The 72089-nt window shown below is 41.2% G+C and overlaps 1 protein-coding gene across 1 annotated transcript; it reads left to right on the top strand.

The window, feature by feature from the left end:
* The first annotated feature begins 27763 nt into the window (after positions 1-27763).
* LOC137870336 (uncharacterized) lies at positions 27764-67955 on the top strand. Its single transcript, XM_068707499.1, has 5 exons — positions 27764-27851; positions 28167-28314; positions 37056-37149; positions 42976-43077; positions 67716-67955. Exons 1-5 carry the CDS (start codon positions 27764-27766, stop codon positions 67953-67955), a joined length of 672 nt encoding a protein of 223 aa, XP_068563600.1.
* Positions 67956-72089: the final 4134 nt, after the last annotated feature.

Here is a 72089-nt window from a genome sequence, read left to right as displayed (position 1 = left end):
CAATACCCAAACCTGCGGTCGGTCACAGAGCCCTCATCAGCAGAGCTGGTATTGCTTTGTGCTGTGAGTGTGTCAGTGGTATTTAATGATCCATTTGAGTGAGTAGGCCTGGGATGGATCTACTTTAGATGTTGGAAAGATGCATTTCTTCATAAAACATCATAGAATTTTTCTTTTTTTTTTGATCAAATATCTTCAGAGTCGTTTCGCAGTCAGTGCATCGACAAATCTTTGTCCTAACTTATTGACAAATTAGCCACTTTGTCCAAAACAACCCATACTTGTATTAACTATGGTTAAGGTCTATTTTAGTTTAGGCAACACAAATTACAGTTAGGCAGCCTGGTCTCACTCCAAAGGTGTCAAATACCGATGCTTGGGCCCGCAGTGTCCAGATTCATAAAGATTTATAAAAAAACAATTCTGACAGAAACATCTGGCGAGCCAAATCTAACCTTATGGAGTCTGTAATGTTTACCTCACCACTTTGTTGATAGAAAGCAGGTCACAGTCAACCCTGGACAACATGTTATCATTGTGAGCAGACTGTAGCAACAGATAACAGATCAAAATAATAAGACTTCGATTTTTCCCCTTAAGTTGTAGCTGGGAATGCGCCCATATCATCATCATATCACAGAAAGAGTTAACGTTTTGAATTCTACCATTACCTTTGAGCAATGTATGATTTCTTATACCTCACCAGCAGCTTCTGCTGAACTTCATCACCCATGTTGCCTGAGTTGAGCTACTGTATTGTTGCTTTGAAGAAAAGTAATTTTAGAACATATGAATAATAACCAGGCACACATTATTGCTAAAGTAAATTTATGTTTTCTGGTTGATGTGCCATGAGATTTTAACATATTTTTGAGCTTTAATTTGCTAATCAAAGTTGGAAATGTATTAGCATAATTTAATGCTCATTATGACTGATGACATGTTTATTTATGTCTGTCTCTCCCTGAAGATGATGAAGTCGTACAAGCTGATAATCACTAGGGCCCTTTTTTCTAAAGAGCTTTGTCATCTTGTTTTGCTGAGAAGTTGGCAGAAGCTGTGGCCTTCAGAGGCATTTCTGATTACGTTTACTACTTGTTGATCTTATTCATTACTTAGAATTGGCATATTGTGGTGTTTGCTCTCTGAACTCAATCATCAAATCACTTTTAATGCTGTTGTGCTTTGCCATGACATGGACATTTTTAGATCAGGATGCTTAAGGTTTGAATTTGTTGCCATAAAGTCGACTCATTTAAATCTGTGAGTAGTTTATCCAACGCTTTCTTGTAAGACTTGTTTTTCCAATACTTTTATTGTTTACATCTGTGGAATGACATATGTATAAGATTTAACAGCTCAACAGTAGTACAAACAATCATTTCTCAGGAGAAAATCCAGTCGCCAGAAATAGTCTGCGCACTTCACATTAAATCATGACATTTCTGAACCAGCAGTTGCCTGCAAAAATTTACACATCCATGGTTTGCAGAAACGTCCAACGCTGACATTTTTTCCTGGTGAATGGGCTGCTGTAGAATAATGTTTGGAAACATCTTACACATCCGTCTTGGGGCCCTGATGGCTAACTCAGGACAAAAAGCGAAGGACTTCCTGCCATGAAGCATCTTGTCAAAAGGAAACATGATACACATATGTTTATTCAACAGGTTTTTTTTCTTCCAATGAATCGCCTCGTGCGGAAAAAGCTTCCTGTTTGAGGCGAAGGTATTCAGCGACGGCAAGGCTGATTGCTTCATGAGTATCTCAGTATAGTGCGGCACTTGACAAGAAAATACACGAGAACACAAGGTTCCACTTTAAACCTCCAATTAAACAGCACCACCACAAAGCTTAACACACATTCAGGGGATCTGGCTGCTTCACGCCACTGATAACTGTGTCAGGATTCATTTGTGTGTATTTGTGACCTTCAGTTATTTAAAAAAAGGTTTTAGTGTACACAGTGCTGTGTGCTGTTTTTACCATTTCAATGACAGAGTTGAAGGATGTTTTCTTGTGAGTGACCCTGAGGCCTCAAACTGCAGCACTTTGTGTGCTCATGCCATTGAAAAAAAAAAAAACAAAAAAAAAACCTAAAGTACAGCCCCAACAAAACCCATCTATCAGCCTGCTGCAGTGTATGAGAAGTATGTTGAAGCACAATTCACGTGGCCTTGAGTTTTTTTTTTTCATGTCAGAATCACAGTTGAATGATGACCAGGGCGACCACTCACGGAGAGCTGTCGTCAGAGGACGTCTCTCTAAACACAATGTTTTATCTGGAGGGACGGGCGCTATTACACATTGAGGCTGGTGGGCTGTTGTGCCTCATCACAGTGATTGGATGAAACACAAGCAAATAGGATCTAAGTAAAAAAATTAGTTTTGGCTAGGTTTGGTTAAAAAAATGATTGCTCTCATCCGTCAAACTATTGCTTTAAACCTATTTATTTATTCCACCGCCGATATATTCAAGGTCCCAGTCAATGACATAATATTCTATGAACTGGAGTGAGGCGGTCTGCATTGCACCTCCCAGTAAATAGAGAAAAACAGTTGAGTTCAATAAACTTTCTTTATCCCCACAGGCACAGAAACAACAAACACATGCTACAGTATACAAAGCTGCGTCAGCTGCACACACCATCCACCAGATACTGATCCATAAAAACGGTACCCTCCAGTGCAGCAATAAGCACAGTGTTGTGGGATGTAAAGAAATATAGTTCAGTTACATTTATTGTTGTTAAATGGAGTTTCAGCACTTGGGAGTGATGTTATATTACAATACATGAAGCAAAGTTTCTTTTTAGTGCTGGTTAAATGCTAGATCTGATAAAATGCTGCTGTATTATATGTTGTAGTGCAGAAAAACAGGGGAAGTGGTATTGGTTTTCTACCTTTATATTGGACAACAAATTTCAACTCTAGCACTGGAGTTGTCGTAGTGGAAGTGCTTTTTTTGGTGTGTGCTTCTGCTTTGAAGAACCTTTGAAGTTCTAAAAATTAGTTGTGCAATTAAAAAGCAGATTTCACTCCTTATTAACAACTTTTTTTTCTCAAGGGGATTTATGTTGGCATTATTTTGAAAGCCTTCCAGATAACCACAGACAGGCCTGGAACCGTTGACCCCTGAAAGTCCTGCTGTTTTGACTCATCATCACTGTCCCTCGTCTGTCATGATTGACAGAAGTCAAACCGATCCTCCGACCTGCATACTTAGCTTTGTTTTTGTAAATACTTCTAAGCTTTCAACTGGCTTAAAGGCTAAACAATTTAACCAAGTAGCTTCACTTTAGAATGTCTTGCCTTTGAGTAACCAGAAGGTCAATTAACCAGAGTAAAGAGCTGTCAAACAACAGCATGATTTACCAGGACGAGTAACATGACAGCAGCTTCGTAGTGGCTGCAGAATCGTTTTTAGTAATATTCTGAAGGAAATCAGGTCAAATATGATCAACTTTGAGACCATGAACACCAATAGTTATGTATATATTATCGTGCGCCCGTTTTATTCTCTCAAGCCCTAGCACAAGGAAAATACATCTAAGATAACATACCAAAATGAATAATAAATAGCTCCTCAACCACAGGGCTTATATGCATAGCATATTGTGGTCTCTTTTGACGGGTAAAAAGTTAAGGAATATGGATCTATTATAAGTAAACATGCCATGCCTCAGTAAATAGAGATGCAGTAAAGTAAAAAATAAGAATTCCTCCCTACTACAAAATCTAAATGTTAAAGGCAATATCACCATTATATCCAAGATCCAATTGATAATGATGCAACTGAATATATTATCCTACTCTTTACTGCAACTGTGACTGTACATTTGATGAAAACACACTAAAATACCTCATTTATAATACAATTTATAAAGTATACTACAGTGTTTTGGTCATGTTTGTATCTATTGCCATATTGTCATGTTACAAATAACATAAATCTCCCAAAGACATTGAAATAGTAATAAACACAATGAATATGAACTAGCGTTCATATATGACAGAAGAGCTCCATGCTGTGGAGTATGAGGTTTATGAGACAACTTGTCCGTTTATTTATGAAGGATATATTTGTATGGCTTTATTGTTAAAATATTCTGTAATTGGACACAGTTTGGACAGCATACAGCTGTTTTGGGGATTCTGAAAGATGAAGACCTCATGTTTTCAGAACAGTAGCCTATGGATATCTTCTATATATAGACAATCTTCCATCGCAACTTTTTGTACCTACGCCACAGGCTAGTCTGTTCCCTCATGGAACACTGTTTCCCTGCTGGTAGAATGATAGTGTTTCCCTTGGTGGTTAGGTTTAGGGATAAGTGTTTGTTCAGATTTAGGTACCGGGGAACACATATCGACAGGGAAACAGTATTCAACACAACACTGGACTGGATCCTTTGGGCTCAAGAGTTTAAAAGCTATATTGCCGTACTCTACCCGACCACAGAGCGGCTAATTTAGTCCCCAATACTTGTTTCTAACAGGAGCTTGTGAACTGTATTTACTAAAGCCTGGTTGACATGCTTTAATTAATATAAAAATCATCCTGCTTTATTCAGTTTATAAAATAATGACACCACAAGCGACAGTGACAGCTCATGAACAGAGCTGCAGGGCAGGCTAAAAATACCTGCAGGGCTCACACAGAAGAGCTCCACAAGAGAGATGAATGAGAAAAAAAGAAACTGGATGAAGAGAAATAAAAGAGGGGAACAAAGAATGAGTATTCACATGCACACATACACACACTTTTGTGTTAGATATGATTTCAGAGGCAAATTTCTTTATTCAATCTGGTAGGTAATTTTTTAATACACTACTCCAGTTTTGGGTTTTGAAATGAACTCTAGTCTTGGCATCCTCTCAGGAAAGTGACATCAGTCTCATAAGTGGCTCTTGTGTGAATGTGATCATTGGGAATGAACAGATCATCGTAAACTGGGGGGGGAGGGTGAATTTCAAAGTGGCAGACAATCTCATGATATAATGGCAAGAAAGTGCTATTAAAGAAAAATACGTTAATGTTTTCTTTTTTTAAATTTCTAATTTAATGTGTTTTCTGCTGATGCCCAAAAGCAGTCATTTTCCACAAAGCAAAAATGCGATTTTGTTGAAAATGAATAAACAATATTTACAAAGCCTAATTAAGAAAAGGTGAGAACAAGAACTGAATGCGGCTGAATCAACACCTCTGACCGTCTCAACAACATTAAACTTATTGAGCTTCATATGCTGCAGTAGTATGCAATCATGTTGTATTATATGCAGAATTGTGTACATTTGCTCATGATATTGTGTCCACCCTCATTAATTATATGCTGTTGTTAATCTGAATAACAAAGATTTACGCCATAGCAGATGTGCCCATTAGATGACGACAGCTCTCAGAATGTTTCTGAGCAACTGTATCATAGAGGAGCTTGATATGATTTTGCGCATCTCATAATCAAGTGGCTGTTCATCCATCAGGTGATGTCTTTTATGTTTGTGGGGTTGAGCTGCAGTTGGTGTGGTAGCAGTCCTTTCCTGTCATCTATTTTCAGGCCAGAATGAATCAGCCTCTCCTCCCTTTTTTGTTCATTTTGACACCCGACAAAACTCATCGCCTCTAAGGGAATTGGAGTAGAGGGTCTTGTTTTGTTCTGGCAGTTCTTTCAGGAATGGCCATCAATCAGGTGATCTATTGTGTTAGTGAGGGACCTTTCTCTATTGAATTCATCACTCGCTGCAAAAAGCAGATGCTACAAAAGGTATTGAAAGTTTGCAGGGTACATTATAATCTGACGTGAAAGAGCCACAGTGAAGGACGAGGGGCAGTGCTTCATAATGATTTCACTGGCAGTTTATATGTCAGGGCGATGTGACCCCATTGGACGGTGGCTCGGCTTTGACAGACTTTGTATTACATTGATATTCTCTCATGATTATCCTCAGCAGACCATGTTCTGGTACAGTGATTCCCACAAAACAAAAGGAGCAGCTCATATTATTTAGCATTTTCCAATTACTGAAAATAAAGCCAATATTATGATGAAGCCCCACAAACTTGAACTTTTTTTTATAATTGTCTATTCTAAAAGAAAAAAACGCACAGTAATCTATTTGATTGCAGCTGTTTAATCAGCCCGTGATTTAAGTTTTTGAATGTGAATGTTTCATGACAGATTGTTTAAAAATGAGCAATCTTTTCCATGCAGCAACCGAATGTTGAAAGATTTGGTAGAATGTCAGCAGGCTTGAATAAAAGAGAGAAAACAGAGAGTTGGTTTGGATTTGTACATTTCGCCTGACGCTCCGGCTGATCGATGAGGGGGTCCGTGGTGAGCTATCGTGAACACATTTACTTCTTGTTTCAAAGAGTGCAGAGTAACTGGGGATGGAGTACTTTGTGAGTCTTAATTTGCTGGTATTGTCAGTCAATGCCTGTGTTCTTGAGGCTGGAAGTGCCCAGACGAAGGATAAACAAAGTGTAGGCTCTGTTTAGAGAGCCACGGATGGAAGAGAACCAGAAACAAATCAAGTATCCTGGTGAAATTCTGACTGTGTGCAGCATTTCTGCGGATGAGGACTTTGGGAACAATGCATGTTTGTTTTGGTTTAAAAGAGAAATATGAGATTATTCTGACGAATCTCTAGGTTAGTGATTCCCAAAACCATATGTCAAAGCTTGCTTTGCAGCATTTCTCAGCGTTTGCAGCAGTATTTCAGGACCCAGCAGAACTAATGCTACCTTTTCAGAAACTCATACAGAAATGTTTATCTCAAACTTGCAAAAGCCCACAGCAACAGCAACTACATTTCTATTTATTATGGGTCCAAACACAGAGAATGAACTTTGTGAACTACTTTCCTCTTATCTCAACCTTCTACCTTTCCATTTGTCTTTGAGCAGCTGTTTTTGGTGCAGCTATATGCACAATGTTGCTTTAAGAGTGGTTTATTGTCATTTTTGCAGATTTAATAGAAATAACACAAGGTTTTCATTTGCAAGTATGCCTTTCAAAGAGATGTTTCAGTTGCATGTGTCCCTTTGGGTGCCAGTGATAAAGACTCCAAATAGCACTTTACAGAATATATTGTCTTGTGTGAATTAATCATCTTTCTCACATGACGCTATTGATTCTTCACTCTGCATTTTTCTTTCAGATATCTGTTTTATCAACCACATGCTCTTCTCTTTCTCAGGTCTTCTTTTTATTGAAATTACATTTGGGTTCTCCACCTCGTGGTTTTCACGCTGCACTGTAATTATCCCTGGTCCTCGTAATGACGGCAGTCTGTGACTCCGGTGCCGGGTGCATGTTAGGCTGACATTCAAATTTGGTTCAGGTTCAGTCTCAAAAACTACGGTGCAGCTTTCAATTGTAACTGTGTTAAAGTTAAAGAAATTAAAATAAATAGAAATATGATGTTTCCACCCTCTGCCAGCCCGGACCAACATAGCTCCCACACAGTGCTGTGGAACAGTTTTGTCAGCTGTGTGGTGTAGGAGTTGGTAATGACATGCTTACTACAAATGTCTCCAATGACTCATGCCAGACAAACACTGGAACCCAGCCGTAATTATTAATTTAACTGGATAAGGTTTGATTTGAATAGTTTTACCCTGGGTCACATGGTCAACTGTATGAAGGTAGATTTGTGTCTTTATTACGCAAACAAAAAAATATGTTTTGAAAGCAAATTTCTCGCACTGCAATCAAAAATCAAGTTTGTAAGTGAAAATATATAAACTGAGAATAAATTATTTGTTAGTTTTGCTTATGAAACTATCATTTTTGGTTGCAAAACAAAAACCTTTGCTTTCAAAACGAAAAGCTACGGTTTCAAAACCAAAAGCTACGGTTTCAAAACCAAAACCGAAACGTAAAGCTACGAGTTGAGTTTGGACGTAGTGGGCGGGGCATACGCTGCTGAATGAGCCAGGAGTTTCTATTGGTGGGTTCGACTTACGTTACATGCACACAGAAAGTGAAGCTTCATGTCAACAACACCTCATGTCGTTGAGGTGTTGAAAAAAAGAGACTCTACGACACTAACAACATGAAAACAAAGTGAAGTGCTAACAGAGCAATATAATGTCAACTTACCTTCATGCCGCTCATCACAGTAACCTCTACAGTGGAAGTAGATGCCGGGATCCAAGTCGAACCCACCAATAGAAACTCCTGGCTCATTCAGCAGCGTATGCCCCGCCCACTACGTCCAAACTCAACTCGTAGCTTTACGTTTTGGTTTTGGTTTTGAAACCGTAGCTTTTGGTTTTGAAACCGTAGCTTTTCGTTTTGAAAGCAAAGGTTTTTGTTTTGCAACCAAAAATGATAGTTTCATAAGCAAAACTAACAAATAATTTATTCTCAGTTTACATATTTTCACTTACAAACTTGATTTTTGATTGCAGTGCGAGAAATTTGCTTTCAAAACATATTTTTTTGTTTGCGTAATAAAGACACAAATCTACCTTCATAAACTGCATTTAAAGAATAATAATAGAAGAGAATGGTGCTTGTACCTGCAGAGTTATCACTGCGACACCATATTGTGCAACACATAAAAAAAGGCTGCAACCCCTTTGATGTGACTTTACAATCACACAGCATTTCTTGACAGAGTAATTGCAAATATTTAAATATATAGTCACCTACTACTGTATTTCCTTTTGGAAGCTGTCACACTCATAACCAAACTATGTGAACTAAAACACATTACTGAAACATGATTAGACTTCTCAGGTTTCTGTTGAAGGTCCAAACATGACATGTCATACATTTCTTTGCAATCTGTAAAATGCTGCAAACAATAACTTTTAAGTATCAAACAAAAGCTTGCAACCCCACTACTCAACAGAATGTTGATACTAGGTGATTCTGCAGAACCCTGCACACATTCAATGTTGAGGTTTTGCAACGCTTAAAGTAACAGTTTACCATTTTTGGAAAGAAGGATGTTACTATCTTTTTACATTGTTGATCACCAATACAAGGAGACATCGTCAACCTGACCGTAGTAATTATGACGGGAGCAAAGGAGGAAGTCAGATGATCAATGCTGTTTGTATCCCATACTTTTGTTAAATAAATTGCTAATTATTTCAACCCAAACCGCAATCTTTTCTTAAATTTGCACATTAAATTTCACATTCACTTTTACATCGTGGTTGGTGTAGTTTGTCCTGTCTGAGGCATTAGAATGGTAAAGATAACCATTGATAACGGCCATTTTTAAATGGCTGATAACTTCAAAATGGGTGTCTCCAGTCCGTTGTTGGTTAGCTTACCTTAGCACAAAGATTAGAAACAGAACGAATCTGCTAGGATGTGACAATTCCCTTTAATAATGTGTGTCTCGTTGCTGGTTCTCATTGGTGTGATATTAAGGCTTGAAAAGTGCTTTGAGGCCTAATTGACAGGAGTCCACAATGACAATCAGCTGCTTGCTTGGCTGACCTGAGCTCAATTTGGTCTTCCCTTTCTGTTGACGAAATTCAGATTTTCTATTTGCTTCAGCGACTGCCAAGATGTCAATGAAGGATCAAATTTAACCTTTAAAGCATTTTTTTCAGAGACACTACTTCCATGCTTTTCTGTAGTCAGGGAAAAATACTTGATGGACTAAAAAGAAGATGATTTGTGGCCACCATTATAATGCCCTATACTCTTTGAATCCAGAGTGAGATTAAGGGAAATGTTCTCCTTTGACTTGTGAGATAAAGAGTTCGTCACTCCCAATGGCCCCGAGAGACTCTGCAGAGATGATTAGGTTCATGTGCCACTCAATTATCTGTTCCCTTAAAGCATTCTCTTTGAGGATGCAATTATACAGGATGGATGTGAATGAGAATGTTGGACACTATGATGTGGGGCTGGCCACTGGTGGAGATTTAAATTTGGTCGGCTTAATAGATCACACATGTCTTGGCAGTGTTTGTATTTTCATTCACTAGACAAGAGTCATATTCTTTATGGGGGAAAAAAAATGGGGGGGAAAAAGAGGGGACAGCATGCAGAGAGAATGACGTTTCCCTTTTCCATCTGTTTAATTAATTTGCCATGAAAAGTGCTCCCGATGCTTTTCTAAACTTTCAGTGTTTTTCTGCCACTTTCCCGTGATTCGACGCCACCGACCAAAAGCAAGTCGGACACCGTTGTTTTTCGGTTAAAATGATCATGATGGTGTTGTTACGGACGGACTCCTGGGTCTTTGTAGAGAGGTTTAACCATACGCTGCCTGTTTCGCCAGATCAGGTTTCTACTGTTCCCCCACTGAATCCCCCTCAGGCCCAGCTGCCTGGCAAAGCATTCATGATTAAATGTGAGACACGAGCCATGCTGCCAAGAGAAAGCTGGAGGAGGGGCTGCTGGCTTAGGACGACCACAGTTAGGAATTTCTTCGCTGTTTGTCATACACACAGAGAAAAATGAAAGCAGATGTAGAAGCAAAAGGGAGAGGGGAGAGGAAGGGAGAGAGGCAATCATCAAAGACAAGAGGTCTCCCAGGCAATAGATACTGTAGGAATAAATCTAAAGCAATATTTGTAGTAGAGAGAACAGTTAGCCAAGTGGGGTTTTAATTATGCAAACACTTCTCACCAGGCAAACAAAAATTCTCATTGGGCAGAGCAGAAGAACCACAGTTTTTTTCTGACTAACATGCTAAGATACATTAAAGCTCCACTAATAACATAATTATATGGGAAGAAGAAGAACAGCTCTTTTATATTTTTGCAATGAATGAAATGACTGTGTGAGGAGGATTTCTTGCATTAGGATCCCACAGAGGATAATCTGTCAATGTTGCAGCACTTTGGAACTTGTTTGCATCGTTTAGCTCATTGCTTTTGTCTCACAAATCCCATTTCCAGCACCAGGTACACCTCCTTCCCAGCAGACTGTTAGCACTCTAAGCTAGCTGATGAAGAGAAATCAAATATGTTGAAGATATTTATTTATGCAGACTTATTCATATGCTGTACCTCTATAGAAGGAAGAGAGCTCAGATCAGGTAATATTATCCTCTTCCTAGTTGCTACTTCCTGACAAATATAAACCTCAGCTGCTTCTTCAAACTGTGCATACTAAACTATAGTGTTCTAATGTAGCCAGTCCATTCCAAAACAATCAATGCAGACGTCTTTAATAAATGTAAATAAAAAGAGGTAATTTATATTGAATTCCCTCTCTTTAGCTCCTCCCACTGCAGTTTAGGTCAAAAGATTGTATTTTTCCTACCCCCAAAGCTGCCTTTGATATATATATGTATTGGTCTTAATTAAGAAACAGCTGCGCTAACTAACACCTGCAGGAAACCTGGAGGGCGCAGTTGAGGGTCATTAGGCAATATTGGTCTCACCTGGTTGGGTTTCCTTACTGTTTAACCTTGTGTCAGTCAGCCACTCTCTTTTTACGTCCCCCATGTCTTTTGCTGTTTGTCTGGTTACATTTGGTCTCCTTTTCTGCACCGACAACTAGAAATGCAGCCACACAGGGATCACAACTTAAACTACAGTCACTATATCCTCACTATTTCCTTAACTTGTGAGGCAACTATCACATGAAAGCACTTTTGGAGAAGTTCGCTCTAGCTTTGTCCCAATTAGCATAAATTAGCTGCAGCTGTGTTGGCTCATTCACTGTGTGTAAACATGCAGAGACAGTAAAAAGTTAATTTGATAAGCGGTATGAAGTTAAATCTAAAGGGATGTGCCGAGTTGATCACTTTTATCACAAACTAAAAATGGGAGCAGGGTAGTTGGAATGTTGAATGAAAGGTGGGAGAAGTTCTGTTGGGGCAACACTCATCCATCTTTAATTTGTTGCTGTATGATGGGCAATGTACAATGTGAGACTCCATGCTGTCAAGTATTTAGAGTAATAACTTTTTATTTGATTTATCTTCCATAATGTTCACCTTTTAAGGTTCTCTATACATATGCTTTATGTATTCAGAGCATTAATATAGCAGCAAACATCTATTTGCTATTAACTATTTGCCGTTGTGTACGTGTAGCGCCCATTCTCAAGGGTCCATTTCCTTAAACACTGTTAGCCCCGTCAGCACAGCTGTCATTGTTTACACCGTTAGCGACGTTAGCGCCGTTACCTGCGACCATGTTGACAGCCGTGTGGAGGCAATAGAAATGCTCTGAATTTCGAATTTAGCACCTTTTTAATGCAATTATTTTCGGCCTCTATATTAAAATAAGTCTCATGTTCAGGTTGAAGTCACAGGTTGGATTGATTACGTGTTATTTTGTTTAACCAAGAGGTTGATTTAGGAAGAAAAATGGTTATAATTTATGCGAACATCTATAAACTCTAATAATTAACTGCAGAGCTGCTGTAATATTAAGTTTTGTTGATTTTATTTACAGATTTTATCCCTGTTTAATTATTGCAGGTATGAACTCAAACTTTGACGTTCTGATGTTGAAATAAAATGCTTGTTTTGCTATCCGTTGTCAAGCGACGGTGGAAGAGAGAGACTGAGAGGGGAGAGGATTGTGAGAAAGACAAAGAGAGCGAACGAGAGCACAAGCTGTGTCTGATTGAAGTGTTTGATCCAGGTCACACTGCGGTCTAATCATTGGAGCTGTGGCTAGCCACTGTCGGTGGGGTGTTTTATAAAGGAGAGATGGTTGTGCGGGCCTTCTCTCCAGGACCTAATTCAATTGAAGAATAAATGAGTTCTGTTGGTAATTTGGAGATAACCTGTGCAGTGGCCGAGCTTAAAGGGAGATAAGAACCGACAGAAATGAAGACAAGAAAAACGAGACAATTTTTCAGCCTGCCTTTGCTAAATTCAACTTTTCCCAGTCCTCAAACTTTAATTAAAACACAGACTTGCATGCACATTGCGCACACAGGTTCACACAGTCGTGCACATGCGGTCGCACATCCGCCAGATAATCCAACAGGAGCAATCAAGTGGTTTGAAAGAGATCAGTAGACAGTGAGCGGTGAGCCTAACTGGAACATACTGAAGCTTCTCTGTCGGTCCCTCTGTTGTTAAGATTAATCAGCGAGGTACACTCTGAAAGTCAATGGTCCTTTGAGTCGTAAAACATTGTTGTTGTGGGGATTTTTAAAGGGTCAGTTCACCCAAAACACCAAAAAAACATCTCATTTACTGCTACTGGCATCTTTTCAAGAAGGTAATGTTTGTTTTATTTGTGCAGGAATCTTTTTGGGATTACTGCTACTAACCCAATACAATGGATGTGAATAGAAGCTTTCAATGGTTTACAACCAAATAAATAAATAATAAAACAGTCCACTGTGATTTCACTAGCTTAAACATATTGTTTTGAGAAAGACACAGGTTTTTTTTAATGTAATTTATTTATTTTTTTGATAATTTTAGCTACCAAGACGGTATACTAACTGCATGGCTAATCATAAAAGTGGTGTTCATTTGTGAAGATGATCTTGCTGTGTGTGTATATCATAAACTTGTGTTACGTCATTGCTTCAGCACTCTATTTAGCGGTAGAGACCCATCCTTGTGAGGAGGGTTAACTCAAGTGATTATCCCGATGTTGTTTGACTGTACTTCATTACCAAACTGAGATAAGAAGAAATAGAGGGGAGGCTGGACATAAATACCAGAAAGAACCCATTCATGGTGAGTTTTGAGGTCAGCTTGAGCTCAATGCAAGCTAACATCTGTACTGTTGCTACATTAGCTGTTTTTGAGAGGAAAACACAGACTCCAAAAATACTATCGTGGTCAAATTGGCACAAATGATAAGAGGCAACAATACGCAATCAAACCCCTTGAGAAAATATGTTTTTGTGATTTGGTTGAGCTAAAGTCTTTTCAAATGTCTAACACTGACTAACATATTGTTATAATTGTCAACTATCCACAACAACAAGATCAACAACCCAAACCACAGCTATTGCAAATGCCACACACTCACATATAACAGCAGCCAGTCAGCCATGAGTAATGCCTCATGGCTGTTTGTGTGGTGCTCCGTGATTTTGATTGGTTTTAAATTGTTTGACGAAATAGAGGCATTGTTGCATCTCAGCCCTGCTTTCACCAGGTCAATATGACATACACTCTCTGTCTGTTAAACCTGGTGAAAAGGCAATCAAGGAATCCATAGTGAAATTGAGAGAAAAAACTCAATTGTACAAAGCAAATACTATCTGAATGGATCATCTGTGCATCTTGTGTTTGAAACAAGTTGCCCACCGGGGGCCTCGCTTCCAGTCCTCCTTGAAATTACACTGTTGCTGCTCCACTGAAACTGAACAAAGAAACATGTGGTTGTAAATGGCGCCGGGAACCTCCACATGGTAGCATTTTGTGGACGAGACCATTTAGCGACTTGTTTCTAGAGCAGCTCACCCTTGATTCCCACACGATTTACCAGCCAAAGACCGACTTTGCACTTTGTGTTTACCATCTTCTCTCACTGTAGCGTGGTGGTTGGTGGCAACGCTGCAATCAAATGCAATGTCCGGGCATAACAAGCTGTACAAGCCAGCGCACAGAGCAGGGCTCTTCACTCTGCGTCAGCTTTGGTTTTCAGCCTTTGTCTTCAGTCTCTGAGCTGTTTCATTGCATTTACGTTTTCAGGTTGGACTCACCATTGTTTGCAGCTGTCACACACTGTGGCGATTGTTATGACTTGAAACACGGCATGAATTCAGATTCCAGACAGTCACGATACATACAGCAACATCGCACATGGCACATTTTTCAATCTGCCCAAGCAGTAGGAAAAAAAAAAAAAAATGCTGTTTTTCCATGAAATGAAATACGAAGCTGTGCTGTGAGAGATCATCTTCATTCAGTCTTGATGGACTTAACTGAACTGTGTCGCTGCTGTCAAGGTAGGGTTAAGGTTAGCTGTATTTGCTTTGGATTCTGGGAAGCTCTGTGTGTGTTTGCTTGGCTCTCGGAGAATAATAAAGTATGTTTTTGCTGAGCCGTCTTGACATTTTTTTCTTCTCTTTCTTTTTCTTTTGCCACAACTGAGCGGTTTCCAAAAGTAACAAACTGAGCCCAAAGAAGGCAAGTGTGTAAATGTTTAAACCTGGTGGTGTTTCAGTGTCCCGTACAACCGAAGAGATTATTTTTTAACTCTGTGTGTGCATGTTTTGGCCCATTTTTTTGTACTGGTATCAAAACAAGGACAAATCCATGTGATGTAGAAAACCCCCCAGCATTTTTCTTAGACTGCACTGATTTTGCTTTCAGGGACTTGCACAGCTTTCATTTCTTTGGAGGGTCGTTTTTCTCTCTCCTTCTTCTCCCCCGTGCACTTTCCCCTCACAGATTTCCCACCACAGATAATTTCCAGTGACTGCGGCAGAGTCTTGAGATTCCCTGGCATTATTTAGCGGTGGAAGTAAGTAGCTTCAGCAGCTCGATGAAATACCTTTGAAACTCTGGTGTCTGTCTGAGCACCGTGTGCTCGGAGCGGCGCTGCACTCGGCCGAGGTGAGGGGGTGATGGTATGCGTGCAGAATCACAATAGTCACCCCTGTTACGTGGTCTGAAGCAGATCTGAGTTCAGGCAGCTTCTGCGAGTGAGACTAGACTTCAGAGGGCAGGTCAGGTATGTATTCACCCACCGCTCTTGAAAATCCGTCTTGTCAGTGGAAAATACTCACAGCATACCAGTGCATAATGTAAATCAGAGTGAAGTAGAAGAAAATATTCTCCAACACTCAACATCGTGGACTCGTCTTTCTTTTAAATACCATCTCAATTCCAGTGTGAATACAGAGGCTTAAATCCTCTGTTGAGATTGCTCAAGCATTTCTTTGGCTGACCTTCATGGCAGAAATCTCAAATAGCTCTTCTCCACATTGACTGTAATAGCCTTACAATTGCGGTTTGGGGTGGTGGGTCGTATGTCCCGGCGGTCATTCTATGCTGGGTCAGCACAGTCCTAAATGACTCTAACCCACTCGGCTCGAGCCTCGTGTTCCTTTTTCTCAAATCAGAAGTACAGATTTCAGCTTTGTGTGGGGATTCGATTTTTTGAGACAATAACAGCTCGGCGACACATACATACTTAGCGGTGGAGGTGGGGATTGTTGTGATCCAGAGAATCCCCCGTGTGAATTTTAAGGGGTTTATTTCCACCTGGAACATTCAGTATGCACCCATACTGTGTTATTCTCTTTTCCTCCCTCGTCTGTGGGAGCAAGGAATACAGGTCGAAAGCATTTCATCCACCCAATTGCTCCCTCCACCATGAGTGGCGCATTCTGTTTTTTACTGAAGTGTTTGCCTGAAATGTCAAGCACTGTGGAAACAGTCAATTGTGGAGTTCTTCTAGCAACCTGGCTTTCCATAAACCACAGTGAACTGCACATTAGTGCCAGTGTGTGGTATCTGCATTCCAGTCGAGCAGCAGGGAGAATGTGACTACCAGTGGAATTGTTGTGGCTCACTTACAGCTGTTATAGCACATGTTGATTGCTTTTTTACATGTACAGGTCCATATGAAATTAAATAGGAGGTTTCAATTTTTCAAAGTGGCATGTTTTCCTAGCATTTATTCTGAAAAGTGCACAGTTTATGAGCAGGAAGACGTCTCCCATGCAAATGCAAACAGGATACTCCAACATGTGGTGTCATCTAGCAGCCTGTGTGACACATGTTTTTATTGGCGGACAACACATTTTGAGATTTTCTTACCTAGAGCATCGGCCGTCTGATTCTGTGTTTTTATCTTGTAATCGATTTGTAGTTTGGAATCACAACAACGTGACTTACATAATAGGTCATTTTAGTCAGATGTTAATTGTAAAATCCTGTGTCATTGTCGTTGAATCTCACAAACATTTATTTATTCAAATCACACAAAGCACCATCGCGTAACATCATTTTTTTCAGTGCCATGAAGCTCCTTTTCTTCCTGTCCAATTACATTTTAGAATGGCAAATAAATGTATTTATCTTTTATTTAATTTTTTTCCATTACTGGTGTTTTCATTCATTACTATTCACATGCGAATGGGACAATCTACACATTATTTATTGTATTCACAACATTCTATTTACTACTTCGGTTGCGGCCCAAACAGCACAGATCTACATGGTACCAGGATGGGGTAAATATCCACTGTGCTTGACCTCTGAGATCGGCACTATTACGCGACAACAACAACAACTCCTTTCAACACGAACACGTGGGTAAATAACCACAGAAGACGTTCTTCGTTGGTTTTCTAAAGTCTCTAAAAGACTTCTGAACGGCTTCAAAGCGGAGGCCAATATAAGTGTGTGTCCAACGTTTGACATAGCGTTCTAGAGGCATTCTAAAAATAGCATATATGGTATTGTTGTGTCGTGGACGACATTGCCATGCCGTCGTAGTATAGGACTCTGGGTCACTTTGCTTGTTCAATGGCTAACCAAGCAGCAGTTAAACCACCAACCTAATTACTAGAGCCACTACAAATGTTAACTCTGCTAAATATGCTAGTGCACCATGTCCTCTGAGAGACTTTCTGCACTATTCTTGAATCTGAATTGAAATGAGCTTCTGAAGAGAAAACAGATCATTTTAAATTATAAATTCATATATATATATATATATATATATATATTTATATATATATATATATATATATATATATATATATATATATATATATATATATATATATATATATATATTTATATATATATATATATATATTTATTTATATATAAACGGGGTGAAGTAAAGATTATTCCTGTACAACATAATTAATGTTAGATAGCAGCCGTTCTATGAATCATTTCACTTGCAGTTTCCAGAGACATTATGAGTTTTTGTGAAGATGCTATTTATCGAAGAGGAGACAGCCGTTCGGCTGGGGGAGGACATCATTTCAGAAAAACATGAATAGTTCACAGTTACATATGCTTTACTTTTATGCATTTATGGCCAAAAATTTTCATATATTGTTAAAGATTTTCTACCTTCCAAACCGAACTTGGAAAAGCATCAGTTGACAGGTCTTGCCATGTTGGAGGACGTGTTTGTTTACTTTTGTCTCTGCTCTAAACTGATGGGGACAGACGAGATGGTCATCTCGGAGATGGTCATCTCTGGAGTCTTTTTTCCAAGGAGCTTTGTCTGTTTTCACTTTGCTTTGCATTTATCAGTCCAAGGGTTAATTATGGATGCCATTTAGTGACCTCTTTTTTGAGTGTTGGATCATCTCTTGGATTGCTTTCTCTGGAAGTGCTAATGTTGCATTACATATGGCCTACACAGCACTGCAGATGGAATTGCACAGCAAATAATAACAGCAGTTAAAGCTGTTAAGATGACAACATGAAAGTCCTATTGGCATTAAATTATAGCAGACTGTAATGAAAATTAATCTCACCTTTGGCGACATTCATTATCCGCGCTAAGTAGTTATATGATGAATCTAAAAATACCAAACGCAGCAGAGACGTTCTCCGACTGCTAACCAGCTGCTGCTTCACATCGGGAGAAAATTGGGGTTCAATATTTTGCCTTAGGACACGTCAACATGTAGTGAGGGGGCCAGGGATCGAACCTCCGACCTTCTGATTTAGATGATTTCTAATTAAGATTTGGAGAACGATTTCTGTGTAGATGACAACAACCCTGTGACCAGTGTTATCAAGAGTTCCAGCTGAATTAAAGTATTCTTAATCACCAGACGTTATTAGAATATAATTTTCATTCTGATTCATTGTTTGACAACCAGATAAAATAGACTAAACATCCTACTGTACCTCAGCTTTTCACAGTGTAACAACCTACCAACTATATATTTTTTTTAAATATATCATATCTTATTTTAGCAATTTATATATGCCAGTATTCTTTATCATCTCAAGGGGTAACCACATGGCTACGGTGACCTTAAGCAAATCATACATTTTTATTCAATTTACTCTAAAAATACTACTTCAAATGTCAAACCCGCAGAGGTGGAGGGAGGCTTCATACATTGAAGCACGTGGAGCAAACTGCCATTACTGTGCCTGAAAAGAAAAAAAAGCTGATACCAATCTTCATCAAGCTGTGATTTACAGGCAGTCTCAGTTTTCAATGGTGTTATGGGTTCCTTCGGTTAGCTGATGTGTAGTATCAACCAGTCATGTTAAAGCAGGCTTTGGTTGAATGCAGGTAAACGGTGTGTTTGGCGAGCAAAACAGGCGGAAAGCATTGGCCGTAATGCTTTGTCTGGACCCACCGTTGCCTGACGCCAATTTCGCTTTTTAGAGGTTCACAATGAACTTGTAAACTGGCTCTGTGTGAAACAAGCCGCACGTGAACGGCTTCTCTCAACGCCAACTCCAGTCTCTCATCTCAAGTTGATAATCGGACTGTCAATAATCAGCAGTGCACCGATTTCCACTGAGTAGACCCCAGAAATATAGCTCCTCTGCCCCCAGAGGGTTATCCGCCGTCATACCGATAACTGATGGTTTCCGAGAATGGTTGGTAAATCAAAAAGCTCTGTAAAAAAAGCATCGCACAAAAGCACACAATAAAGTATAAAAAGGTAAACGGCACAGCTGATGACGGATACCCTGGGACAAAGACTCTGTGGAGGAGAAATATATTCGTAATCAAAATGTCAGACAGGGGAGAGGCGCTTTACAAATTAATATTGAAGAGTGATTTCTTATGCTGCCGGTGTGCATACAGAAAACAATGGTAATTTTCCCAGAGAGAACGGAAGCGGTCCAGTCCAGGAATATAAATATATATTGTGTTTCAGATCTAGCACTCAACCACACAGAGGTTATTTCTACATTTGAGTGTGTACGCTCCTCGAGATGACACACTTGCTTAGCAGCGGGGGCAGCAAAAGGGGGCCGGCCTCTGGGATGGGATCTGCCGACTCGCCAGCCACGAGTGTTGCTAAATTGAAAAGCTGCTCTCGAACACATCCAGACTGACTGGGTCCGTTACTCTGTCAGCTTTTAACCAGGCAAAGGAAATTACAGCCGTGACCTCGTGGCGCTTGCCGGGTAGAGACACTGAGAAGTAATTTTGCTTACACGGAGAAGAAGGTATGGAGGGAAAGGGGGGGGGGGGGGGGGGGGACAAGGTGGAGGCGAGGGTTGCAGATCTGTATAAGCACCGCAGTCCCTCCAGTTTAGAGCTGGGAGCAGGCAATAAATTAACATTCAACACATAGAGGAGTTCAGCTGGGGCATGAAAGGGCTCGAGAGCGAGAGAGTGCCCCGCTAAAGCAGACAGGGAGCCCTATCACCGACACTGCACGGCCAGCTTTTTTTTCATACACAGGGCCGAAGCCAGTTTTCAGATTAATGGTGACACAAGGCAGAGGAAACCGGCAGCAGAGTTACTGTGCACTTCAAATCTCCCCCGTCATAAAACAGAAAAGCAGCCTCCTATTGGGCAATCTGCTGTATATATGTTTTCTAATTAAAGTGCCGGAGTGAACGAGCCAGTGGGCAGAACGGATGGAAAGTTATGTAGCCTAGCTCTTAAAGCAAGCTATTACACGTTGACAGCAGCTACCGGCTTCCTGAAGTTAATAAATGAGCGCAATTCACTTCCTGGAGCGATGCTGCAGTTTATTCCCCCATTAGGAGGCAGTGGCCCACCCATTCCAATCATCCTTTAATTAGACCTGTTGTTATTTAGGCTGTCACAGGAGGTAATACCTCATGACAGCGTCAGGATCGGCTTGGCAGCCCGCAATCTCGCATCCATTGACAGGAGCTCTGGTGCCGCTTGTCGCCCGCTTCATCTTCCCCCCGCCGGACCCAGCGGGGCGCGCCAGACGCTTCCAGCCGATGTCTGCGTGGTCACATGGAGACTCTCCGGATCGCCTTCGCTGACGTTGAGCGTTTGGCTGTTGAAGCACGGAAACATGCAAAGTGTTTTTGTTTTAGTTTTTTTCGTTGTTATTATTGAAGGCTCTTGATTACTTCCCCAGATTGCTTAAATGTGGCATTGAGTCACAAAATGTTTACACAGAACAGGGAGAGGCTGTAAAGTGGAACAGAATGGCTCAGCAGGCTTTTATTCAGCCATGGAGTGGAATCCATCCATTAGTCTGGCCCTTAAACTGCAAGTGGCTGTCTGAGAAAATAAAAGTAAATTAAACCAAATGACAAATCTGATAAAACAAAATCAAAACTGCCGTTATGGCGTTGTGTCATACATTGGCCTCAGGTGTTTCTCATGGGGGCCCAGCAGGGCCAGAGACAGTTAAGTTCATAATGGGCCTGGTTTCATCTTAATAAACACGTCCCATGTGTTCACAATTTGCGCTTAATGAAGTGCTGCCCTCTGCGGAGACAGAACAGCCCTCGCAGACCATCACGACGCCTCTGCTCCCGCTGCCTCCCGGCCCCCCTGTCTCCGGTTTGACGCATCGGTGTCTGAGAGGTGGTGCAGAGGATGGACCATCGCTGTAAATCTAGGCGAAATGGGACGGAGAAGAGGATGACATCAGGAACCCCCGGCTCCCAGAGGAGACGGTTCTGGAAACATTGGACTTTAACGAGATTTCCAACTTGGGAGGGGGGGGGGGAGACAGCATGTGCCGCTTGGAGTTGGCAGCATGAAATACAGATTTATGAACTCCATTACACCACATTTCTTTCTCTTTATTGGGGCCCGCAGCGTTTACCCAATGTGGGGAAAAAAGAAAAAAAAAAGGTATAAAAAGAAATCTCCTCCAGATAAATTACAAACAGCCTGGGCATTTACTTCCACATAAGGTAGCTGTACAACTCATGAATAGAGAGATAAAAAGCAACCAGACACCTTGACTGTTTCACTCTGCTGGTCGGCCGGTTACTCGTGCAGGCCGAGCTAGAACAACAACAAAAAAAAAAAGCAGCCACTGTGGTCTTTGGAGCAGGTGGTCATCTCAGACTGGCATCGGTGGGGTGGAGCTGGCGTGGGTTTGTAGCCAGACTCTCAATCTGTCCACTTGAAACCTCCCCAGTATTGCTGGAAAGTATTACAGCCCCTGTGGAGGAGATGGCAATTACAATTTCTGATGGGAGACAGAGAGGGAGAGCGGCAGGAGCAGCATCCATTCTTGGAATATGATCAGACCTGCGACTGGAACATTTTTATACAAAGCGCCACCACACAAATGTTCTCTTAACAGCATCAGTGTGATGCCTTATAGTTTTCAGGCTCTCAATAGCCTGCACTTCCTGCAGTGCACTTTTTTTTTTCACTGTCATATTGCCAGGGGTGACTGTACATTTAAAGACATTAAGCTGTGAATTGTCTTCCCAATGCCAGTGTTTGATGAACCACACCAGACCTCAGCAGGTACATGGCAGCGATCTGCTGTAAAAAAAAAAAAGAAAAAAGAGAAAAAGCTGCTTCCATTTAAATCCTGCATTCTGTGACGGATTGGATTCGGAGTGGGCACAGCCCGCTCCAGCTGGAGACTGCTCGCCCTTTGGCCTCTCACCTGAACTCTCCCTGCTCCGGTATGTGTGACTAACATGTTCTATGGGAGATGGGTAACACGAGAGCCCACATGTTTTGGCTATCGGGCGCAGCTGGCGCTTGAGATTAAACCTTTTTTCACACATTTGGACGACGCAGACGCTCCATTGCCATGTCACTCTGCATGTGGGTCACATTTAATCAAAAAAAAAGAGGGCCAACGAGCAGCAGTGAGGAAGTAATCAATTTTCAGGCCACAGCTTCAGCTGATCAGCTGCCTTTTTTTTTGCTCTATAAAAATGTAGCCAGATCTTTCTCTAAGTAGCAACCGCCCCCCTGTTGGGAGCGTGCATAGAAATCTGTAGGCTCTGCCTGAGGAACGAATATGTAATAATCACATGCAAAGCACTTATTCACCGTGTCCCCCCCCCCGCCCTTAAATCCCACGAGACCCCTGGAAGGCTGAACGAACGTCTGAACTCTGTGGCAAACAGAAGAACCTGCTGGGTAGAAGTTGCACTCAGCCAATGATGCCCTTCTTGATGAATTGCCAGGGAAATATGATTTTCCTCGGGCTACCAGCTGACATAAACGTAATGCCACAAAGCCCATCAAAGCCGATGGAGGACTGTGTGCAGGCCTGTACTCTGTGTTTGGATGTGCAGCAGAGAAAAACAAAAGCTCATACATCTGGAGCAGTTCAGTGAACTCTAGGGGGGGGGGGGGGGTCGATGTGACAAGACTGAAGATTGCCGCAACCTCAGAGGGACCTGCAGCCACAGAAACGCCAAGGTCAAGTCCAGTCGGTTCAAATGTGCCACGGCGGTGGAGCGACGGCACAGAGGGAGCCGACGCATGGATGGGTGCATTACACTTATTGAAAATCAATAGCAATCTTTCAGTGGCGGCCACAAGACATATTTGAACAACAGCCTTTACTCAATAGAGTTTGGTCCGATTTCATGCCGGTTTTCCACTGGTGAAAAATCATAAGGTCAAAAGGGTTTTATACATTACAGGTTTATGTAAGTTTTTTGGGTTTGGGTGACGCCTTTATGATAAGAGCTCATGTTTTGCTTTAAATGTTCGACAATGCTCTCTTTGCTTTTGAAGGATTTTTTTGTTTGTCATCAGGCTGTTTTCTTGTTTCTGTGCCCCCTTGTGGCCCAAACGGATAAATGAAACATACATATGCAATACCATAATTTATAAATACTCCAGTACAGATGTACTTCCGTAAAACACATAAGTAGGCTATTAACAGCAACATGTTCCAAAATATCAAAAGCAAACGTTTTGCATTATTCTCTCTGGAATGTAGTGTTGTAGAAGTAAGTATAACATTGAAATACTACAGCAAAGTACAAGCACAGAAAATGTCCACAATACAGTGCATGTTAAAAATAAACTGCAGTTTAACAGAAAAAAGCATCGTTACGTTGGCCAAGGGTGCAATGTTTTTGGTGTGGTTTGTTTGTTTGATTGTTTGCCTGTCAGCAGGATTGCCGAAAAACTGCTGGCCCAATTTTCATAAAACTCGGTTGAATGGTGTAACATGGGCCAAGGAAGAACCCGTTACATTTTGGAGTGTCTTGGCCTTGGCGGAGATCTGTCCTCTCAGAGTGCCCTTCTTTGTTCGTGGTGGAACAGAGCAGAGCCTACTCTATCCAACATTCAGCTGTACCACATGTAAAATCACTGCACGTCTGCTATTTCATTTAACATTTGTGTTTTATTGTTTTTAGAGGTAAAAGCAAAGCCCAACTGGTTTTAAAGATCATTTTAAATTGATATAATTCTGGATTAATGCATGGTATAAAAACCCTCGGTTGCTGCTGTTATTCATCATTATTCCACAATTTAATATAACTGCTCTCACCATGAATGATATGGATTATATCCAACAGAATTCGTTTGAGAGGACGCATTTTTTTTGCTCCCTGTGTGAGTTATTCTTTCACCATCTTTCTGAGAGAATTACTTAACATGAAAGAAGCATGACAACGCGGTAAAATAGGGCATACCCAAACTGGTAGCAGGTTGAGCAGTACAACAGTAAGGTGCAGGTATGTGCTCAGAAAGAAGATAAAAGTGCTACACATAGCCGAGGTGTTTCATGATATGGAAATTGTGGTTTATGGTTTTAAAATGACACGTTTTGCACCTTGCAGTGAGTTAAGAGACTTAATTTTCCTCCGACCTGCAAACAGCACAGTGTTCATTTTTCCTCTGTTTTCCGGCTGAAGGTGTAGATAATGATGGTTTGGGTACTGGCACTGGTGGAGGTTGTGAAAGCAGGAAGCAGAGACATGGCATGTACAGTATCTCAGTCCCCATGCCCATTGCTGTTGCCAATCCACTGTTTATTCTACAACAAGGACAAAGGAAAGCCCTCTTCATGCAGCACCGCCTGTTGTGTGCAACGAGGGCGGATTTCCAAACGGCAGCTTTTACGGGACGAAGTCATCAGGCATCAGAGAATACTAAGTGAATACTGAGTCGCTGCGAATGATTAGAGCCACAGTGCAGAGGCTGTGGCTTTAATCGTGAGTGTTTGTCGGTGACTCATTCGACTGTCATGTTCTCCAGATCGCTTATTTTTTCTTTTTACTCTTGTTGCACCTGGACAGCTGAACTCCAAATTCTCACTCTTGTCTTTTATTCCTCCTGTCCTTGAGTGGCTTTGGCAGGAACCCAGGTTTACTCTTTTTTTAACTGCTTTTTTTTATTTAAAAAAAATAACTCTGGGTTATGATGTGATAATAAGGACCAGAATATTTTTATTTAATACAATGTAACTTTGAAGTCATCCAGCATGTTTCCAAATTCTCAGCAAGTCATGTCCTTGAATATTCATTCAGGATCCAGTTGGCTGGTACAGTTGCACTATCCTACTTGGACTGATTTTGATGGTGTGTTGTTTGCTGGACATACTGCAGATGGGTTTGACTCACAGACTGTATAAGGACGTAGTCGTCACCCATTGGTTTGTGGACTGGGGTTTGAAGCGTGTAGTACGGCATTTTCAGCCGCCGCCATATTGGATTTTTGCCGTTGCCATCTTGTTTTTTTTTTCAACCATTTAGAGGAAGTACCTATGTTTGGACTGTGGAGGAGTGTCATAGAGACACCTGTATACGGCTCTTGTAGCGACCTGTCAATCACAAGGAAACCCACCTTAAACATACTCTGCTTTATGGTCTATTTGGCTCTAAATGGGACCATAACTTACTAAATGGGCATCATGCTGTATTGATGAAGACTTGAAACCAGTGATTGAGGTCATAAAGTAATTTTTACAATGTTTACTGAGGTAATAAATCAAGTGAGAAGTAGAGTAATTTTCTCATAGACTCTCACTATACAATCTGACTTCTTTTTCAACCAGAGGAGTCGCCTGATGGCCAGTAGAGTAAATGCAAGTTTAAGGCACTTCCACATTGGCTTCACTTTTCAGAACAGGAGGTTGCCGCCTAGTTTGCCTTCTGTGGAGCGTAGCTGTTGCTTCTGTGATAAAATGATCCCAGGTCAGCCTAATCTGTGCACTTTGCACACTAGCGGCTGTAACATTTTGCTGAAATGTTTTGCCAAAAACAATGCACACGTGCAAATCTTGCTTGTGATTGGGATGCTTAAATGTAAAACTGGTGTGCTGAAAAAAATGAGAAGCTTTAATTTTTGATGATGATTCTGCAGCTGTATAAGAATCAGACAAAGCACTCAGAGCCAGATGGCTCACCCTACCTTTATGAAGGAGGTGACAGTCTAAATCCTGTGTGTGCAGAGTGCCTAAGGCTCCACAACAGGGAAATTGCATTCTGATCCAGTCCACTCCTCTGCGTGTTAGTGTTATACAACAGACAATTGTGTCTGGCATTTGCATTAGGGCCATGAAATTCAGCCCACTGGCTTTCACTATGTAGCGCGATGAGACAACAGTAGGAGTTCCGGCTTATCTGTTGCCATGCTACGGCGAGATCACACTCACGCCCGCTCTTCAAAGTTGCTCTGCAGCCAGGTTTTTTTTTATTGAAATGCATCACAAGAAAGAAGTGCATGTAGGTTTTCGAAGAAAACCAATTTACCTTCATTTGGTGTGTAGATTTGACACAACGTGACCTAGACCAGACAACGGAAAAATCTAAGCGACAGCAGGAACCGCAGCGAGACACGACAACCTGATGGACACGATACAAGGAGGCTGACTTTGAGGCAGCCGGTGTCGAGTACAAGGTGCGCCTGCCATTGTGTGGCCGCGTGTGAAGTAGTCCTCTGTGTATCCGTCATTACGGGCAGTGAATCAAGCGAGCAGGCAGGGGCTGTTGAGAAGAGGCCTCCGGGGAGCGGGGCCTTGTCCAGTCACTACCGGGAGGGACGGCCAGATAATAATGGAGACATCATGAGGGCGAGAGATAGGCTTTCCTTTTCAAAGTGGGAGACGGGGAGAGTCTGCAGCGTCCCGTCACAAGCCATTGATTGGTCCCTGGCCTGTCTTAAAAAGGACAGCTCTAACCGCTTTTGTCGACGAAAACAGATGCCAGGGCTGTTTGCCTTCAGAAAAAGACACAAAAAAAAGCTCCATTATGAAAGGAGACGACTGTCCTATTTTAGTAATACAGTACCTGACATCAGTTGGGACACGGTAGAAGAGGTTCACATGGGACCTGCGGTAATTCAGCTTTTCATCTACGCAACAACAGACGAATTACAGTTTGATGTATTCTGATCTGGTACAGGACGATTCCTTGTCGATATCAAATGTAAAAGTGTAAAACCAGCAGGCCCTTAAGCGAAGACGTGGCAGCGATTTCAAAGCATGCTACATTTCTCGCAACGTATCGAGCCGAGACAATTATACGCTGGCTGCAGATGATCACAGCCCGATCACACCGCAGCTCTTAAAAGAAATGGCTTACAACAAAGTCTTGAATTTTATCTTTCCACTGCTATTTGCTGTGCCTTTTTTTATATTAAAGTTAATAGCTTTGGCTTTATCAACGGAGCGGTGACTGGAATATTGAACGTGGAACAGAGAGGGCAACATCAACAATCTGAAATGTTTACTGGGTCTTGCCAACATGTCATTCCAGCTGACAGTTGTAGACTAACTTTCCCATGTTTTGCTCTCAATAGAATTAGGTAAATTGTTTTTACTTTGCAAACCGCACACAGTCTGTCTTTCTCTGCAATGCTTGAAATGTATTTTGCATTCATTACCCCCTGCTGGCAAGGACTTTTAAAATATAATAGCTTTTCCGTGCTCTTAAGAGTGCATTCGGGTTCGCTGTCAAATCCAAGCCAATTTGGGCTCCTTCTGAACATTTGACGGAGTGCACATTAGAAATGCAGCCGCAGATGCCGAGTGACCACAACTGTGTGGTATTCATGCAGTGCCAGAGTGAGCTGGACAATGGCCTCATCCTCAAATATGTCTCCCAAAATAGTGTGTTTTATAACAGAAAGCCTCAAGCTTGACAAATACCGTGTCGAATGGCATTGTAAAGAACAGTCTTTTGCGTTGCTGATTTCATGTTTCTTTCTATTTTTTTACCAATTGCTTAAGTATGTCCAGAATTTTTTGTGATTTATTGCAAGGCCTTTTCCTGCCATAGATGTGTCATGGAGATGTAAGATTTGTGTTTCTTTGTCCTCACTGCTTTTTTTTCTCTCTTTTTTTTCTTGCCGAAGTTCAACCCAGCAGCATCAATTACCCAGGGAGCACCTGTCTTGACACTGTTATTTCTCCTCCTGTCTGCAGAGAAGCCAATGGCGCAGGGTCCCCCAGGTGGCGTTATCGGGATTCTTGGAGGTGTCGTTGCCATCGGACTCATCGTCGGCGTGGCTGTTACTGTTTTCATGGTCCATCGGCGGCAGCAGAAGACCCGCACTGAGACAGATAATGACCTGTGAGTACCGAGCCTCTGCCAGAGAGTATTGCAGGGGGCTGGACAGGTGGTAAGATTAGGTGTGCACTATACGGTCGGCCCACAAGAGAGCAAACACTTTGAAAAAGACAAAACACCTTTTTTTTAAAAGGCGAGTTCAGAGACAGAACTCCAAACACGTCGCTGCCTCCTTTTCATTCATTCTGAGGGCCGAAAATCTCCTTCCCCATACTGCAGCTCACTTTATGACTAGCTGACTTTAAAAAGCAAGTTCATTTTTGTTTACTATGGCGGATACATTCGATGATTATCATTGAAGCGGCACTTATTAAGTAGTTGCTTGATTGCAATGTGGGCTGAAGTGAAGCCCATTTCCCATTAAAACACCATTGTTTTAATCAGGACTGATTGCAGGAGCATTTGATTCTGTCTCTCCTTAAGGAAAGCTTCGCCTCTGTCGGATTTGTTTGTTTCCGATATCATCAGGAAGTGAAGTGAGATTTTCCGGAAGATTCTCGAGCACGCAGTAGGTCCATAGGGTCGGGCTGTCTCTAAATGCTGTTCGGGGAAACAATTGTGGAATTATGCAAATTGCTTTTATTAGGAACTGTGACTAGCGGATCGAAGATTTGATTATAAGTGTTTGGACAACATGCTGGCCTAAAATCGTATGCGGTTCAGCATGCAGGAATGACACAAATCTTGATTCAACTATTGATCTACTTATATTAAATCTGAGGTAGTTATAGTCTGAACAATGTCAGACTAACAAAGGCAATGTCATGTAAATTTAATTTAGAATGAATAGAAAATCTTCCGTTGCATCAATTAAGCCACTCAGACTGCTACTAAAGATAGATTTAAGGACCCTGTATCTGTCCTGCTTTATTTACTCCTGCCGCCCCTCCTCAAAAAACAAGGCAATTTTGTTCTGCCTGCAGAGTAGGGGCCGTGACAATTTTGAACATTGCCAGCTGCTGCCCGTACACAGAGTGGGGGGAACAACGAGCAACAGAGCTTTGTGAATCCAAAATATCTTAATGTGTTCTTCCAAAGGTGATATAAGTCTCTGCCATCTGTTGAGGAAGAATTGTAAGAAATCTGTTTTCAACAAAGGAGAAATTGCAAATTTGCCTTTGTCTTAAACACCTGGTTGCCACGGTTTCCACGATGCCCCTGGCAATACTGGGCATGCAAGATGCAAACCACATCCCCATGGGAATGATGTTGTTGTGTGCAGGGGCTGGCTATGTTCCTCCCTGGGAATATTACCAAAACAACTGAGGTCTTTGGTGTGCAGAATCTGGCTGAGGGTGCACATGAGTCTTCAATCAACTCACATGATGAGATTATAGTGGTTATTTTAGAGCGCCCTCTCCCTCCAGAATCTCGTAATTGATTTGATATTCAAAGCAGCGATGCAGGTTTTTTTGGCCTCGACGAACTCCTCCTGCCGCCCATCTCGGCAGCAGAGCACAGCCAGGGGCCCCGCAGCGACCCCAGATAGCGCGCCGCCTCTGCCTTTCACCAATGTTTTTTAAGACAAATGAAGCACACAGACTCTTACCTCTCCCATTGCTTTCTGTCTCCTCCTCCCTCCCTGCTAATCTATCTTTCTCTCTCACTCTTGATGCCAAAGTTTAACTGCTCTCTGTTTCCCACTCCCCTCCCTCAGCATTGCTGTTGCTGCTGTGGCTGATAGTTGTGTGACACAGGCTCCAGAGAAGCCAGAGTCCCCCACAAGGAAAGTAGAGGCACCTGACCCCAGTCTGTCCCCCGCTGAACCCTGTCCTCCCGGATCCTCTATTCTGTTGCCCGCATGCAATGGTGGCCTGCAAGTGACTTACTTGAGCACGCCGCTGTGAGCGCTGAGAGCGGTCCATCGACACGATTCACTCGCCAGACATTCGCACCGGACTTGACGCCTGAAAAGAAATGTCCACGTTTCTTTTGACAACGCCTGACAAATGGAGACGTTTGAAGTATAATTCAAACGTCTCCATTTGGTGCGTGACCAACAAACAAATCTAGCTCAATAAACAAGTATGAGTGAGAATTAAACTCCATGAAAACAGTGCCAAGATGAATCCAACTCAATTAAGTCTTCCGATCAAACATCCAGCTCCACTCAGAGTTTATCAGATCGGGTGGAGCGTGGACAGAACAGAAGATTTTTTTTTTACTTTTGAGATTGAACAAAGAGTACATATCAAATTGCCATTCAGAGGGAAATCTGTAAGCCCATATCGTCTTTGTTTCACATAAGCTGAAACTCACTGATAATGTCAGCAGACCACATTGTGCGACCTCCCTCCTCCTCCGACTCCCTTTTGTGTGCATGATTGTCGTCGACTACGCATGACAAAAGTTCTAGTCGTGTCAGTGCTGTGTAACTGTTGTCATTGCACCCCCCCCCCCGCCCCCGCCATATACTCGTCGCTCGGCATGTAGCGACATGTGATTTAAAGCTCCAGATGAATACCTGTGTCCATCTTCCTGTGGCATGTTGTCAAAACATGTGTCTTCTGGAGAAACTGTAATCTTTAAATGTCTGATTATGCCAATGCAGATAAGTTGCGGGTGAATGTGTGGGGGTTTTGTTTAAACGTGGAGCACCACTGCGAGGGATTCATAGTTTTATATGAGTGTCAGGGTAAAAGGGGAAGCATTTAGCTAGACTGTTTAATTCTGCATGTTGATGAGCCCGTTAATCAAGCCTGGCCATTTGATAACATGCCTGACTGCACCGCCAGTCACGCCTCTGTTTGCCCTCGCAAAGCAGCACATGATGTGACTCGAAATTGGTCAATCCTAATAAATCACCGACCCTTCAGAGGCTGCACTGGCACAATAGTCGGCTGATTATCAAAATAGATGGGGCATTGTCAAAAGCGATGTTCTCGGAATAATGTGTTCATCGCTCTGTCTTTTGCCCGAGCGTGATGTATGACCTCCAAAACGCCGGAAAAGCGCTGCCAATCGTGGCACACGTCCCCTGTCCCCCCCCCCTCCCCTTGCCCTGGCAAAAATGAATTCACTCGCGAGTGTTCCTGACTTGCAGCTGGTGTTGACACAGTTGCAAATTCATCGCCGGCATGAATCACTTGGATGCCAACTTCCCCGGCCCACATTTACTACAATAACTGAAAAGAATCACATGCAGAATGTTAGAAGGGGGTGATGCATTGAAGAGCGGGCCGTCATTGTCACCAAACAACATCAACTCTGTTTTCTCAACGTAGGTGCAAATTCTTCCACCTTCGGGGGCTGGAAATGGTCTCCCAAGGACTGAAATGTAGCGGCATTGTGATTTTTGGACACTTGAAATTACTGATAGACTCTCCAGTGAAGTCGAAGTGAAGAGATGGGATCGTTGAAGTCATAAAAATAGATTATTAGCTCAAACGACACTGGGAGAAGCGATTGGTAGCGGTATTACTTGTACCTGTATACCTTTTGATTTATAAAGTGGTCACCATTGCTGTGTGTGGAGACCTTTTTAAAATGTGATAAATGGTAACTCATTGATGGACACCTTCTAGCTTTAAGCTGTAACCAAAGTAGGATTGTCTTTCTTGTCTTTGTGAGTCACTCACCATGGACGTGATGTACCGGGTGTGAATTTGAATCATTCACTGTTGTTGTGAGTAATAATAGAGCTTGGTTTTTTCTCTGTACAGAATGTTATACATGCAGTGCAACTGTCTAGAACAATCCCTTGATTTTCATGTTCTTTTGTATAGCAGTGTATGTAATCTAGCATCAATGCCTGAGGTGTTGGGAAAGGTTTGGAAACTGGCCGTGTGTGAGTGTGTGATTGTAAAGTTAAATGTTCTAAAAAGCAAAAACCCTTCCTCCAGCAACAGAAATCATTTTTGATAAACTTGTCAAAGAACGAAAACAGAAGTCATTTTGTTTCATTCTTGTTTTGTTCTTTCTTCTCTTGTGAGAAAAGAAAAAAAGGAAAAATCCGAGTTCGGCAGGGTAATTGTTGTCCGCCTTTTGAGAAGATCGGAGCGAGACAAAGCATGAAAGTAATTGCCTCCTAAAGATCAAATCACATTTATCCCGTCTTGCAATTAAAAGTATCATTAGCATTTAAATTGCCAAATAAGATTGTGATCAACAGAAATCAATGAGAGCGCAGAGGATCAGCTCGAACACTTCACATTGTTTTCCACGAGCCCGGCTGTGGTCATACGGCGTCTTTTTAATCCAAGCGCTTCTGGGGATGCGACACTTCACTTTCTTTCACATGCAAGCAACAGTGTTTTTTCTCACTGTCACACCGTGGAACGTCTCGACTCCCGATTATCCGCAGCTCAGAAACCGCCTCGTTGCTGCAGAGGCTCCTAATAGAAAGGTCACTTTTTTTTTGCGAGTGCATTGTAAAAGTAATTTTCTTTGCTGTAAATCTTCCCTCACAGATTACTCTTCTCAGTTTAAGGATTAGCTATGTTTTCTCCATGCTATCCCCCTTTAAATCTCCTGTTAAGCTGCCCTGAGCCTTTTGTGGCCAACAGAGCGAGGAGGAGCGAGGTCTTCAAGGTGGATGTTTGAGTAGGAAACAGTGCAAACTTGAATGTAGCTTATGGTTCCCTGCCCTGGTGCTCACTGCGCTCCCCACAGGCTCGCGGTGCTTGTCAGCTCTCATTAGTGTCTGTGTCTCACAAAGCCAACGCCCACATGCTGCCTGCGTCGCGCTCAGCTCCGAGGAAGCCTGCGTGTAATCGCACAGCTGAGATGCACACGAGGTGGTCAAGCTGAGATGTGCATCACCGTGCTGCATCTGGCTAATGACGGATTGAGCAAACATAGTGCACACTGCAGAATTAGTTTAAATTGTAATGCCTAGGGGGGGAGGAAACAAAAGGTTACATCTACACAGTTATATGCTCAGCAATGTTGACAGGCTGCATATATTAATCAACACCATTCACAAGATGGTATATATATATATCTTATTTAGCTTGAAAGCAAGCATTGGATGGGAAAGGAGTCCTTTAATTACTTAGGCGGAGTGAAGAAAAATGCATTCACCTGCGAAGCAAACATTCCCTGAGTGACTCCTCAGATGACACTGTGAAGCTTTTTCTGATGAATTATTCAAACAATAAAAATTGCACCATTTCAATCCAGCTCCATTTGGTTTGACGCGTGAATTTGAGTTTATTCTTTATAACTAGATTCTCAAATTGTAGCCATACACCGTATGTAAGAAGTAGTTACAGTGACCTCACGCACTGGTTTGTGGACTATATGGTCCATCTTGGATTTTGGCAGTCGCCATCTTGTTTTTTTGCAACCAGAAGTGACTCGAGAGGGTGAAGTACAACTGAATGCTGAAGTAGATATATTTGGGAAACCAAAATTGTTACAATTAACTTTCATGAACTGAAAACACATGGTGAAAGAGTTAAAGTTCTAAGAGGAACACATTGACAACTCCCAGACCATACAACAACGTGGTAGCAAACCTGTCAATCACAACGATTAAAGAAGACTTTGGAGACCATAAACTCATGTTTACAATGTTAATAAATCAAGTGAGAAGTAGGGTCATTTTCTCATTGACTTCTATACAATCAGACTTCTTTTTGCAACCAAAGGAGTTGCCCCTTGATGGCTGTTAGAAAGAATGCAAGTTTGAGGCACTTCCACATTGGCTTCACTTTTCAGACCGGTAGGTTGCCCCTTGATTGTAGCTCATTCTGTGTCCAAATGCTACATGCTAGTTCTATGCTAGGTCTGAGCATGAAGTGTGCTCACACTGGAGAAGTGGCAAAACAAGAACACATGTACAGTGTATGTGTATATGCCTACTACGTAATTGTTTAGTACTCTGTCAATGGATTTTTTTTTCCCACAATGCACTGCACAGGAAATGTAGGAGCTTCTCACAGTTGTAAAAAAAGAAAGAAAGAATGAATTAGGACAATGTTCAGACAGTTTTAGTAACATCTTGACAAACAAAAAAATGCAATATTAAATCTCTGAGACGAACTGACTTCGGTCTGTTTTTCATAGTTTTATCCATCCTTATCAGTTATAATTCTCACCTTGTTTTCTGCTGAGATCTGACAATGTGGTGACAATAAGATGGGGCAAGAAACAGAAGCAGACAGACAATCACACAAGGTTTGAAAAAGCTGTCCATTGTACACATTGATTACAGTTAATAGACTTCCTGGCTCACATACAGATATTGCAATATTATGGGTGATTCCACTTCCAGTACTACCTCCTAATAAAGTGGTCTTGATAATGCGGTTAAATTGTTAAATTGAAGTCTGATCACCTGACACATTGTACTTTTAGTGACGCTACTTTGTTAGCAGATCTCAGCAGTTACATTGATGAGCTCATCAGTATCAAAACTCAGCTGCTAAAAGAAAAAGAAAATCAGACCGTAATGACTAATAAACTGCAATTATCCTTTTGATACACTCAAAGATGTCAGCATGTCATATTTACATGAGAGAAAGAAGTTAACACAATTTGTGGATCGAGTTACAGGATCATCTCCGAAAACAAAAACACCAAGTATTAAATCTTTAAGCATTTAGCGTTCCCTTTTTTCAATCGTTTTTCTTCTCTTGTTGCTTCCTGCCAGTGATGGACAGGGAAGTACATTAATCTACTAACTAAAACAGTGTGTTTTAAAGATGAGTAGCCTGTAATATTGGAGGAATCAGAACACAGCTTGAGTAGCTGAACACACACATAGTGTGTTTGTCTTGGCACGGCTTGACCGTACTGTATGTTTGTGCGCTTGGTACAGACGCCACTTCATTAAACACCGATGGCGCTTTTCGCTCTGTTTTGGTGCCAGTGTGTCACGTGACGACATGTACACTGACGGTCTCCCGAGGCCGCTGTTTGCGCGTGGCCAAATTCCGAATGTAGCCCAACTGAATCAACAAAGGGAGGTATGACCGGGAGGAAGTGGGTGGCCGTCATGAGACGAGGGAGTTCCTTCATGTTTGGTCAGGTTTAATAAACTCACTCTGCATACGGGACCCCAAACAAACCGCCTATTTGAACAGGCTCCTTCGCATAATGTGCACTGAAATGCAATCGTCCGGGGGTGGGGTCCCACGGGATCTGAATGCAAATGCTGCACCTGACGTAAACACGGCACGATGAGGTGCAACTGATTCGTCTTAAAACACTGTATGAAATCTCGGATAATACCGCATTTCTTTTTTAATAAAATAGCAATTAGGTCGCTGCACAAGGTGCACATCGGCTTTTTCTTTCAGCTGATTGAAGAAATGTCACGATTCGGTGACTCAGAGTACACACAGGGCAGGCAGAGGTTGAAAATTGCATTTCCCTTCGTACATTTCTTGAAAGCAGATGATCTTGTCGGCTGTCACAGCTTTTTTTTTGTTTTCTTTATCGCTCTCACCTGTATCAGAATCCAGTCAGTCACAAGCAACGGATTACAATACTTTATAATGAGCACGCCGCTGTTCCACAAGACTCGTAATTATCTGTCTCAGGGAAAAAAAATGGATGCCTCTCTCCTCAGGAAAGGCTCGACGAAGGAAGAGGCTTCTGTAGACGAGGGGAGGGTGCCGCGTGCCGCCTCTGTGCTGCAGGCGGGCTGAAGAGGGTGCCACATGAATCTGGCAGTGGCACGGCAGCCCTGTCTGGAGACAAGGTGATACGGACTGGAAATAATGAGCGTGAAAGAAAGAGTTAAGGGGTGCACTCATGCACAAATTTTCTGCACATTAAAACGCCATCTTGGCCTTGCGGAAAGGTCATGTTATTCAATAAGGACGTGAACCAGTGCGAATGGGAGGCGGGAGGAGCCGGAGATAATGCGTGTAGGTACACAGCTCAGTGTCTGTGCTCCACTTCATTATCTTTGATCACTCCTGATATCAGTGTCAGAATGGGACAGATGACATCTGACTGCCAGCATGTTTGAGGGAAGGGGTTTTTCTTTGTAGCGATATCCGTAGCAACAACCCCTCCGCTTCCTTGTCTGAAATAATTATCGGAATGCACTTCAAACAGTTTTCAACATCAAGCGTTTCAATTACAGCTGTCCATCCTGCTCACAATTAAGTTTTCCTTTTCATTATCATGTGTCGGGGTGGCTTCTGTCTCTGGTGGGAACTTCATTGTCGATTTGAAGGAAAAGAGTTGTTAACTGCCCTGTTAATGGCGGCATGTAAAGGAGTTCAGGTGTTCGTTTGTTGAGGCTTTGTTCTTCCCCAGGTGTGTCAGCAGACAGGGTGGGGTGAGTGCCTCGGGGGGGTTGGAGGGGGGATCAGTGCCAGGGATCCAGGGGAAGGTGGGGAGCAGGAGCCGCCTGCTGAGCTCGCTGAGTTGCAGCAACGGGGGACGACGTGTCAAACAAACAGTCTCTGCACAGCGGGCAGGGTGTTTGTCCGAGCGGCGCCCTAGATGAGGCTCGATCCACCCTGAGGACTTGACTCACACATGCCCTTCTCCCTGCCCCCCTATACTCCCTCCATCCCCATCTCCTCACCTCAGTGTCCAATTACAGCCCACTCTCATTAGCACAGTGTCTCTCCAGCGAGAGCCTTTGAAAGGGCAGGGGGAAAGGCTGCTGCCGCCGCAACAAAGCCGCCAACACGAGATCTATCAAAATCCGAGGAGAGAGTGGAAAAAGGCAAGTGCAGGCAGGACTTCTCATTATAGAGTGCTGTGGACGGTGAGGGACGGAAGGAGTGGCGATCCCCGTCTGTGCTGAGTGTCATGTTATCTTTTCGCTCTCTTAACAGGACCGACCTTCCACCCGCCCACAAGCCAGCCCCGCCTCCACCCAAAAAGAAGAACAGCGACATGAAGGGACACTTGACATCCGATGACATCCAGGTAAGACTTCCTCCTCCTCTTCCTCTTCCTCCTCCTCTTCTCTTACTCATGTCCTCTCTGGCTGATCTGACACAAAGTCTGAGAACTTTTTTCTCTCTAAAATTGTGAAAACATTGCCAATTCAAACATTTATGTATATAAAAAAAAACAATATATACTAATACGTGCACAAAAAACAAAGTTAAAACATGCACAATTATGTTCATAACTTATAATATTTATGGCAGGGTTTTATCTTATATATCTACTCTATATCACGTCATGGTTGGTATTCGAAAGGTATTTTGGGGAATCCATTGAAATGTCAGTTTAATAACAGGAGGCTTTTTTTCATATGTTATAAAGTATTTCTCATCTCACAAATTATTTCTCATCTCACAAAGCTGGCACTTGTCACAAAATTCCTTCGACAATCCGGTTGCAGTTCAATTAGCTCAGAGTGCTCCAATATCTCAATATAAGAAGGCTTTTTTTTTACCAGCATATGTCTGATATGAGACATGGTCACTTCACGCTGTATATTGTTATTTCATTCTATTGTATTTGGCCCATATTAGATGAGTGGTATAGCTCATTAAGTACCACTCAAGTCTGATAAACGGGTTCATTTCACAGCAGTGTTTGTTTAGTTTTTATTTTTAACCTCCGAGATATGTATACTGGATTTGAATGAGCAATTTTATTATTAGTCAGAGACAAACTGAAATGTCAACATCGGGTGGATTAGTGAGGAGAATCTACTCATATTAACTGTTTTCTCAGAACACTGATCCGGGGCAAAACACTCCACCACTGCAAAGACCCGTGTGCAATCCTCTGCAGTGCTTTGATGCACAGACACGCAGATAATAAAGCAATTGCTAGAGTTCCGTCCTGGAGGGTTAAATGAAGCAGGCAACACTGTCGCCATGTCCAAAAGTCCATATACTACACATTCCTTCTGGTTTGTAGTGTGTTCACAGCGGAATAGTGACAGAAATGAGTATACCTGACAGCATCTGTACTAAAAATACTCAGTGTGCTCACTGCTTGTAAACATTCTAATTATTTGTTGAAACAACTCTGGGAACACCTCTGAATTTTAGGAATATTTAGTATAATTTAAATTAAATCATTGTAAAGTCACAGTTTGATTAGTATGGTAGTATGAAAGTTGAAGTATCTCCCGATACATAGTATGTCAAATGCAGTATGTCAAAAATACCAGGATGTGCTGCAACCGGTCGCATTTTGCAGAATGCAAGCCAGCATGCTTTTCTGGCTATTCTGAGTTTAAGGCAGCCGCATTGCTTTAGCACCCGTCTACCTGTGTGCGCCACCACAGTGACTGAAGTGCAGCTTAAACTGATGCACGCCTCTTGAATTGGGTCAAAAACATATTACCAAGCCCCTCTCTCGAAATTTGAAACACCACTTCGATGGTCGCACCAACTCTGGCTCCAGGTCTGTGTGATCAACTGTTTTTATGGAACCATATTCTTTTGTCAAGCTTGCATGAAAACACAATCTTTATATATTGCATTAGGCTATTTAAAAAGCACATAATCAGTACCATGTAAATGATTTTCCAAGGTTTTGTACCAACTTCCCAGCGAGCTCGCTGTAGTTTTGTCCACATCACAAACAAACATGACACGACAGCAACATGCATGGGTCTGCAGAGGCCGTAGTGATCTTTCTCAGACCTTTAGCCAAAGATGGTGGTACAAAATAATTGACAATTCCAAATTGGGGAGATAAAGGTTGACCACCGTGTATCAGCACTGCCGATCTTTTATATCCAACTTTATGAGACTCTTTATAGCTCCAAGGTCAAACACCTGGACATCTGGGCAGACAAGGTAATGAAGAGAGGGGAGAGTAATGTGCTCTCCTCCCTGCACAGCTACTGCAGAGGAATACTTGGTGATTAGTGGACAGATGAGGTTGTAATAGACACTTTACAGGATTTAATGTGTTCAATTTTATGGCTGTAGTTGCTTTAAAGGAAGCTGCATGCTCAGCAAGCTTGCATCCAGAAAAATAAAAGTAAGCAAAAGAAAGAGGTATAACAGCAGGTTCACGACACGATGGGTAACGTGCGCATGAATGCACAATGATCACTGATGCATAAACAATAAGCATCACTGTTATACAAGCGGGCATGTGCAGAGCAAAATATTAACCGAGGCTCAGTATTTCAGGTTTCTCACTGTCTGTAGTTCATTCTGCACAGCAGGTCGAGACACAGCAACGGCTGCACCTTCAACATTCATTCGACGTCTGTTTCAATGACGGAACAGTTTCAAAACGAGCCAAAAATACAAAGTTGTTGAGGGATAAGTTGAGCGACATCCTTAAATCATAGACCACACATTGCCTTCGCCTTAGTCCCTTCAGCTGGACGAGTTCCTGCCCCGAAGCCTGTCAATCATCTCGATGAGCTGCTTCTTTAAAAAACACTGAGATAATCAGCATCCGTAGAGCCGCCAGGTAATTTGTTATAATAACACTGTTGTATTTATTGTCTGCGATGTCCTTGAGCTGCTGAAATAATTTGCTATACTTCATTTTCTCACTTGTTTTGAGGACACAAAGTTACCAGACCAGGTTTGATCCATCAAGAGAGTAGCTGTATCTTTCAAAACAAATCATTATCATAATGTGGGTATACAAACTAATTTAATTATTTAAGATAAAGACATAGCTATAAATGATTTATAAAGTCATTCAATTTACCAAAAAAAGACTCAATATTCTTCCCTTTCTGTACTCTGATACGAGTGTTATTGCTCAGCCCTCAGTCCAAAACACCCCGGACAGCAATGAAAACCCAATTTTAGGAAGAAAAAAAAGTTTGGATTACCAATAAAGGACATTGCAGACACAGACAGGTAATGGGTAATGCAGTATATCCTATTCTTGAAATTGGACCCTGAGAAAGTTGGATATCACAGCTTTATTTCAGGATGGGTTGCTAGGTGACCAGGCTGGCCTGGAGAAATTGGCAGCATGGTGGTTTTGTCATTGTCCAATGCGTAGAGCAAAAACTGGCGGCGCAGCCAAAGTATCCACATCTGCACTCGCTCCATCACAACACTCGCTGTGCGTTGCTGTGAGGTGGACTCCGAGAGCCAAGCAGACGACAGGCATCCAGGAGGCTGATGTCTTTATGCCTCGGAACTTTTCCCCCAGCTAATTGCGTATGAGTTCTGGCGCTCAGCTCAGCGTTCGACCACTCAGCCATTAAATCCTTTGCTGTTTGATGTACAGTGATATTAATGGAAAAGCTCGCCCTAGCTCGACCTGGTGCGTATTGACTGAAACTCTTGCTATTTCTGAATGTTGGAAAGGCGGGGATCAAACAGCATTAGGCAGCCTTTTGATCCGTCAAATTTCAACAGCGCAGAGGTGCGGAGGGGAAACGCATTGTTCAACACCTATTTTATGAATCTTACATTTATCACGTTGATAACTTCATTGTTCTGGACAACTTTGATTTCTCTAATTCACCTTCATTTCCTTTCATCGTTCATTGCCGCAGCGCTGACAAACGTTTAATGAAGGTTTTTTGCCACAAAAGGTGTTCATTTGCCACTTCAAAATTTATAAATTCCTTTATGGCGTGAAAGGTCTCGAGTACCTGTTGTTCTTTTAAGGCACCGTCCTGTCAGCGTCGTCAAACTTTGCATTGTGATTATGACAGATCAATTAGAAGCATGCTGCGTGGAAAATTTGAAGCCTACGACCTGTTGAAGGAAAACTATAGAAGACTTTGCCCCCCCCCTGTTCACTTGATGTGTTGCTTCCAATATGCTTCAGAAAAACTCACATCTGCACCTTGATTTTCAGAGTGAGATCCTTATATATGGTTTCTATGCTTCTTTTATTAAAAGGCAGCTGTCATGTCCTCTATGCCTCTTTCAAAAAGCAATCCCTGTGGTGCAAACATAGTGTTATTGTAGGGTAATGCTGTATTTTTTTTGAATAAACATAAACTGTATGTATACAGTATATACAGCTCTGCTCTCTTCTAAAACTAATTTCAAGCTGAATGTTTCCTTTAAAAACTCCTTCTATCAACAGTGTAGAAATAGTGTCTTTAGCTGCTAGATGAAAAGACATTTATTGACAACAATATACAATGTCCATAATGTATCAACATGATCGTATCATGTATAATATTACCATCTTTAAAAATGATCCTCTGCATATTTGATGTAGTATAAAGTTGACTTTGGCTGTCATTTTTGCTTTGAAGTCACAAGGCTTTCTAGATGTCAAAATGAAACGTTTAGACCTCCTGTTTTCTGTAATGTCCCACACTTTGAAATCATTTTGAGTGAAATAGGAACCTATGTATCTTTTATAAGCACATTGCTTAGTTTTGTACAGAGAGCACATAACGCACATTTGACACATGAAAGAGTCTTTTTAAATGTAAAACTATCTGCAGTCCAGTTTTAAAATCCTCAAACACTGAGCAGATATTCCTCTGGAATATGACAAAGCCACGGCACAGTTGCAGAAAAGCTCCATTCAAAGGCGTCTTTGCTGGTGGATGAGTCCCAATTTCAACATTTCAGTTCAGAGGCATCAAACCATTAAAGTAAACCTGCAAAGTAAACTGGGGTTTCACATCAAGACCGGGTGTCCAGTTAGTGATTGCAGTTAAAGAAACAGTTCAAATTTTCATGTTTTGGTTTCCCTGTAAAAAAGAAAGCAAGATATTATTTGACATATTAACACATAATGTGAAAAGGTGGTTTCAAGGAGATTTGTCCATAGATTGACAACCTGTGTTTGCCAAGCTCTAATGAATCTGCAGCGTATCCGTTTTGTGATCACATGTCACCTTCATGTGTGAATTGAATTCCCTGTGGTTCTTTCCCTCAGCGGCTGTGCAGCACAGTCAGCTCCTGCAGCCTCACATTTCTGCCCCACTATTTCAGAAGTTTGCATCATACCTTTTGTGTGATATGGAAGCGATTAATTTGGCAAAATAACTTTTGATGCTCATGTAGAGTTCAGAGGAGCGACTTAAGTTCAAACTGCTGTCAACTTGTGTTCCTTGTCAGACTTCACATCTCGTTTCTGCTCATTACCGGTGGAAAAACAAAAAAAAAACTTTGAACATAATATTCTGCTGCTGGAGTGTTGTAGCTCTGAAGTGTGTGCAGCAAAGGTGGTTGTTTTCAGGGATGGGCTAATAGAGAGGCAAAGTCCCACCTCTTCCACCATGGGACCTTATTTAGGAATAAATATGTACGGTAGTCAATGGCAAGAGACAAATCCTTTTTTGATCCCGTTTGAATTCTGCCAATAATTACTCAAATGATGTTTGTCAATTTAAAATATGATTTTGCACCTAAAAGTCCTACTAAGCTACGATGTCTGCGTGTTTCATACCAGGTACACACCAACAACGGGCCTTGCTCATTCTTTTGCTTCCCGGCTGTCAAAAAGAGTCGCTGGATAAAACACATCTGGTAAAGTAAAGTTATTTATGTGCATAGATATAACTGTTACCTAGCCAGCTAGCAAGCAAAAGGTAACGGCCTTGTTGGTGACGCACATTGTGCCGTTTAGTTTTGTTGTTCCACACAAAGCTAAATGGTGCTACGCCAAACTGTGACTTTGTTGATGTGCAAAATCATCTTTTAAATTGACAAACATCACATGTGTAATTCACGGAACCATTCAGACAGGAAGGGGCGGGACTTCGCCTCCCTGTAGTAAGTTCAACCTGGCTGAGGATTGTGAAGCAGGCCCAGCATTAACTGGTTGACCCGCCTGCTTTGTGGCAGCTCGTTGTGAGTCTTGCTGAGCTCTCGGTGTTTCCCATAGGTGGTTCATCTCGACAAGGACGAGGAAATGCAGAAGCTTCCTCTTCAGCCTCCTTATTACGACATGGCGCCCTCCGAGTCGACCCCCTTCACTGATAAGCCGGTGAGTAGCGACGCCATGGGCGGGTTCAAAGGAGCTTCTCCATGAAGGGGTCACCCACAGCCGCCGCCCCGCGGGCCAGTGGTAATTACTGGTGAAAGGGCGTGCTCTCTGTGCCATTATGCTTGGCGGTGTTTTGAGAAATTGATTTGCAAATGAAATGCAGTGCTGTGATGCTTCCTGAATGCCACTGAGGATCTCTCACGTAGCTGCTTGTCTGGTGTTGCTGACCAGTAAACCCAGTGGGTGCTTTGACTAAGCTCATGTCATCATTTATATCAGCACTCACCTTCTATCTAAACCTGGGCCAGTCGACATCCTCTCTCTCTCTCTCTCTCTCTCTCTCTCTCTCTCTCTCTCTGTATGTATGTGTGGACTATTTCATGTTCTGACCCCAACACTCATCGCCTGCTCTGCCCTTCCGCCTCACCTCCCCCTCCACTTCCTCTAATCCCTCGTAATTACTCCTGTGTTTGCATGGCAACCGTGCGCCGATAAATTGCAGTGTGATGCTCTACAGTATATCATGGCCCTGTGAGTGTTAACTGTTGACTGTGAAGTGTTTGCCGTGTTGTATCAGATGACTCTGCTAACTGTGGTGAGCCTCCCTCAGTGGCACAGATGCTTGAGTGATTTGGGGTTCTTTTTTGTTTTTTTGCTTTGGCCTGAGACTCAGCTTTGAGTTGAAGAAAGTAAAACTCTTTTAGACTTTTGGACAAGTACAAGCGCGTGTGTGTTGTGTGCGTGAGCGGGGGAAAAAAAAACATCCTTCCGGCTTGCTGTAGCAGCATCGTACAGTATCAAACTATCAAACCTGCATCACGTAGGCAAGAAGTGTCATAATGAAATCAGCTCATCTTACATTTGCCAGTCTATAGTCAAATCAACTTAGACTTTCTAAATAAAACATTTAAAACCATTTCAGTTACAACCACGAGTCCAAGACTGCCCATGTTTTTTTTTTCCTATTGTCAACATATATCATGAAAAGACAAAAAAAACTGACCAAGCACAGATTTGTTTGTGTTCCTCTGAGTGATTGTTGTCCAAAAGCTATCACCGTCCTACTGCCATGAATACTTACTACAGTCATTCCCAAAAACTGAGTCGGGACCCACAGGGGGTTGCAGGAGATGTTATTATAGTGGACAATATTCATTTGCCTTGATTGTCCTATTGTTCAAGAGAATATAAGGTGATGCGGAAAGAGCAGTAAAGATGGTCAGGAACGTTCATTTAAGCACAACCACCGCCAAATGTGTATTCATCCACTGCTGAAAATAGTCCCTAACAAATGTCCTCTATTTAATTCTCTTTCAACAGTTCAAACTATAAACTACAGTTTTTTTAACTGGCGGCAACCTCCGATTCTGAAAAGTGCCAATACAGAAGTGCCTAAAACTTGCATTCTGTCTACTGACCAGCAGAAGTCTATTAGAAAAGGACCCTACTTCTCACTTGATTTATTAGGTTTTCTTCAATACTGCATGATGTTCATTTAGTAAATTATTGTCCCAGCAGGCTATGCCAAACTCAAGGTTTCAAAATCGTAGTGCACAAACCAATGGGTGACATCGCTGTGTCCACTTCTTAAATACAGTCTATGGCTTTTAAACTATATATTTGTGACCTACATTAAAGATTTAGTGTACGTCTTCAGTAGGAACCAATCAGCTTGGAGCTGAGATCCACATACACTGTAAGTCCGAGAGCATTGAGAGACGCGCTATCACATTGTTGGTTTTGGTTTTTTAATGGGATTTGTTGACTGTAAGAAAATAAAGACTTTCACAATCCTTCTCCTTTTAAGTTTATCAAACTTATTATCTTAAGTTATGTCAGTTTTACATATGAACAAGCGATCAGAGGAGCGAACCAACTGTTTAGTCAATTGAACTTACAAGGCAGCGTGGCCGTTCAGGTTTTTAAGTTGAATTAAATGGCGTTTGTTACAGTGTGTGAATGACATTGCAGTGAATGGCGTGTTTCATATTTTTCTGAAATGCTGCATGATCTGTTAAATAACTGGCTTAAAGCTAATTGCTGTCTACTGATTTCAGTAAAAGTTTATTTTCTTCAAGAAACTGGTACACACAACTCCAGCTAAATTTCCTCCTCAACATCACCCAAATTAACGTTGATCAACTACATGCTCTGTTTTCATATATTTCCCTGTCAGCAAAGCTTTTTAATATTACGGCTTTGCATTCATGGTGTGCTGTTTAAATTACTCATCTTGTCTCAAACCAAATTTTGCAGAGCTAACTCAATTACTATCAACGTTTTTCCCCCTGACGAATTGATAGTGTAGTTATTGAAGGATATTAAACTATCATCTTCAATTCAATACTCAAAGGAACCGAATGTTTAGTTCTGATAATCCTTTGACGCAGAGAAAAACATTTTTTTTCCTAGATTTATTTCTTATCTCTGATAAGATTCTACTTAAATTGAAGTTCAGGACTGCTCTTAAGATGAATAGGGTATCAGTGAGGTTTTCAAAACACTATTTGTGAGAGACATGCGTTGACTGCTGAGTGTTACTAATGATGATTCTCTAGGGGCAAAACACTATCTGCCAATTTTGAATTGCGATGTGGCTGTAATTTTCCCCCTGATTGCTCTCTGGTCATGACAAATATTCCAGATATTTAAATACCACGCGAGTGCAGGGTGTGAGTGGTGGGGAAATATGCAACGGTGGAGAGATTGCACAGTAGATTCAAATTGTTAATGTTAAATTCTGTAAAAGCTGCAGTCATTTCTTTGTAATTCTTTCTCAGGTAGAATGATCACAATGGGGGGAGGGCAACAAGTATCATTCCATTGCATTTTCCTCCCTCACACCCCCTCACCATCCATCCTGAGATGTTATTTAGGTAGATACAGGGCAGCTGGCATCTCTGCTTTGCATTCACTTCGTCACATAACTCCCTCTCTTTTGCTCCATTGATTTCATTACCAGGAACAAGCAGACAGACTAAAAGGAGAGACACTACCATTTGATCCAATCACTGACTTTCTCATGCAGTCGTTTTTGCTCTCAGAATAGAGGAGAAAACAGAGCAAAGTAAACTCTGGAGTGTTTTCCCCTCAAAATATGACTGTTATCGTTTGATTCTTGCCATCATTCATTTGCAATTCCAGTTTGTTGTCAGTGCAGTCTGACTCCCATTTGTCCTGCTCCGTGCTGAAAGAAACCCTTTGTCTTGCTTTTCATTAAATGATATGTCAGTCCGTCACCATTTGAGCATCCATCTTCAACATAATTAAATAATGTTATTCGTAATGAATAAACACAACATTAGTTCTTTGACTAAAAATAACTATTACTTTTTAAAGCTGGAATGTATACAATGTAGCTACATAATCAAAACAAGTAGGGAGCATTTCACCTCTACTACTGTGTCCATACAATTTTGATATACAAAAAAAAAAAAAAGCTAACTACTAACAAGCTGCAGCGCAAGAATACGCAAAATTCGACCAATCTGCTGAAACTCTTGTGAGCCGGTCAAAACAACACAGCTATCTTATGACGGTCTCGTGTGGCTTAGGCTTAAAGTTGAGTTAAACATCTGTGATTTAATGTGACACTAACCAGGGACTGTACGCTCCATGCATGCCTTGATTTCTTTATTGGATTAATTTCAAAGTGGCAGAAACAAGAAAGTGACCCGCACCTTCGTCTCGTCCTCCCTGCGGCCAGGAGACCACCGTTAGTTCATATCGTATCTCCAGATTCTATGAGTATAGGCGTTGCCCTCTAAGACCTGTCGCTATTGCATGGGCAGTTGCAAAGTTTTTTATGTTTTAAACTAAAATTCTGGCCCTGAAATCAAAACCTTGTTTGCTTTAATATTGTCCTGGTACCTTGTTGTCTATTTCATTTTGTCTTTCAAGCCCCTGTTCACATTTCCTGTTTTACGTTACAATGTTTTACATTACGCATTACAATGCATTTTGTATGCATAGGCTTGTCAGTGAGTGTCTAAATTCATCATAATGTTTAGACTTTTATTGACCCAGTGTCTTTGAGTGTCCTTTTTAGAGCAGAAGACAACCATCTGAGAGGTATTTTTGGAATTGGATAAACAGCGCTGAAAGCTGTCATTGTCGTTTATTGATTACCCCATTAAGATCATTTACTCAATCATCCACTTGGACAATTGCTTATCGAGTCAATCATTCGCTCAATCATCTGTGTTTGTTCACAGTGGTCTGATGCTGGTTATGTGAAGGTCTTCGCCTGTGTTTACATGCACCCTGATATTCCAGTTTTTTCCAGCATTTCCCATTTGCAGCTCAGATTGTGTGGACATGCATTGACCATAGTCCAAGCATAGCAACACATGCTTTTGGTTTTGTTTGATTACAGTGATTTTTTTTGCTTTTAATGCCCATCAACTACAAGCATTGCACTGTTTCTGAGAAATGCGCACATGAGCAACAGAATTATAAAAACGCATCTGAAATAAACACATTGTCACTGAAGACAAGCATCTTTCTGTTGCACATGTAAACACTTGTATTCACCGATTTTTTTTGGGGGATCTCTTATCATTATGTGCATGTAAACAAAGTCTGAGTCCTTCCTCATCTCTAACCTTTTTATTTATAATCTTATATTAACTTCTGTCTGACTGTTTTCTGTGTGACGTCTCCATCTGTTTGTCGACTTGTCACATTAAGTCTTAATCTGACATTCTATTTATGTATTCCATGCTTTCACATGTGCTTCCCTCTCTTAACACCACCGCTCACAAACTCTCTCTCTCTCTCTCTCTCTCTCTCTCGTGTTTTTGGCTGCCTCACTCTTCACACACCTTTCGCCTCTCTTGTCTCCAGAACTCTGGCCACAAGGACTGCGATGTCCAGTATGCGGAGCTGGATACTGCAGCTTTGGCCTCTTCTCCCAGCCCACGAAGCTCTGCTCACACTGGCCCTGGGGACCTTGTCGAGTATGCAACCATCCAGCCTAGCTCACACTAGCGCATGCCATTATAGGCCTTTCCCCTCAGACTTTGGCCTCAAGGTACACAGACTGATGCACCCCTTCCCTTCGTCCATCCCCTTTCTCACACGCACTGTCCTCCCTTCATATGCTCCACATGGTTCCCTTGTCTCCCCCTCCTCTTGAGTCTCCGCCGTCTTATGATTTCCCCGCCGCTGCTCTGCAGAGAGTTTGATTGAGGCGGGGGTATTTTCAGGCTCTACAACATACATAGTTCTACAATGATACCTAAATCCAGCCTGCCCGTTATTGCGAGCCATAGATGTGGTTTAGTATTTTCAGAAAATAACATGTAAAACACTTCATCATCTTCTCGTGATTCAGTCTTTGCATGCATGACTCCTGTTCGTACAGAAATCTGCCGAGATAGTGTCTGTAAGCATTTAACATTCCCTACTAATGTCAATGATACGGCCCATTTAGCTGCATGAGTCTTTTGCATGAGCATCTTAGAGGCATGCGCTCTCCGTGCAATCGCATTTATAGACAGTGCTTCGAGATGTTCATGATTTATGTTATGCTGATTCTTAACAACAATCACGGTGCATAATATTGAAGGTATCTCATGTAAAATATTTTTTTTCCCGAACAGTCGCAAACAAAATGTCTTTTATTGTCTTTCAAGTGATTATGCCACACTTGACAACCCTGATTGGTGCAAAAGCGGGGCAAAGCAGAGCCCTCATCTACAAGACGCTGCTCTGATGCCTCATCTGAAGAAGAGAAATCTTTCCGTCACACACTAACACAGTCTCCTGCACCACTTGAACTCATCATTATAGACATACAGAAAAGTGGGATGTAATAATGCTCCAAAATCATCATGCTGGTACTGTTTGGAGTGGTTTCTATGGCAATACCTAAGGCAGGTGATTTTACGGGCCATTCAGGAGGCCTTCTTGAAGCAATTGTTAAGACATGCAGAGGCCGCACCGCAAAGTGCGTGTTATTGGAATACTGAATTGGCTATTCTCTTCTCATTTCAAAACAATTTCCTCCCAGGGAGTAAATGTAGATGTAGAATACATTATTGCCCACAAAGCCTTAACAAGTAAAATCCAGATACACTATTGCCCACAAAGCCTTAAAAAGTCAAATGAATGAGTTGTTTGTCTTTATAAAAATTTGAGAGTAATTTACCGTCGTGTATAGAAAAGACAGAAGAACACATTATTACCCTTTGTCATCTTATACTGCAGCTCCAGATGGCAAAAGTAGATACCGTCTTAATGTTGACCAGCTTTGTAGCCAGAAATAACTGATTTTGCGATGTCAGTAAACATGTTTATCAACCCAGCAACTCGGTGACGCTTTACACTAATAGAAACCAGAGGCAATAGACCAGTGAGTCCAGCTCTCTCCGGACAAAGAGCCTGGTTGCCGGGAGACAGTTTGTATCCTACTGAGTTTTAATTATTTGCTTTGTGATGATTGCTTGACCCATTGTGAAGACAATGATGAATTAGCAATTCCTCAGTGTACCACTATGGACTCATACATAACAGTCAGTTTAATTAAAAATTCTTTTACATGCATGGTAAACAATTATGTTGTCTGTTGTTGTCAACAAGCAGTACAGAAGTGATCGGGGAGTGACAGCAACAAACTTTCCCCACAACCCTGTCTCATGAAAATGATGCTTATGTATTACTTATTTATTTACCTACTTACTATCTGGTAAAACAAAGAAAAGAAAAAAACATTTGCCTTTACCTTTTTGTACACTACAGTAGTAGTCTGCCGAGTATTCGCGAGGTCCATGTGGATAGCAGGCATACAAAGTCCCTCAAAGAGGTGCAACATACAAGATTTAAAGCATTTCGATTGCCTCTCACAGCTCTCCACATGGCTAAGGCGAGCCAGCAGCTCACAGCGCTAAAAGTGCTAACAGTGCAAATGTGCTGACAGAGCAAACAGTGTTTACCTGAGAGGGAACGAAAGGGTGGGTGCTACGCTTCCGTGACAGCACTGTAGGACGGGACGGCGTTATCAGCTGTTACCACTGTCTGAGAGCAGTGCAGAACAGCGGCAGAGAGCTAAACGGTGGGCCACCCTACATGCATGAACATACCCTAAAAGCATGTGCGTCCGGCCCGACATTACTCCACTATGTCTTTTATGCTGTAATAATGTTCAGACTGTTAAATACAGCTTCTTTATCACTGCCTCTATACAGAATTCAGAGCAAATCTATGATTGGGGGATTGCATCCTCACACTGCTCAACATGGCAACTAGCTGCTAACTAAACAACGGTCACAGTGCTGACAAAGCTAGAAATGTTTACCTGAGGAGGAACCAGAAGGCACGCGTTATGCCTCCGAGACAACGTCTTGGGTGGGGATGCTGTTATCAGCGGTACCTAGCCGTGTGAGCGCAGTGCAGAGTGGTGGCCATTAGCTGGCCAGTGGGGCACACAAACAGAGACTCACGTGCACTAACATGCACGCGCGGCTGGACCAGCAACGTTAACTAAGCACAGAGAAGCTCCGAACACATCACACACAGGGAGAGCAACTGAATCACTCTACTATATCTTTACATAGCAAATAGTTATTTGCTAAATTAATGCGGAAAGATTGCATTTTTGGTTAAGTGTTGACAAATTAAACCCATCAAGTCTTATGCATCAAGCCACTGTTGAATTTTCCAATATTTGACTAAGACCATGATCTTTCCCTAACCACATTCAAGTGCTGCTAGTAGCTACGCATATACGCATTAAAAATGCATCATCGTTATTTGCAAAGAAACTGCAGGGGAAACAAAATACATCAATTCATAACATATCCTCATTACGTTAGTAGAAAACAGAATTCCATTACATTCCATGGGAACACTTTAGGAAATTGGTATTACATGAATGTAATTTCAATGAGAAACCATTCACCCCGCACAGCTTCAAGTTTCAAGTATTTGCCATGTGCACAACACCGACAGAGAAGCAGTCTTTCTATATTGAGCCTCCAACAAGGCTCAATATGTATAAAAAGACTTAAAATGACAATCTAATGACATACAGTATACATGAAATAATATACATTTGTGGTCGACAGGTGATTGCAGAGTCAGTGACTGCAGAGTCTGTGCTAGTGCACGTCAGAGTCTGCTGGGTGGAAACAGGCCTTGTGAAAAGATACATGGGAAGCAGCCACTTCAGCTAGTGGCGAATGTATGTCGCAGTGTAGAACACCAAGAGGGGCATTGACAGCTGAAACAGAGTCCACAGAGTATATTGTTAAGCAAGGAGACAATCTCATTTAGTGAACTCAGGTTTGCCTGAATACGTTTTCAGACTTTTATTATGCATTTTCAACAATAACTTTATCTAAATAATAAAATCACCAAGATATCAACATAGAAAATACTTTACATTGTCCTTTTTAGAGCCTGGACTGGGTTAATAATTTGTATAGATTAATTTAGGCTTTCATAGGAGTCAATAGAACTGTTCAGGATTTTGACTACTGACTAGATAAATGGAGCATCATGCTATTGGCATACTAGCAGTTAGTGATGGACAAGATTGGTGGAAGGTTGCTAGGTTAATGAGTTCAACCCAAAAGTGAATGTTATCATAAGGATGGCAGCCTTCTTGAATAGACCTCTCATTTATAATTACAATGCCCTTATTAAAAGGAGGTTTTTTTTTGCCTATATGGATTGTACAATGTTGTTAATGTTGATGTGGCACATTGATTTACAAGAATATTTAAAAATGGCACTTCAGCAATGATAACCTTAACTCCACCATGCAAATTAGCAGACTTAATTATTCTTGCATACATACAAAACTTTAATACAAAACGATGTGCATACAGTCCATATTAACATCCCAGACTAATCTTTGGTATTAAATCTTTGGCAGCTGCATGTGGAAGGAAGCTCCTCAAACTCTCCCAAAAATATTCACACTAAATCATAATTTATTCTGGCTTTGGGTCTTCAGAAAATCCCATTACAATATCTTCAATTTTTGTGGAAGAAGGGTAAAAGTAGACTTTTATCTTTAGAGCCTTGTTTCAAAATATCGGAATGTTTTTAGGACATTACTAAAACAGGTAAAAGTGAATTAGAACAAGAGCTATTATCTACGTTTACGGGCAGCTTTAAGATACGTTTTTGCCATTGAAAAGTGATAAAATAATAATGATGATGACGAAGCATGCAAGGCATTATCTTAAATCTGCATTATAAAAAAAAGAAAAATGTCTTCTATACATGTATACTGTAACTACTTAAAGGACACCAGGAATGTTTTAAATCGGATCTGTAAACATGTTCAACCACAGTCCTGAGACAAATGAATGAATATTGATTAAATTCTTATGTCGGCTTTCACGATGTGTTCAGTCAGCAGCTCTGTGGTCGTTGGTATACTGTAACAGTCCTCCGGGGAATTGCCTGTTGACATTCCCAGTTTGTGATAACACATTAAGCCTCGCCTTGACTGGCTCCAGTCATGAGGTTATAGCATTCAATAAATCTGTATTTGCTGAGCCAAAGACAGAACTACTAGTTCATATCCTGGGTGACAAAATTGTCATTATATTCTTTGAGAAGAGTAAAGGCTCTTACATTCTCCTTTGGCCAGTAACTTAAATCTACCGACTGTTAATCACAGCCTGATTGCATTTTCCTCGCATCCGTTTGCTTTGACAGAGTTATTACATTATCAGATATGAAAACTTATTTGGGCCGTACTTCGCCCAAGGTTATGCTATCTACTCAACATATACTGCTGCTTAAAAATGATTTCAAGGTGAGCCAGATTTCATTTAGATTAACCCCCAGTGTTACATTTATGCATTTGAGAATGTTCTTCTTGTCTTCTTTTGCTTCACATTTATACAAAGGTGGAAATAAATCCCAAAGCTATTATTTCAGTGGGGAAAAGGAAGTCTGACCTGACAGAAAGTGAAACAGGGGCAAGACTGACCTAGAACCAGCTCTGTAATGGGTTGCTGATTCTTCAATGTTGGGCCTTGACTCACATCTTGACCTGATTTTATATATATATATATATATATATATATATATATATATATATATATATATATATATATATACACCTTGGCCACTCACAATTCAGCAACATAGCTAGCCACAGGTGTTGCGATAAAACAATAAAACAACTTCTCCAGATCACACAAAGCGAAAGCACCTGTTGCCTTCTGTTGCGTTTTGCTCTTTGAATAATTGTTGAATCTTCACAGAAGAATTTTGAAGTTGCCGTCCTCTCTGTTCTCGCTGTGTAAGCAGCTGGGCAAGCTGAATGGACGTGCTGAAGCTTGTCTTGTCTAGTGTTTGATTCCTTGGCAGAATAAACACCATGACTGAAGACAGACAAGCTAGTAGAATGGTATCAAACGGAAGTCATCCGTCTATTTTGGGTAGACCTTTCTGTTTTCACATTTGCACCTTTTTCATTTCCTGTTACTGTTTTTGTTTATTAGGTGGAAACAGACTTGGGAAGAACACAAGATGCTGTCTTCTTTCATTGTTTTTTAAGACGTTTTTGAGTGGACAGACATGAGCATGTGAGGAAAAGCCGCAAAGGCAGGCAGACTGAGATATTCATTAATTTGCATAACTTTATGCTCTGCTCCCCAATGGAAATAAATGGAAATAGATTCATCATATCACTGGATGAAAATAGGATCGCGCATAACGCATAAGAAACGCTGGATCAATGGTGATCAATTGTCATATATACTGTGCAACAGTCTTAAAAGGGAAGCAAGTGGATTTTTCCTTTACAACAGCTTCCTACTATAAGTGCAAAAATGCGAAACACAGTCACTCAGCTACAAGAATTTTGAATATATTCATCAAGCTGAAAGGTAGTGACAATAATGATGTTCAGATACCACAGAACATAAAATGTTCACAACAAAAAGCTACTTTCAGCTAAAAACATACACTCTGTGTAGATTTAAAAGAGGCAATGCTGGTTTCTTCTATGATATACTAATGAAAGGGTGAGAACTTCACATAACAAAACAGAGTCGATCTATCATCTGCCAACAACACAGGTTGCTCTTTAAAAATGCTTGGGTTTTTTACAGAATGGTAATGTAATGAATGTTACATTATCCAGGTCCATCAAATAAAATACAAGGTGGACTTAAAATGAATTATGACAATTTGTAAAGAAGAGTTGATGTCAAACACCAGGCTCCAGGACACAATCTCAGCTCATAACATCCTGTAAAAGGGAAAGCTCCAGATGTTTCTGAAGCTCATCTGCTTCTGTCTAGTGTTAAACAACAGGAAAGAATTAGCGTGAGAGCTGTACAGTTAACAGTCGATGTTCTCAATCAACTTCCGTAGTCGCTTGGGTTTACATTCAGTTTTTCAGTGTTTGAACCCGGCAGCGGCCACAAGTCACTGTGTCTGCTGAGACACTGCTTGAGGTTTTTCTCTGAACAGAGGGTTCGATCACTCGCTGCTCTTCAGGGCTTTTGCTTTTTCACTTTGTGCGCCGCAGAAGTCTGCAGATAGGCCATTACTCTAAATCATCGAAATCCTTGGCCTGCTGCCCAGAGTTTGATGTTGAAACTTTGGAAAGGCTTAGTAACAGAAGTAGACACATTCAGCTTGTATTCTGCTGTAGATCACCCTAAGGCGACATAGTCTGCAGTCATAAAGAAAATGTATTGATTAACCAAAGTTAAGGTTAAACACTGTTGCCAATTGGCACACAAGCGTGTGGGGGCATCTGATTGGAATGAAATGAATAAAAGCAGATTTTGTGTCATAAGCCAAAGAATGCAAATAACAAACAGGCTGAACTTTTCTAAAAGTTACAGACTGTAATTTAAGGCCAAGTATGTGGTTGTAGAAATGTAAAGCCTCTTTGTGTAGGCTTTAACTCTGATGCCCTCAGTGGCGGAATAGACAACGATGGCTAAAAGCAATGCTGACATGGTTTTCAGTCTGACAGCAGGCTGTTGTTTGTGAGTCTTCTTTATTGTGGAAAAGTACTTGGTGAACTGCTCTCACATCAATGTAAAACTGAGTGTGGGTGTGCTGTCAGTGTAGCAGATAGAAATATCTGATTCTCTGCAGCTCAGACTGCACCGTGGTGCCTCCTGGAAATGCATTCGACGTTACTGTACTTCATTGATGGAAGGATCCCACCTGATAATAAATACCCCCAGCGCCCCGCAGCTTTAGCCATGTAAATTTGATACATAGAGCAGGTGCTTGTCTTACTAACATAATATATTCATTATCATGAAGTGAACAAATAACAAGACAAACTTTCCGTAGAAAGTCAGTTTGTTTGTTGGATATATCTGTCTGTTGCTAACTACAATATTCATTTTTCTGCAGTAGAAACTATGTCTCTCCCAGATGTCAGCCGCTCTGGAACAAAAACCTTTATAACCTTGCTCTGTTTTTTAACATTTTCGGAAATACACTTATTTGCTTTACCCCTCTCTTATCTGTCCTGTAAATATACGGCTACAGCTAGCAGCAGCTTCTTAGCTTAGCTTAGCTTAGCTTAAGACCAGAAACCGGAAAATCACCTATCTTACACGGTTGAAAAATACCAAAATCTTCCTACTATCACATATAATTTAGAATAAAAAAGCTAGGCACAGAAAACCCATTTTTCTTCTTCGTTTTTTTTACCGATCAAACAAAGGAGACATAATGTATTGAACCATGAGATTCAAAGATTTACTGCTAAGAGCCAGGCTAGCTGTTTCAGTCTTTGTGCAACGCTAAGCTAAGCCAACCGGCTGCTGGCTCCAGCTTCATATATGACAAACAGAAACTCTGTGTCCAAAATTGTCAAACTATTGCTTTAAACAATCAAACACCCAGACTTGATTCATAGCTTTCACTGGTCTGAGAGCGGTTTAGTTGACTGTATTTTTCTTCATGTTCTTCAGACTTTTATCCAAAGCAGTTTGCTTAAGTTTCAGGGCTGAATGCCAAATGTCTTGAGACAAACCAGTAAGTTGGAAAAAAGGAACCTGCTCCTCAGACTGTTGGTTTTAATTTTGCTTGAAATCACCAAGGTCTTCTCAGCAACCAAAGAAATACCTGTCAAAGTAAAAAAGTTTTCTTCAGCTGCTTGAGGGTCCCTGATACCGACCTGAAGCAAATAAGCTTTGCAGATGCTTTTGTCTCCAGCATGTGTGTCAGGAGGAGTTTACTTGCATGTCTTCTGCTGTGAAAACACCAATTCACCTTCACACACGATCGCCGTCCGCTCGCCCTTTTGTCTTCCAGACATCCACTGTGCTTACCTCGCCATTCATCCCTCACTATGTCTATTCAAATTAGAGCGTATTGCTTCAGACATTGTATTGCTCAGAGTACGTGTTGTTAACATCCCTGTTGAGGGCCTTTGTATTAAATGAATTTCAGTTGAGACAAAATCATTTTGAGCTTTGCTCATAAGTTACAAGTTTTGAACTTTGTTTTTTTATGGCCTGCTTTTTAAAATCCCTTGTTTTATTCCCCATGTTTTACCCATTAAATCAGGATTCATATTTGTGTTGTGACGATTTTATTGTTTACGGTTAATATTCATATTATACATTATTATTATTATATGTTTAAGACATGCAACATTGTGTAGGCAGATTTAAGTCTGTTTGTGGTTTTGTTGCCCCGCCAAAACGTTTTCAGAGTTGGGATCATCGTTTTCGTGGATGTAGAGATGCTTGAGGAATATTCGTAAGTTACATTTTCACTCTCATCCATTTTTTTTGTTTTGCATGTCATTTCATTATCATGTATTTATCCTTTTTCTTTGAAGACAACACAAACACATTCAAGGAATTCCTTAAAAAATAATTGCTGTTTAGAGCTGCTTAGGTCTTTGTGGCCACCAGGGTACACACTAACAATGTCAAAACAAAATATAAAATTAGTAATTAGGGCCTGAGCATGACGAAGTCGGGTAGAAGGCCCTATTGTTATTCAAAGAATTATTATTATTATTATTTTGCCTCTTAAATTGCATTTTTCAGGGCTTTATCATAGTCAAAAACTCCCCAAATTTGACAAGCGTATCAGGGCTGCGTGGAAATTTTAGATTTTATGGGTCCCATTTTCGTGGTATGAAAAAATGGCTCACTAGAGTCTCCTACAGCTTAAAAGACCACGCCCTTCACCCGACATGTCCAATTGACTTGAAATGTGACACACTTGAATTTGCTCTACAATCAATACACTCTAATCATGGAGCTCCGCCCATTCAGATTTCCGCCATTTTGACTTTTGTGAAAAACACATTTTTGCAAACTGCTCCTAAACGCTTTGTCAGATTGCTACCAAATTTGTTGTGGATCATTATTCCTTCAATTTAGTTAGCTCTTTTTGGCCATTTTTCCCGTTTTCAGGCTTTGTATTTTCACAAACTACTCCTACATTATTTATGCGATCGGCTTCAAATTTGGTCAGCACAATCTTAAGACTTTTATAATGAAAGGTGACTAAAATCATGAGTTTTCATGAAACAACCATGGCTAGGCGTGGCATCCATTTCGGTAAATTTTTCATGAAAATTGAAGTTGTTGTAACTCCAATGTACATTGTCAAATCTGCCCAAAATGTCTTATGCAGGATGCTAGTCCAGGCCTAAACACATTCCCATGCCTCAATTTTCACATAGTCATAGCGCCACCTACTGGCAAAGGGAAATGACTAGTTTTAGACTTTGATGTACTCCTCCTAGCCATTTCACCAGATCAACCTCACATTTTAGAAAGAAAGCCTTTAGACATTGATGATAGTTCATCATGAATATTGTGAGTTTTTGTATAACTTTGTTCGCCATGAAAAAGCAAGCAGATTTTTCTGTGATTTGGGATACTCAAAAACTCATGAAACTTTGTACATATGTCGTAGGTGATGAAATTAAAGATCTCATGTGGATTCTTGGCTTGGTCGTTATAAATTGTCTCGATAGCGCCCCCTGCAGATTTTCAACAAAGCAGCCCCAGCGCCTCGTTCAACCGACAAGTATGAAATTTGGTTTACACATGTATCATATGGAGACTTAAAAAAAGTCTCTTGGGACCATGCTCTAAAATCAACCAAACGTCGGCCATTTTGATTTTTGTGTGAATTTTCCCTTGATTTCTAGTCGCTATACTTTAACAAACTCTCCTAGAGACTTTGTCAGAGCCACTTCACATTTGGACAGTACAATCCAAAGACCTTAAACTTATAACTTATAACTTAAAAGTTATCAAAAGCTTTATGTTTGATGGAATGGCGTAGCTGTGGCGTGGCGTTCATTTTATGCGACTCCCATTAAACTACGTTTTCAGGCTTTGTATTTTGACAAACTCCTCCTATAGAGTTTATGCGATCAACATAAAATTTGGTCAGGACAATTTAAAGACCTTTGTGATGAAAATTTATCAAAATGGTGAGTTTTCATTGAACGACCTTGACGTGGCGTGCATCCACTTCGCTCACATTTTGTGCCATTAGCTATGAAAGAGGGAGTTGTTGTAACTCCAAGATACATTGTCCAATCTGCCCAACATTTGTTATGCATAATGCTATTTCAGGCTTGAGCACATTTCCATGCCAAAATGTTCTCAAAGTCATAGCGCCACCTACTGGCAAAAGGAAATGACACATTTTATACTTTGATGTACTCCTCCTAGCCAGTTGATCTGATGGACCTCACATTTTCGGAGGAAAGCCTTAAGACATTGATGATACTTCATCATGAATTTTGTGAGTTTTCGTTAAAATATGTTGCCATGGCAACGCATTATTCACCATGAAATGGAAGCTCAGTTTTCTGTGGCTTAGGATGAACAAATAGTCATGGAACTTTGCACATGTGTCATAGGTGATAAACATAAATAACTAATATGGGGTTTTGCCTTTTCTTTTAGAAATTGCCTTGACAGCGCCCCCTACTAATATTCAAAAGAGCAGCCCCAGCGGTACATTTCACCTAGATGTATGAAATTTAGTAGGCACATGTATCACATGGAGACTTAAAAAAAGTCTCTTGAGACTATGCTCTAAATTATGCTGGAAGTCAATTTTGATATATGTTTGAATTTTCCATTCTTTTTTGACCATTTCTAGGTGCTATACTTTAACAAACTCCTCCTAGGGAATCTTGCGGATCCACTTCAAATTTGGTCAGTACAATTTAAAGACCTTTGTGATTAAAAGTTATCGAAATCTTTTTATTTGACGGAATGGCTTAGCCGAAGCGGACGGCTACTTTACGTGATTCCCCATCAAAGAAGCTGATGTAACTCAGCTGGACTTGTACCAAACAGTCCCAAACTTCACATGCTTGATAAAACTCATGGCCTGAGGATGTCTACAAGCTAATGTTCACTAATACTCACAGCGCCACCTGCTGGCCAAAGGAAATCTGCGTTGTCTGACAAACAGCATCCGATTTACATGACTTTTACACAATGTGGTTTCCAGTTCATATAGAGCAACATAGTACATGTTTGCGGCTCTTCTGTAGCACCACACAGCAGATACAGGAAGCGGGGCACTATTTGCATAGCATCATTTCCTGCGTCACGCGGTCCAAGCAGAAAGAAAACGTCGGACTCGTAGGCGCGTTGTCCGACGGTCGCAGATGATCTCAGCAGCATACGTTGGAGTCCCGCCAGCACCCCCGACGTGCGGGAGGATGCGAGGGCCCGTTCATCGCTGCTCGCAGCTTTAATTAGGGCCCAAGCAACCGACAATGTCGGGCCGCGAAAGGCCCTATTGAAATTTAAATACACATAGTACATCGGGCACATATTTGGGAGACTTGCCATACTCAAAAACTCACCAAATTTTGCACACTTGTCAGGCCTGGTGAATATAGCCATCTGATATAGGTTGCATATTTGTGTGTAAAAAATGGCTCTCTAGCGCCCCCTAGAATTTGGACCGGCGACGCCACTCAGCCAGTATGTCCGATTTACTTGAAATTCAACACACATGTCCACCTCCTCTAGATCTACAAAGAAGCCTATCAGATCCTTAAACTCCGCCTTCTTAGATTTTCCGCAATTTTGAATTTCGTGAAAAACACATTTTTGCAGACTTCTCCTACACACTGATTTCGATTGATACCAAATTTGCTCTGAACCATTATTGAATTTACATCATCAAAAGTTATCAAAAGCTTTTTGATATCTCTTTGTGTTTACAAGATATGGACCAATGAACTTCTCAGGGGTGTAGCTTATATAGCAAAATACACAACTTCTCAACCATTTGTCCTAAAATCACCAAATTTGCAGCTTATGTGCACATCGCATCCTGTAACATACCCTGACATTGTTATTTCATTCAACCACTAGGGGGCACTACAGTAAACCCGCCATTTTCATTTAATTTGCAGTTTTCAGCCTTTGTACTTTAACAAACTCCTCCTACAGAATTCATGGGATCCACCTCAAATTTGGTGAGGATGCTCTTCAGGCCTTTGTGATGAAAATTATCAAATTGGTGAGTTTTCATGGAAGAACCTTGACGTGGCGGCCATTTTGCCTCATTTGGCATGAACAATAAAGTTGTTATAACTCCAAGGTACATTATTCAATCTGCAAAAAATTACATACGCATGATGCTAATTCAAGAATGAGCATATGTCAAGGCCAAAATGTTCAATAACTCATAGCACCACCTGCTGGCAAAAGGAAATGTCACATTTTATACTTTTATTTACTCCTCCTAGCCAGTTGACCAGATCAGTCTCAAATTTAATAAGGAAAACCTTATGACATTGAAGACGCTTCATCATGAATTTTAAAAATGAATAAGATACATTTATTTCCAGTTAGGAGGAATAAATCACGTAAATAAGTAAAATCACGTAGATCCCTCGATGGTGACTGTATCACTTGTCGCACCCCCGTTGGTGAACGCACGTCACGTAGATCCCTCGATGGTGACTGTATCACTTGTCACACCCCCGTTGGTGACCGCACGTCACGTAGATCCCTCGTTGGTGACTGTATCACTTGTCGCACCCCCGTTGGTGACCGCACGTCACGTAGATCCCTCGATGGTGACTGTATCACTTGTCGCACCCGCGTTTGTGACCGCACGTCACGTAGATCCCTCGATGGTGACTGTATCACTTGTCGCACCTTGTTGGTGACCGCACGTCACGTAGATCCCGCGATGGTGTCTTTACAGTGACAACAACAGATATTTAAACATAAAAACACACCAACATTTGATTAAAGGGAGAACTGTCACTTTTTTCCACTTAAAGCACTGAAAATAACAAAATAACAATAAAAGAAAATCAAAGAGGAAAAACTTACCCCAATAGGTGTGTGTACCTGTGAGAGAGGAGAGAGAGAGAGACCTATACCTACCGTATACCTGCTGCAAGACTTGAACTAATTTTTCAACGCACCCGCGTTGGTGACCGCACGTCACGTAGATCCTTCGATGGTGACTGTATCACTTATCGCACCCGCATTGGTGACCGCACGTCACATAGATCCCTCGATGGTGACTGTATCACTTGTCGCACCCACGTTGGTGACTGCACGTCACGTAGATCCCTCAATGGTGTCTTTACAGTGACAACAACAGATATTTAAACATAAAAACACAACAACATTTGAATAAAGGGAGAACTGTCACTTTTTTCACTTCAAGCACTGAATATAACGAAATAACAATAAAAGAAAATCAAAGAGGAAAAACTTACCCCAATAGGTGTGTGTACCTGTGAGAGAGGAGAGACAGAGAGACCTATACCTACCGTATACCTGCTGCAAGACTTGAACTAATTTTTCAACGCACCCGCGTTGGTGACCGCACGTCACGTAGATCCCTCGATGGTGACTGTATCACTTGTCGCACCCGGGTTGGTGACCGCACGTCACATAGATCCCTCGATGGCGACTGTATCACTTGTCGCACCCACGTTGGTGACCGCACGTCACGTAGATCCCTCGATGGTGTCTTTACAGTGACAACAGATATTTAAACATAAAAACACACCAACATTTGAATAAAGGGAGAACTGTCACTGTTTTCCACTTCAAGCACTGAATATAACAAAATAATAATAAAAGAAAATCAAAGAGGAAAAACTTACCCCAATAGGTGTGTGTACCTGTGAGAGAGGAGAGAGACCTATACCTACCGTATACCTGCTGCAAGATTTGAACTAATCTTTCAACGCACCCGCGTTGGTGACCGCACGTCACGTAGATCCCTCGATGGTGACTGTATCACTTGTCTCACCCGCGTTGGTGACCGCACGTCACACAGATCCCTCGATGGTGTCTTTACAGTGAACTGTCACTTTTTTCCACTTCAAGCACTGAATATAACAATAACAATAAAAGAAAATCAAAGAGGAAAAACTTACCCCACCAGGTGTGTGTACCTGTGAGAGAGGAGAGAGAGAGACCGCGTATACCTGCTGCAAGACTTGAACTAATCTTTACAGCTAAACTAACCAACAAAAGCTAGTCATGAAAGTCATTAAACGCCAGTCATAACGTGAAAAGTGGCCTTCTCCTTCCACAAATGATGGACATTTCTCGATGTTTCTTGATGATCCACTGGTATCAGAAAGTTAAGCATAATGAGAAAAAACTCTAAGTAGTATCTCTAATCCGATCAGCTGCACTGTGTGACTGCCAAGTGGTTTGTCCAATATGTAGAGAATACCTTCTAGTAGAAGGAGTCCTGTCACTCAAGATGTCAGTCACTGACATCTTGAGTGACAAGACTCCGCATAAATTAGAACACGGAACAATTGTCTCACACACACACTCACACACACACACACACACACACCAAAAGTCAATCATACATATAATAAACATACATATATGTATACACATATATATATGTGTGTATATATATACACACATGTATTTCCTGGAGTGTATGTATATCTGGTCGTACATACACTCCAGGAAAACAATCCCTACATGGCCGTCAAGTAAATCAGAAGTTTGGCCAGTGTGGTTGAAACTGGTTCTCAACTGGTCTGGCTGCAGGACCCACCATCACCCCTTATTGATCAGCCGCGACCCAAATATTCAACTTCTCAAATGTATTTAATGAAAAGATGGTGCAGTTTGAACCTGAGCTGAAGATGTCGTCTGCAGTCATAGTAGTAGGGAGCTCTCTAGTTCCTGTCAGTCCCCGTCCCACATGTTTCACATAAACCAGTAAAACTGTTTGTTGTGTCTGTAGATTCGTCCATTTGTAATGCAAAATGACCGCTTGCCTTATATCGAGCTGTGGTCTGTTGTTTGATGTCATCCGACATGTCTTCAGTCACCTACTTATAGTGTCATTTGACAGAGGGTTAGTTTTCAGTTCATCCGCTGCGGATGGATCAACAAATGCCGCTTCAGTTTTGACGGCTTTGTGCTTTCTTGTGCCAGAACCTCGCTGCACGAAACACACTGAGGTTTTTGTCCTCTTTTGTCCTCAATGTAAGAAAATCCATATCTCATGTAGTCGGTGTCGTACTTGCATTTCACTCAATTACCATGAAAACAAACTTTGTGGGTGTTCTTCTATACTGTGAAATGGGTGCCCATTAGCATTATAAGGCATTAACAACAAATACTGTTAAGCCCGACGGACCCAAATTCGGGTCCGTCGTGCGCAGATTAGTAGCATATATCGTCGAAATAAAGTCCATTTAAGCATGTGTACAATTTATGAATGTGTACATGTTATATACCAAAAAAAATCAAAACTTCTGGGTAATACAAACAACCTAAGACATTTTTACAAACTCCAAACACAATTATACACAACTAATATAAGCAACTAAAAGATTTACCACAATATCACGTATTTTTAGCCATGACTCGGCGAGCTACCGCTCCTCTCCAAGATACCGCTCCTCTCCAAGATACCGTCACAAAGCTAACGGTTAGCACGGACAACCGAGATAGCAAAAAGCAAGAGAATGCGACACAGAAACAAACACCAGACGCACAAACCGCAATATCCTTCAAAATCATCCAAAGCTCCTTACCTTTTCGTTGTTCTCCTGTAAATCTCCGCTTAATTTTGTCAAACATATTTCTACGCGTATCTGATGCGTCTCTGAAATGTTCCCGTGTAGAAACAAGGGTCTGTCTAACTATGGGACGTGGGGGAAGGGATTTGATTTAGTTTCAGGCGGAGCGCCACGTTTTTAATTCTGACTGGCTAATGATTATGTCAATCTAAAGCACGAGGGGATTCTCTTGAATTCTGTGGACTCAGACGCGTCTAAGGAGGTTCATTGACTGAAATCGACCAACCATAGGCTGAGCTAGGAGACATAGACTGGAAGTCGGACGAGAAAATCCCATGGATGACAGACATAAACAGGCTCAGAGAGGATCCAGGCTCTCAAAATGATGCCAAACTGCTGCATTTGGATAGATTGAACACTATTAGTCATAAAAGAAGTGAAATATATAATTATATACTATATAAAGTTACAATGGAACAGCTGGAACAAAATTACATTTTGGTTGACCTCGCCTGAAATCTCTGTACTGAAACCTCTCTAGCTCTTGAATGCTTCACTTTATCCAAGAAAAAATTGTGCAGAGAGACTCTCAACATATTGTACTATGATCTAGGAGAGGTTTAAAGCTTTCAACTACAACATTAAAAAAAAATATTGAATCAAAATTGGATTCCTAAAATTTTCACTTTGCATAAGAAAGAAACTGCTGAATCATAGTTTTTTATTCTCTTGCAGTGATTTTAATTTGGGGGAGAAGGGAGATTTGATTCTGGTCAAAGTTGACCTAAAACCTTGTTTGGTAGACCCTACAAAAAAGAGCAACAAGAACTGAAATCAACATAAAACAGTTTGGGCTTAAGGCACTATATTCATGTTTGTGCAGATCAAGATTTGGTGGTGATTTCATATCCTGTTAGGGTTGTGATTTATATAAAATACAAAATATAAATATAATTGGAAAGAGCAGGTAGTTTTCTGGAGAGCGGTGTCAGTACAAATTTAATAGCAAAATACAATTGTGGTGTTTGAACTTGATTCTCCGTCCACCCAACACACGTCGGTGCATCATTTTAACTGAGTGAAGGCATTTGCGTCAGGAAGTATTTATTAAGTCTAATCCAAGCAGTGCATGTCCCCAAAAAGTGGGACGTATGATTGCCTTTTCTTTCAGTGCATTTAATCTATGTGCACTCACAAAGCCAAACACAGTTTTGCATTCCTCATCCGGTGCCAGTACCTTGATTAAAAACTTGCACAGCCAGCACTGAATGATGCAAAATAAATGCATGAACCTCTGCACTTTTCTACAGAACTATTGACTCTAACTCAGAACTCCAAGTCACAGCTTGGGAACCAAATTCCAGGTTTACACAAGGACATCAGCGTGATGGCTAATATACCCGAGGACACTGTGTACACAGCCAAATTAATGCTCTTTAAGCCTTTATAAACTTCCAAGTAGCAATTGGAAGCATTTTGTTTTGACTTCTAATACACTAACAGTCAGAAAATGGATGTGTCAAATTACATGATATGCAGCAGAATGCTGGCTCCAGTCCTTATGGTTAAATTGTATATTGGCAGGAAAGAAAACAAGTACATTTTGCAAAGTCTGCTTTTAAAGAGCGTCTCGCAACCCTCTCTGAATGTTTTGATATTCAATCAAGTAATGATAATTACAGGGAGGCATTACTTTATCAAATCATGTAAACAGCTTAAAGGGCACTGCAGCTATTTTACTTGTCGGGAGGAGTTCTACTCATCCTGTAAAAACAGCTGTGTAATGTTGTCTGTGGCTCTGGAGTGAGCTTTCTATAGTATGAGAAGACGTGGGGGTTATTTGCCAGAGCGTCAATTAAGAGACGCTTTTGAGTTGCATTATGAGAATTGTAGGTTCCAGTATTTACTTATTAGGGACTCACAGTCAGTGCCTCAGTAACATCGATTTTGATCGTCTTTTTTTAATTTGTCTTTTGTATGAGTCCACCAAAGTAAATGCTAAATTGTTGGGGTGCCCCATTAAATATACACAGTTTCACTCCATGTACTGACAGTGCTGACATCATTGTAGGCATGCAAGTGTAACCAAACTGAATGCAATAATTTAGGTCAGGTCAGTTGGACAAATACAGGCAACCGATTAAAGCAATTTTTTTACAACATCAGTTGTAACATCCAGATGCAAATCGAGATGAAAGGGCTGATTTGATGATAATGACCCAGAACCCAAACCAAACACCTCCACTATTTTCTGTATCTGTATCCAACCCCTTTCACCGCTGTGGAGCCACAATACCAAAAACCCAGCTGGCCTAAACCAGTTTGCACCACCGTCGGAATCTGCACCTTTCCGATTCAGGAAATAGGGCCTGTGTTAGTATTAGTGGCCAGTAATGCACATATGGCATATTAAATGCCAAATCTGGTATTGTAAAGAACTGACTGCTCCTTCAATTTCCCTTTACTGTGAATATAAAAGTAAAAATGTGTTGTAGAAATACAGCATTTTTTTACAATCTGACAAGTCAACACAGATAATAGCAGGAGGACAGACAAAAAAATATTAGTTGAGGAACTCAAAACAGTATAAAAAAAAGCATGAATACAGTAGATAGTAGTTAATCCAGCCCCCTACAGGAATATATTACTGAAATTTCACTTTTATACTATAATACAAATTGTGTTTCTAATGTCTGATGAGTAAACCATTTGTTATCCTGACTGGTTAAGGGGCGAATTCACAAAGAATTGATTGCGGCCGCTGATAGCACCATGAATTGTTTATCATTTGCAACCCCTATTTGCCCCATCTCAAAGTCCTATTCACAAGTTATTGCAGAAATGATATAACTGTGCAAACACTCCCATAGAGTTTTGCAAGTGAGTGCAATTTCCCCTTGTTTTACATCTGATTGCAATTACCCATGTGGCAAATTTTAAATGTGCTTGAGGCCAATATGTCGGTTGTGAGGGGGGAGAGTCAGCCTGAGCCAGAAGACCGGACACGCCGAGTCGTTCCGGGCCTTTTTCTTTTTTTTTTAATAGATCAGGCTCTGGTGGGAGTCGGGCTCATTTAACGCACGAGGCACAGCAGCGTAACTAAACAACAATTAGAACAATTAAATCTCAGTTTTTTCCCTCATGTATTTAAAAAAATTACATGTAGGCAATGTATATTCATTTATTTTTCATGACATAACTGTCATTGCATCTTGTTCCTGCATCCCAAAATATCTCAGTGTGAGCGGACACCTTTTATGCACTTCAGTTAACACAAACCCTCTGAAGAGGCTACTAATTTCTCTATAGCTGCGTGTGGCTATTAGCTCGGATCTTTGTGAATTATACTGTCTTTGCAATGAGGTTCATTTGCATTGAAAGGGGCCAATTTTGCACTAAATATCTGTACCTCATTTAAATATGTCAAAGTAGCACAGGACATTTCGCTCTTTTGCGGGTGCTTTGAGAAATACACGATTTCTCGGCCCCACAATCCTCTGGTGAATTCGCCCCTCACCGTTCTGCTGTGCACTGCAATGTATTGGTGTGATGACGCTCCACTGCGAGGTTCAGTCAACTTTTCCTCAAATAAAGGAAACCCCCTGTGACCCTGCAGTGTTGTCTTCTCTCCTCTTCTTTTGTCTCCTCCTCGCAGGACTCTGGGAGGTGTCCAGAAGAGCTGTTGAACCCGGCTGAATACATGAGCTACCAACGCGTCTGCAACATGGAACCCTTCCCCAAGTCTCAGCCCGCTCCGGCCTTCCCACCCACTACTTTCTTGCCTCAGCAGCCCTATGTGCAGCACCCACCCAGCGAGCCCACGTACTCCAACACAAGCTTCCCCGCCCCCGGCCCCCGAGCCCCGTTTACGTTCCCCAAGGAGCAATCCGTGTGACAAAACACGTGCAAATCCCGGCTCTGCGAGAGGCGACGTGATAGTGCCGCAAACGCTTCATGGGGAACGAAGCTCTGCTGAACGGATGTGCATCCACTCCCACCTCGCTTCTGTGTGTTCTGAAAGCTTAAAACGCGTGAAAATAATTTCTAGCTCTGAATCCCCCTGTGTATTGTGCACCGCTTGCTCCACTGAGGCTGTCTGTAGGAACCCGCTCACCTGTGTGATGTTAGCTAGCCGACACCAACTGCCCTCTCCCACCACCCTTCACCCCTCTCGAGTGCCCACTCATCCTGTTTGTTTTTGATTGCTTCCTCACCTTTTGGATATTTTTGCTAATCGTCTAAACCGTGTACAGAATATTGTATCACTCAAGATGCATTTTTTTTTTTGTCTTTCTTATTTTAATTTTTTTTTACATTTCCCACAGTGGTAGTGACCTTTTATAGCAACGTGCTGTTTATGTTTGTTTTCTGTTTGTCTGTCAATCATATGCTTGCTTCTTTGAAAGTCATGTACTGTATGTGTGATCGAGTGTGTACCGATGAAAAAAACAAAAACAAATTCCATTTGATTTGTAAAGCTAATTATCAATCTATAATGACATGGACTACCCCTTTAATGACAATTAATGACAGGGTTGTTATGTGAAGATGTGAATTGGCAGTCTCAACTGAATCCTCCATTACTTTTCATAATGGCTTTGCTGTTATGGATTTTGACTGGCTATTTCGGACTTTTGGAAGCGAATGTTATCCTCATTAGCTATGAAGAAAAAAAGGGCTTGAGATCCAACAGTATCTACTTTCTTCTATTTCTCCATGTATTATTAACCATCCAGCCAAGGTATTATTATTATTATTATTATTATCAGATAACAGTAGTTGCCAAAGACATAGTTTCATTCATTTTTTTTGTCCGTTTGCTATCACGCCAGCGTTTACATGAAAACTACCTTGTTCGATGGGAAATAAACATAGTTGATTGGCAATGTGCTACACTTTCCCAGTTTACATCATTTCTTTGCCATATGCTGTACTTTTCCATATCTGTATGTGACAACCTGAGGTCCTCACAGAAGTTGGTTTGAGGTCCTTTGCGTTGTCGGCCCTTCCTGTTTGTGCAGAGTTATCAACCGACAGGAGTTGTTCTTAATGCAGGTGCAATAGGTGAAGACAATCACATACTTGGGTTGTCCTGGGAAAAAAAAGAAAAGAAAACAGTTAAAATAGGTCTACTCATACCTAAAGGAAAAACTTTTTCAAGGACAGCCCACACGTTAAAATAAATATCTTTTTGAATATGATTTGTACTAATATAGCCTGAAGAGTTTCAAATCAGTCGAAGAAACACTGAAGAGAAAAGCTTGCTACTGTATTTTTTTATAGAATGCTTAGTTATGTACGATAGCACTGCACTTATTTTCAGAGTCCATTTTACACTGTGACTGTTCATTTCGAACCATATATAAGCTAATGTGCTTGACGAGCCAATTTCTGGATACTGCCTCCTACACACTAGCCCTCTAGACACAGCAAATTTACATAAACTGAAAGTTCACTTTTTTTTTGCCATGTCAAATGTAGGTTTGGAAAAAAAAAATAATGAAAAGAAAATACTTTGTGTTTGTGCTCAATGTGAAAAAAAATAATCCTTGAGGTGTTGAAGGTTATTTAGTGTTTACTCTTAATGGTGGTTAATGGGATAGAGTCAAACTTGTGAGACTTTCTCCTGTGCTCACCTTGTTGTCTTGCAATGGCTCGATATGTGTGCTAGCATTTAGTTTAAGCAGTGGTCTCTGGTTCAACCCGCTGAAGGAGTTTGATATTGCTGTACCTGCTGTGTGATAAAACACTGAAAACACTACTTTGTCTTTTTGTGACACATTTACTATTCATGAGATCCTTCCTTTTCATAATTATTATTATCATTATTATTATGTGTAAGTGCTACTACTTGCTAAAAAGGATGCTGAAAATGGCATTTACATGTATTAATTTTCACTGTTGAATCCTTATGTTTTCAGTCACATGTCATTACTTCTAGTGTCCTGAAGATAATTGCCATGTTTGTTTTCACCCTTGTTTTGTAAGACTGTAACATTTAGTTTTTATTTTTTTAAACATAAACATATATAAAAACCTACAGCACATTTCTTTTTGACATTTATTGTATATTTGTGAAAGGATAATACCTGAATAATTATTAGGGTAATGAGCTGTTTTTGTTGCTGAGATAATGAAAAGATGTTTGTTTTTTTATTTGTTTGATGTAAATATTAACAATGTATCTGATGTGTGAAAAAAAACAAGTCATGCAGTTTAACATTAAACTTCACAAACAACCCATGTTATAGTTGTTGTATTTCTATTATCAACGCATTTGTAGGCTACATACATACTTTGTTTAAAGCTGCAGTCATATATTTCTTTTTTTGGCCACTTGGGGGCAGCAGAACGAGCTAAAAACACAACATTAAAATGTCACCTTAAAGTTGATATGGCTAACATCTTAGCAAACAGTTGCCTATACACATCCAGCAGACACAGAGGAAAAAACATTAATTTGGAGTCGTGTTTCTGTCCACAAGATGAATGTAAGTCTAATGTTCACTCTCCTTTTAGCTTTGTTTAGGACTCCACCAACCACTGTGGGAAATGTCTTGCTCTTAGGCTGCTAAATGCTCCACTATGTTCACCAGCTAGTTGCTAACTTTGTGTGTCAGCTGCTGGAAATGAGGTGGATGAGTTATTGGGCTGGAGAACCAAAAACAATGAGCTACAATGGGTTAATAACCTCAGTAGGATTAAGGGGAAGAGTGAAGTTGGTGATATTTTTTGCTAGGAGAATAATGAGATCGCTCACGCGTGTCCCTGCATGCCTCCATGAGTGAATATGCACATTTGTGTCTGTCCACAGCTAATATCACATTCTGCTGCAGCAAACTGCAGAATATTTGGGCACCCTTCATATCTACATAGGGGGCAGGGCCTCAATATGTGGTCTGCCGTGTTTCTACAGTAGCCTCGTATGGACAAACCAAACACTGGCTCTAGTGAGAGTCTGCTGTTATTTTTATATACCTGAAGTCCACAGTTTTACAACACGCTTGTGGAACTGTGGTAACGTGAGCCGCAGAGTGTAAAACTGTGGTACTGCCAGCCGCCGTCTGACTTCCCTTGCTCCTTTAGTCGTGCTATTATGGTAAGGATGGCCTTCTAGCAAGGCTAACGGCGTTACCACAATAGAATATATGAAATATAATATAATCTCTGTGACGTCACTCTTAGGTTTCTAAAGAGCCGTTGTGAAGCTCAAATCGGTTGGCTCAGGCCGCCGCCATCTTGTCAGTGATGACACAGCCTACCTCTTTGTTAACCCAAAAATGGGCGGCGCCCGGATGACCCAGCAGAGCATACAGCTAGTAGCAAGAGGGCACCAACCTGTCAGTCAAAGTGGCCCCACCCTTAATTATGTATAATTTCAAGCCTTAATGTAATTTAAACTGGTGAGTTGTATAAAGTTTGCAGTTTTTTGCTTCATTTCACAGCACCGGTGGTGGCCGCTTGGTTACCACAGATTTGCACTTTGCGGCTCATGATACCGCAGTCCTGGAAAGGGAGGAGTCAGTGGAGGAGTATTCAGTTGATTGCAATCTGCAATCACACTGCTAGATGCGGTCAGTTACGGCTGCATGCACAAGGACCGCTCGTTGTTGCGGTGACTCACACTTTCTCAAGACACCATTTATTGCCTGTTGTATCACCTGCCTGCTTTTTAACAGTTTATTAATTGACCCCCAGCCATTAGTGGCCGCCAATGATAACACAGCTGAGTGCATCGCCAAGCCACTGCACTGCGGCCAGAAACACAATGGGGGAAAAACAGTTTGTTCACTTTTATTGTTTATGTTGGCGTGTTTGGCTAACTGCTGACAGCTAAGGGAAGTACCAGTATACACACTACTGAGTACTTTGCCGCCACATTTCATTTAGTTTTTGGCAAGATCATATGACGCCTCTTACACGACACCCTCGAGCCGATTGCCTGCCTACATCGCCGCTTGTTTTTGAGTTTGAATGAAGTGTGTTTTTTTACGGCGCCTTACCGCCCATTGATGAAGGTTAGCCAATT

This window comes from Cebidichthys violaceus, unplaced genomic scaffold (genome assembly GCF_023349555.1).
Source record: "Cebidichthys violaceus isolate CVI_PGR_0920_01 unplaced genomic scaffold, fCebVio1.0.p SCAF_1, whole genome shotgun sequence".
Classification (NCBI taxonomy): Eukaryota; Metazoa; Chordata; class Actinopteri; order Perciformes; family Stichaeidae; genus Cebidichthys; species Cebidichthys violaceus.
Note: the sequence above shows the minus strand (reverse complement) of the source record. Positions and strands in the feature narration are given on the sequence as shown.

What these genes read in the sequence shown, in the direction of transcription:
- LOC137870336 (XM_068707499.1), top strand. Translation starts at nt 27,764, where the DNA reads ATGCCGAGTGACCACAACTGTGTGGTATTCATGCAGTGCCAGAGTGAG. An exon ending in ACTGAGACAGATAATGACCT is followed by an intron (nt 28,315 to 37,055) that starts GTGAGTACCGAG and finishes CTCTCTTAACAG; the next exon opens with GACCGACCTTCCACCCGCCC. An exon ending in TGACATCCGATGACATCCAG is followed by an intron (nt 37,150 to 42,975) that starts GTAAGACTTCCT and finishes TGTTTCCCATAG; the next exon opens with GTGGTTCATCTCGACAAGGA.